The 72,089-nt window shown below is 32.8% G+C and overlaps 3 protein-coding genes, 1 non-coding gene and 1 pseudogene across 11 annotated transcripts in view; 3 read left to right on the top strand and 2 right to left on the bottom strand.

Annotated features, from left to right (window-relative positions):
* LOC114384608 (disease resistance-like protein DSC1) overlaps positions 1-14,928 on the top strand; it is a 21,228-nt gene extending 6,300 nt beyond the window's left edge. Inside the window, exons 4-6 of one of the 2 annotated variants that reach the window (XR_003660737.1) lie at positions 1-984; positions 1,124-1,244; positions 6,993-14,928. The exon at positions 1-984 is cut by the window's left edge and continues 578 nt beyond it. Coding sequence is in view for 1 of the 2 variants with exons in the window: in XM_028344314.1 (XP_028200115.1) it covers positions 1-984; positions 1,124-1,175 (1,036 nt within the window). In the remaining variant the exon portion in view is untranslated. Of the gene's footprint in view, positions 985-1,123; positions 1,394-6,992 lie in introns of those variants that run through there. The other variant, XM_028344314.1, reaches the window with a different exon arrangement.
* A 15,181-nt stretch (positions 14,929-30,109) lies between these two features.
* Positions 30,110-35,469, top strand: LOC114385381 (filament-like plant protein). Of its 3 annotated transcripts, none has more exons than XM_028345433.1 (5): positions 30,110-30,306; positions 30,725-30,861; positions 31,805-32,144; positions 32,561-34,761; positions 34,887-35,469. In XM_028345433.1, the coding sequence occupies exons 2-5, from the start codon at positions 30,748-30,750 to the stop codon at positions 35,280-35,282; spliced, it is 3,051 nt and encodes a 1,016-aa protein (XP_028201234.1). In that variant the 5' UTR covers positions 30,110-30,306; positions 30,725-30,747; the 3' UTR covers positions 35,283-35,469. The 3 variants fall into 3 exon arrangements, with proteins under 3 accessions (XP_028201234.1, XP_028201232.1, XP_028201233.1); XM_028345431.1 differs by having other exon boundaries at positions 30,490-30,861; XM_028345432.1 differs by lacking the exon at positions 30,110-30,306 and having other exon boundaries at positions 30,334-30,861.
* Positions 35,470-47,683: 12,214 nt separating this feature from the next.
* On the top strand, positions 47,684-47,755 carry TRNAQ-UUG. Its single transcript has one exon. It is a non-coding gene; the product is annotated as a tRNA-Gln (tRNA).
* Positions 47,756-48,288: 533 nt separating this feature from the next.
* LOC114384584 lies at positions 48,289-53,572 on the bottom strand. 5 transcript variants are annotated; one of them, XM_028344287.1, is made up of 9 exons: positions 52,297-53,572; positions 52,044-52,118; positions 51,799-51,910; positions 50,765-50,878; positions 50,102-50,200; positions 49,912-49,946; positions 49,710-49,775; positions 49,063-49,166; positions 48,289-48,702 (listed from the first exon to the last, which is right to left on the bottom strand). In XM_028344287.1, the coding sequence occupies exons 3-9, from the start codon at positions 51,802-51,804 to the stop codon at positions 48,518-48,520; spliced, it is 609 nt and encodes a 202-aa protein (XP_028200088.1). In that variant the 5' UTR covers positions 51,805-51,910; positions 52,044-52,118; positions 52,297-53,572; the 3' UTR covers positions 48,289-48,517. The 5 variants fall into 5 exon arrangements, with proteins under 5 accessions (XP_028200088.1, XP_028200085.1, XP_028200086.1 ...); XM_028344284.1 differs by lacking the exons at positions 51,799-51,910; positions 52,044-52,118; positions 52,297-53,572 and having other exon boundaries at positions 50,765-51,788; XM_028344285.1 differs by lacking the exons at positions 51,799-51,910; positions 52,044-52,118; positions 52,297-53,572 and having other exon boundaries at positions 49,093-49,166; positions 50,765-51,788.
* Positions 52,800-68,230, bottom strand: LOC114383972 (annotated as a pseudogene).
* Between the last annotated feature and the right edge of the window lie 3,859 nt (positions 68,231-72,089).

The following is a 72,089-nucleotide window of genomic DNA, read 5'->3' as shown; positions in this document are numbered from 1 at the left end:
AAAAGTTCTTGAAGTTGGTGAATGCAAAAAACTTCAACATATACCTGCACTACCACGATCCCTTCAGTTCTTCCTTGTTTGGAACTGCCAATCTCTTCAGACAGTGTTAAGTTCAACAATTGAATCATCCAAAAGACCCAACTGTGTTTTCCTGCTCCCTAACTGTATAAAATTGGATGCACATTCATTTGATGCAATTTTGAAAGATGCCATTGTTAGGATTGAACTTGGATCAAAACCATTGCCAGCAACAGAATTAGAAAATGAGGATGCATCCTTGGAGAATGAGGATGGTGATTTTTATTATTTTCAATTAGCAAGAAATGGTAAGATTTGCTACTGTTTACCAGCTAGAAGTGGCAAAGTTCGAGATTGGTTCCATTGCCACTTTACACAAGCTTTGGTCACTGTTGAACTTCCCCCTAATTTGCTGGGTTTTATTTTCTACTTTGTTGTTTCTCAAGTCCAATCATGCAACATTGGTTGCTATGGAAGTATTGGATGTGAATGCTACTTGGAGACTAGCCGGGATGAAAGGAAGAATATATCAAGTTTCTTTGTACAAGAAAATATCTTGTCATGTCTCGATCCTCCGTTTGGATTTACGGAAGATCACGTATTTATATGGTATGATGAACAATTTTGCAAGCAGGTAATTGAAATAATTAAAGAGAGGAAAGCCATTAATGATAAGAGCACCACTCATCATCCAAAGCTTACATTTAAATTCTTTGTTCAAACCGAAAATAACAACGATGAAGTGGTTATAAAAGAGTGTGGGTTTCGTTGGATGTATTCCTTTGAAGAAGGAGGATGCAAATACAAGGAAAGCAGGGAAATTCATGAAGTAGAACCCAGTGTTGTCCAAAATAAAGTCAAGGAATCTGAGTCTAATGAGCAAGAAACATTTCCTCCAACAAAAGAATTTAAGCAATGTGTCTTCAGAACTTCAAACTTTGAAGCAGAAGAAACAGAAGACCTGAGGTAATCTTCCTAAATATCTTTATACTGATAGGGTACTTAATTTTGTTTACAATGCATACATTGTTGCTATTGCATTTTCAATTACAGCGAAACAAGCTTCATAGCATTTATATGTAGAAATATTGCTATTTATGAACAGTTGTCTTCTTGAAGAACTCTTGCATATTGGATTTGGTGGAGACCTCATGTAACAAGATGAAATTGTGGTGCCACTCTGTTGCAATATGAAGATGTACAAGCAAAAGGATGGAGAGACATAGGTAGGGTATGAATATGGTAGTATGATAAGGCATTAAGTCTGTTTTATTGTTCTTGGTCATTTTTAGGATCAATTATTTAATAGTAATTTTTTTAAAGCATAACATAATCCTTTCATCATGCTTGATCAATGCAAAACTCTTTACTTTTACACTGTTATTTTATACTCTTATATTTTTTTTCAAGTAAGAAAACAACAAAATTATATTTTATTTCATGCTCTTTACTTTTATTTTTTCTATGAAAAATTATAATATATAAATAAAGTCAACATGTCAATGTTGAAATAACAAAATACTTTTAACAGAAGGGTAAAGAAAGAAAGAACGGGGAAATTTACACTTTGTATGCTAGCTAGATTATTTAGAAATATAGTTGTGTAGGGTCTAAGAGCTTTTCCAAGGAAAAACATATCAATAAAAGCAAAAAGTGACAAAAGCCATATTTTTAAACTCAGCTATATCTGTTATTTATTTTCTTTTTGTTTCAATTTAGTCTTCATCTAATTTTTATTGTGTAAGAAGTTCATCTTCATCCTAAACTTAAGTTAATTTTTCACTTTCATCTACTAAACCCACCCACAACTTTACCAACAAGGACCCAGGCAATGATGATAGGAACTGAGAGTTAGAAGCAGTTGTGACAGCTATGTGTGGAACATAACTGCTGGTAGTTAATTCTGTATCGGATGACAAATATGTGCAGAAAATAATTGATGGTACTTATATGTATTAGGAATATATACTCCTAATAAAAAGAGTTAAAAATATATGTATTAGGAAACTTAGTAACATATAACCTTATGGAAATATTTCTACGGAACCACATGAAGACAAAGATACTAGAGGATGAAAATTATTATGTCTCATCTTTTACGATCATTTTTCCGTATTTCTTTTCGTTCTTACTTGTCATCTTCGTCCTCAAACTCTGATCCAAGAAACTTAAATTTGCTCACTGAACAAGACAATCAAACCCATGAGGTCATCCCTAAACATAATCTCTTCAATGAGGAAGTTCAGTTCGAGGAGATAAACCAAAACATGGATGACTGGAACATTCCAGAAATCCCTCAGGATACACTATATGTTCCTAAGATAATTAAAGACAAACACAGTTTTGATTATGTAATTAAGATGGTAGAAAATAATATTACTTTAGGACAAGACATAGGGGAAGAATTTCATTTATTATCAAGAAATTCAATATTTGAACATAGTAGAAAATACAAATACCTACACATAGGATGTGTCCAGGTGGCAATCGAACCATTAATTGACATAGGAATAGACGCAGCAGTCTTAATGTGTCTTAGGGATATTAGGCACAGTAAATTTGAAGATTCTTTAATAGCAACAATAGAAACAAGCCTAGGGCAAGGACCAATCTATTTCAACTATTACCCAAACAAAACGGTGAGTCTGATGGATAGAAATATTATTGACTCTCTATTCCTAAATATTCACTTTCATGGACTTGACATGAAAGAAGGATCAATTCCAGCAGCTTTAATCTATAGGATCCAGTATAAGGTCATGAACACTTGTGCATCCAGAGTCCTTCTCAAACCCCAAAGAGGAGAGACAACTTTGTTTATCACCGATATAAAAAAGGCCAATGTTTCTCTCCCCATAACTATAAAATGGGATGAGGTAACTCTTCCTGAAAAATGGGTTATGGACAAGGCCACACCTTCAATCCCCAGACCTACCCCTACCATAGAGCAAATTAAACAAGATAATTTTGGTAAGGTTGAAATAACCTTCAATACAAGAAACTCTTTCTCGTCCAAAATAGAAGCCTCAAGACAATCTGAGTATGAATCAGCAAGAAGGTCTTTTTCAGTAAGGACCCGAATAATTCCAGTAGGATTATCTAGATTTAAGTCACACAACCAGCTTTTTAGCATAAACCTCCAAGGATTAGATACGACTTCTAGTATACCTAGAACCACGTACAACCAAGAACAAGAGGATGAACAAAAATCAATACAATCTCCAACATATTCCTCTATGCATGAACCTTATGATGTTATCTGACGAATTTAGCATTGATAAAGAAACCCTTAGAAAAACTTTTAGTCTCTAGAGAATGAACCTCAAAGGAGATGGTTTTTTCAACATTTTAAGGGGTTAAAAATAAAACAAATCCAATACAAATTTTATGAATTTGTCGAAAGAGTCAAAATTAATATTCATTTCTTTGATTGGTTTCATGCTTATACCATTAAAGAAAATTTAGACTACCCTTGGAAACAGGACATAATAGGTGATCCAACAACCAATGTTATTTCTAGCTAGCAAATCAAAGATGGTGAGTTAATCCAATCGGAATTACCTCCCACAATATAGTATCAATTGCCAAAGGTCAAAATTAGTAATGATAAACTTGTCATGGCCACACCCTTTAAAATGAAAGATGTCAAAGAGGACATTACCCCAAAAGACATGAGAAGCCTAATGGAACAGGCTAACTACACCAACAAATATCTTCAAGTATTAAGAGAATCCATTAGCAAAGAAAAAATATCTCCTAAACCCAAAAACCATGAAGTATCAATGTCACATGTTCCAATAGAAAAACATTTATTCAAACCTTTTAAGATTAGTGAAAAGGCAAAACAAAAATTTAGGAAACTTAGAAAAAAAAATCCCTTACAGAAGAAATAAGTGATAACAATATTGAATTATTAAGCAAGATTAATAGTTTGCTTAAGATCATCCCAAAAACACCCCAACCGTCGAAGGAATCATCCAAGATGAGAACTAGAAACACCTCCAAACTAATTAATGTCATTAACGATGATAGTGACCAGAACTCAGAACAATTAACTAAGGAAGGTTCAGTAAAAGATATCAATCCAATTAACACCAAACATTGGAAAACACCTTCCAAACTTTATTACCAAAGGCCAACCACCCCTGATCTTTTACTAGAAGAAAGAGGCGAAAGTAATTTTAAAAGCTTTAGTGCAAATAACATCTATTAATGGAATATAGATGCTCAAACAGAATATAATATCATGAATACACTCCAACACATGACCATGGTAGTCACGACATACCAGACATCCCATGAGTGTTCGAAAGAAACAATTATAGATATTTTGGTTGCAAGATTCTCCAGCCAATTAAAAGGATGGTGGGATAATTCTCTCACTAATGATGAAAAATCAAAGATATACAGCACTGTTAAAACGGATCTCAATGGGAAAATCATTACAAATGATGGTAATGAGGAGATCCCTGATGCTGTTAATACCCTTATATTTACAATAGCCCAACATTTTATTGATAACCCATCACTCTAGAAAGATAGGTCAGCAGAATTATTATCCAACCTTAAGTGTAAAACTTTAGCAGATTTTAGGTAGTACAGAGAAACCTTCCTCACTAGAGTTTATACCACAGAAGATAGTCAACAACTTTTCTGGAAAGAAAAATTTCTAACCAGTCTTCTAAGATAATTAGGAGATAAGGTTAAGTTACGGTTAATTAATTTCTTATGTCCAGAAAGTAGCCTTAAAAATTTGTCAAGATGACAAAATCTAGAGACAACTGGCCAAGGATAAAGCCCAGACTAAAATTTTTACCTAGTTGAGAAACAAGGAAGTCTCTGGATCAACTACTTTCAAGAACTCCAGATGGGCTTTGAACCCAATTTTTACTTGATTTGGTTCAACTTTGGATAAACAAAGCCCATCAGCAAGTCCATGAAAGTGGAAATTAGCAAAATTTTGATTTTACGTTTGATTTTATGATGGAACCAAAGTTGTCTATTAGATTTGGATAAACAATATTAGCAAGCCCATCAGCTACTTTTAAGGTCATGAACCAAATTTAATTTTAATATACTAGCTATTAGCAAAAAATTTACACTGTGAATCAATATATATATATATGTATATATATATATATATATATATATATATATATTAGAAATAATTTAAATGCAACTCTTAAAATAATTATTACAAAAGTTAATCACTTTTAGTTATATAATAATTTACTATTGGATGACAATATAAAAAATATACATATTGTCAATATATATTCTAATTAAAATCTTGTTTAATTTAAAAGCATGATGACAAGAATATAAGAAACATACTATAAATTAAATTTCAAAGTTAAACTTAATTTACCATCAGCAAGTAGGATTTGGTATTGTTTTTGGCTTAACATTGCCAAAATCGTATTTTATTCTATACCATGAGGTGAAGATGGGGTTCAAAAGTAGGATTTAAAGAACAATAAAGATAGAATAAAAACAAGATTTAAGATATGTTTAAATAACACTAATGATATGATGAAAATAAGACTAATAAACATGGGGTGTAAGATAAGCGTTTACAACTTCAACGATCATAAATTTATTGCTACAAGAAATGTTTTTTTGAAATAATATATACCTATTCTGAAAATGTATTTCCGGAATTATAATATAGTTCTAGAAATATATTTCTTGAATAAAGACACTTGCGAAAAGGAAAATGATTTTCTAGGGGTGTACTCCTTTAAGTAAAAAGAATATAATGGATAATTAGGATGTAAAAAAGGGGGTGTAAATAACAAGTGCCTTTTTAATTAAAAGTTGGGCCAGTTGAGGAATATAAGAATGAAAAGCTTAAAAGCACAAAAAAACCCTAAATTGCACATACTAGATGAAAGAAACATCACAAACACAAAGGAAAGAAATTGTGTTGTTCACAAGTACACAGAGGCACAACTTCTGCAAATTGAGGTGAAACTTAGAGATGTTCATACACCCTTCTTCCATTTCTCCTTCTAAAATCAAATTTTCTTTACATGAAACTCTCTCTTTCTAAGATCCCTTTCTATACCCACACCATTCTTTCTCTCTTAGCCTCTTTATTTCTATTCTTCTCTTCATGTTGTCTTTGTCGATCAAGTTCGTATCCCCCATTTGATCATTGATTTTTAACAAAAGTGGTTGAGCTGAACCAATTTCTTCTAGGTTGTATGCATGTGTGATCCAATGTGCCGCTCAGATCGACTATATGATCGATTTCAAGCTAACCATCCGATCAGTTAATTTGAGATGCTTATGATAACATTGCACTACTTCTTTCAAGATCTTTAGCAACATTTGCTCTTTTACATTTATTAAAATGTTAGTATAGATTGAGATAACATAATATTGTAACATTTTTTAGATTACATATTCAAGTGTTTTATTGTTTTATATTTTTTAAATCAGGAACATTCATTTTCTTCTACTCAAATATAATTTTCACATTTCACCTATCTCTCTCTTTCTTGATTCTTTTAGTGCCTCACTTTTGGCTCTAAGGTTCTTCAAGTTTGGCCTTCCTCTTATTACAATAACCCCTTCTATATTTTTCTCCATTTCTTGTTTACCTTAGGTTTTCCTTTTGATTTCTTCAATTTGTAAAAAAATTGAATTTTGGTTTTTCTTTTTTCTTTTATGAGCATTTCCCATTCCCTTCAATGTCAACCAACTTTTCCTCATGTCAGAAGATGAGTTTGTTCTCTCTTTCCTTATCCCTCTTAATTCCATTTATTTCTTATTCATTTACTGTTAATATCTTTTTGCAATTCTCTCACATGTTTCTTGTGATTTTGTTTAGCATGAGATTAATGTATGATTTTCTCAATTTCTTGTGTTGTTCAATGAGACCATGAAGCATGTCAAGTTTCATGTCACACTTAGGTTTTTAGGGTGAAGAGTTGGGATAAGAAAGAGGTGATCAAAGAGGTTGTGTGTAGGTGGTTGATTGTGACCTTTTTCGGGATTGCAAAGTAGTGGGGCACGAGATTCATGAAGGAGTAAGGGGTTTGGTGGGCTAGTAAAGGGAAGAGAGTGTTGATGGTCTGACATGGAAATTTAGGCATGGAAGTGTGCCTAGATCTTTGCAACCATAATACTACACTTTCTCCCATGGTTAGAGACACAGTAAGAACTCTCTTTCTCCTTATGTGTTTTTATCTTTTTTTCTCTTTATTTTTCCACGTCAAAGGTAATGCAAAGTTGTGTATGTTGGATAACATTTTACAAGTCCATCGTGTTTTGGAATCACTTATTTAAGATGAATAAAGCTAATTTAGTGTAATGATCATGGAATCAACCACTATCATAATTTTATTAGAAATGAAATTTCTACAATTTTCAATTCCTGAATTCATTATGAACAAGAACATCTCTATTTATTTATGCTACTTTACACATGTACCATACACTTCCATTAGACCAAGCAAGCAAAAACCCAAAAGAAGGCACCATCTTAGATATGCAATAGAGCTATATACTAGTTGCACCATCTATTAAGTTGTCTTTCTAATTGTTGCATCAATGTTTCTCAATTTAAATACTCTTTTTGTGAAGCAAAATTAATAAATAGTTGGTTTTCTAGAAAATTTGCCATAACAAATGCTTGTTCTTGCTCATAATGGATTTAGGAACTGAAAATTGCTAAAATTTCATTTTCAATCAAATTACGGTACATAGTGGCTGATTCTAGGATCCTTTCACCAATTTAAAACTATTTAACATGAATAAAGCTAATTTAGTATGAGGATCCCTGAATCAGTCACTATCACAATTTGATTAGAAATAAAATTTTTGTAATTTTTAGTTTCTGAATTTATTATGAGCAAGAATAAACATCTATTATGGCAATTTTTCTGGAAAATTGGTTATTTATTAATGTTGCTTCACAAAATGAGTATATGAATCGAGAAGCACTAATGCAGCAATTGGAAAGACAAAATCAATAAATTACATGCGATAGAAAGTAGTCAACAAGTAGATATCTTTATTACTTGCACATCTATGATGGTGCCTTCTTTTGGGTTATTGCATGCTTAGTTTAATGAAAATGTATGACACTTCTACAGGTAACCTTAATAAATAGTCGGTTTTCAAGAAAAATTGTCATATCAAATACCTAGTCTTGCTCATACTGAACTCAGGAACGGAAAATTACAAAAATTTCATTTCTTATAAAATTACGATAATGGTTGATTCTAGGATCCTTATGCCATTTTGAACTTATCTAACATGAATAAAGATAATTTAGTGTAAGGATCTTGGAAACAACCACTATGGTAATTTGATTAGAAATGAAATTTCTGCAATTTTCAATTATTGAATTCATTATGAAAAAGAACATGTCTCAGTTATAGAATTTTTTTTTTGAAAAATCAACTATTCATTTTTGCTACCGAGCACATGTACCGTACACTTTCATTAGACCAAGCATGTAATAACCCAGAAGAAGACACCATTTTAGATGTGCAAGAAATAGAGTTATGTACTTGTTGACTACTTTCTATCACATGCAATCTATTATATTGTCTTTTCAATTGTTGCATCAATTTTTCCTAGTTCATGTACTCATTTTGTTAAGCAGCATTAATAAATAGTCGATTTTTAGAAGAAGAAAAAAATTGTCATAATAGATGCATGTTCTTGCTCGTAATAAATTTAGGAACTAAAAATTGAAAATTTCTCATTTATTATCAAATTATGGTAGTGGATGATTCCAGTATCCTTACGTCAGTTTGAACTTATTTAACATGAATAAAGTTGATTTAGTGCCAAGATCCTAGAATCAGTTACTATCATAATTTGATTAGAAATGAAATTTCTACAATTTTTCAGTTCCTTAATTCATTATGAACAAGAGCAAACATATGCTATGACAATTTTTTTGAAAAATCAATTATTTATTAATGCTACTTCAAAAAATGAGTATATGTGTTAAGTTTGGACGGCCCACTTAGTCACAACTAGACGATCCATCCTTGCTCATGATTTTGATGATTACAAATATATAAATTATTGAAGGAATGATGAGTTATTCTTAAGTAAAACAAGACTTACTACATATGAGCAAACCTGGTAATAACTCTCTATCTTAATGCTCTTATTAGTCATGTTCATTCACAACGGACCTTAGTTTTATTAAAAGTAGCATTCAGTGTCCAATGGGCTATTATAAACTAGCATCCACTCTGTTATGAAAACTAGTGTCTATACATTGTGTTCTTTTAGTCATGTCCAATGGACCTATTCACTTACATAAACTGAATTATATTAAGTATAAGTGACATCCAACCATGTACTGAATTCATGTTAGCAAAAAAGAAAGGTACATGAACTTATCTTTAGTAAATTCATTTTGACTCTTTTATTTTGAATTACTAACATTCGAATTTCGAGTAAGAAAGGATAGAATAAAAGAATTTTGAAAGAATATTCTTCCAAGTAGTTAGTGTTGTAAAGGATGGAGCACATGTTATTGTTTATACTTTTATTCCTTCTCTCTCCATGAGAACACAATGTGTGTCAATGCCTCTAGTTGTGAGACAATGGTCTTATCAAGGCAAGTGTTAATCCTATAACAAATCTCTACACTAAAGTATATTAAAGCTCAAGCTCTGCTATTAGAAACAAAAAGAACGAAAAGAAAAATGAGAAAGTGATATTCAAAGTTATCATTTCTGTCAACACAGTGGATGATACCTTCCTTTCTTAAGTTGTTTATTCTTTGCTTACCAAAGTTTTTTCATTGTATTCGAGCCTAATTGTTTATCCACTCTATTGAGTATTTTGAATATATGATTCAATTAATCATTTGTTGTTTGTGAAAGTTAGGAGTGACTTAGTGTTAAATAATACTTGGGTGTTTTTAGATTCAAGGGAAGTCTAAGGAGTGTGCCAGAAGTGGCCTAAAGAATATTGTTGTAACTAGGAGTGGCAGGACATAATACTTGTTGAAAACAAGTTTTGATTAGTAGAATCCTTTATTGGTTTGTAAAAGAAAACTAGATGTAGCTCTGTTTGAGTGAACCAGTATAAACATAAGTGTTTCTACTTCTCTCCAAATTTATTTGATTAGTATTCTGTTGTGCTTCCTTTTGACATATTTATCACACAAGTCTACACTTGAAGAGCTTTGTGAAAACTCTATTTATTAGCATTGGACAACAATCCTTGTTTTGTTTTAAACAAGTAGTTTTTTCACTCATTGGACGATACACTCTAAGTCCGGTATTTCAATATATTTGTTTGTGAAAATCATATTCTTTGCAAAGAGCTTTAAGTTTTATCTAACACACTATTCAATTCCCCCTTCTAGGGTGATATTTTATATTTCAATATGAACCAGAAAACATTGATGCAGCAATTGCGAAGACAACTGCATAGATTGCATGTGATAGAAAGCATTCAACAAGTAGCTTTATTACTTGCACATCTAATATGGTGCCTTCTTTTGGGTTATTGCATGCTTGGTCTAATGTAGGTGTATGTTACATTTATTAGGTAGAATAATAAATAGTCAGTTTTCCAAAAAAAAACTGCCATAATAGATGTCTGTTCTAATCAAATCATGATAATGGCTAATTCCATGATCCTTACACTAGTTTAAACTTATTTAACATGAATAAAGCTAATTTATTGTAACAGTCATGGAATTAGCCACAATGGTAATTTGATTAGGAATGAAATTTCTACAATTTTCAATTCCTGAATTCATTATGAACAAGGACATGTCTATCTTATAGCAATTTTTTTTTTTTGGAAAATTGACTATTTATTTATGCTACTTCATACATGTACCATACACTTCCATTAGACCAAGCGTGCAATAACCTAGAAGTAGGCACCATAATAGATGTGCAAGTAATAGAGCTATATACTTATTGACGGCTTTCTATCGCATGCAATCTTTTGAGTTGTCTTTATAATTATTGCATCAATGTTTCTTGGTTTATATACTGCTTTTGTAAAGTCACATCAATAAATAGTCGATTTTTCAAAAAAAAATTGTCATAATAGATGCTTGTTCTTGATAATAATGAATTAAGGAGCTAAAAAATGCATAAAATTCATTTCTAATCAAATTACGGTAATTACTGATTCTAGGATCCTTACACTAGTTTAAAGTTATTTAACATGAATAAAGCTAATTTAGTGTAAGGATCCTAGAAGCAACCACATTCGTAATTTGATTAGAAAAGAAATTTTTGCAATTTTCAATTCTTGAATTCATTATGAACAAGAACATGTCTTTGTTATAGTAGTTTTTCCAGAAAATCGACTATTTATTTATGCTGTCTCACACATGTATCATACACTTTCATTAGACCAAGCATGCAATAATGCAGAAGAAGGCACAATCTTAGATGTGCAAGTTATAGAGCTATTTAGTTGTTGACTGTCTTCTATCGCATGCAATCTATTGAGTTGTCTTTCAATTGCTACATCAATGTTTCCTTGTTCATATACTCCTTCTCATAAGCAACATTAATAAATAATTTTCCAAAAAAATTTCTATAACTGATGCCTGCTCTTCCTGATAATGAATTCAGGAACTAAAAATTGTAGAAAATTCATTTCTAATCAAATTATGGTAGTGGTTGATTCCAAGGTCCTTGCACCAGTTTGAGAAAAACCTTACTTGAATCAAAATGACCCAACACTAACAATCTTGACTAAGATGAGACCGCAAGCGGCGCGTCATGGTTACGCAACTTGAAAAGTTCACTCCTACCCAAGGGATCAACTTGAGCTATAAAGAGATCAACACTGTATAACAACCCCAAGGCCAAAGCTAGCTCCACATGAACTCATTCATGGTCTACCCGATTAAGCTCAACAACAATGTTCAAAACTTATACATGTTCATGATGCATAGGCAACACAAGTGCACATGATTTTACATAATTATTATCCATATGGAAGATCCTACCTCATATAAGTTAGGTCCTCATAACATTCAAGTCATCACACGTGTACCATAGTGTCACTATATTCACAAAACATATAGCCATCATGTATCAAAACAACGTCACATTTTCAACACAAGTATACAAGTTAACGGTCATAGTGTTTCATGGGTTTAAGAAAGCACACACACACACACTATCCTCATCCTCTCGCTTATGCAAGGCTATAATTGCTTAAACACTTCGTTAGAATCAAAGACAAGGAAAATGTCCAGCCCCTAAAAAATCTCATGATTTTGATTATAACAAAGATATTAAAGTTTGATGGACTAATGAGTTTACATGAGTCATGTAGAAAAAACATGCCTCGAATACTGATATAGGTATAATCTTTCCAACCTTAGACGCTAAAAATGTTTTAAATGAACCTGCATCCAAAGCGCTAAAATGGACTTTGTCCAATGGTTTTATAAAATTACATAGCATCTAACATGCTAGGAAAAGAATTATGTCTACTGCTTTATAGAAAATTCAGCGTGTAACTCATTGCCTTCGTCCAATGCCTAATAGAAACTTACATAGTGATCTATGTATTTGATTAAGTTTTTTGTTCAAAGAAGAATCATGTAATGAACTTTATGTTTTTGGATGCTAAGGTTTCTTTGCTCTTATATTCCTTTATTTATATTATATTCCTTCTATATTTTGTATTTTCTCTTACGTTTGAATTCCAAGCATTTAATGCAAAGTAGAAAGTTTGAGTATAAGTACTACTCCTAAATCTTGATCAAATATGAGAGTAGAGGAGGAGATAATTTGCGGTGAAAAAATGATCAGAAAAAGTACAACTATTTTTTAGAAACATGACAATACCTTTCAAGCAACAAGTTTTTCTCTCTCCTTTATAGAAATAGACATGTCAAAAGCAAAAACTTGCCATGCTCTCCTTGCATGCAATGAAGATTGATAGTAGGAAAATTTCAAGGGTTTAGATTTTACAAAAAAATAATATTTCTCTCATTTCCAATATAAAGACTAAATGAAAAGACCTTGAAAGAACAACTTTTTTTTAACCAAAATATCAAGCATCTTTGGACGAAACATCCTCTGATACTAAAAGTGCTTTGAAAGTTCATCTTTGCATTACAATGTTTTGTAATCATATGTTAAATTTTTATATCCTTACTCTATGAGTAGATTCATTGTAATCTTCAAACTCTTTGTTGTTTGTGAAAGCCAAGAATGGCTTAGTGTGAAAGAATACTCAGTTTTTCAATCTCAAAGGAAGATTATTGTTGTAAAACCATGAGTAACTTAAAGAATACTTGTTTGTAACCTTGATTTGGTTATTGGGACCCTTCTGAAGTTGGAAAAGATACGAACGTAGTTCAGATTGAGTGAGCCATAATAAAACTTGTGTTCTATGTTTAACGCTTGTGCTCTTTCCTCACATTTTTAGTGGATGAAACCTATTTTAGAACCTTGTTTATAAAATCATGCTTTGTGAATAGTTCCCCTTTTAGAGTGTTTTTAGTGAACAAAAAAAATTTTCAAAGTTCACACACACACTATTCAACCCTTCTTTAGTGTGTTTCTTTTATTTTACACTTCCCCTTACTCAAGCGAACACCACTTCTTACTTGAACGAATCTCTATAGAGACTCACTTAGTCTTTCTTACACACTCTCCTTCAAGCAAGTACTTCTAGAGGCAATCCTTAGCCTCTGTCAGCCCATTCGATTAAGCGAGATTCCTAACTCGCTTAAGCAACAAGCGATGAAAAAGAGCTTCATGATTATGGGTTCTAGTGAACCCAAGCTTCCCAAATCCTACAATCTCAACAAAGCCCTAACTATCTAAGTTCATTCCTACAACAAAAGAAGATCCCCCAACATAGAAAAACAACCCAATTATAATCAATCATGTGCAAATCATAATTTCCCAATTCAACCAAATTCATCAATTCAAACAAAAATTAAGAATGCTTTGAGGTGTTAATAACAATCCAATATCAAAGGAAGGTAAACAATACAATTACTTGGAGTTTAAGAGCAAATCCTCTACCCGTGTTGAACAAAAAATAAAATAATTATGCCTTTTCTGCACAAACACAAAAGGCTTATAATATTTTTCCCATAAGCTTTTTCTTGACTATCAAAATTATCTTAGGAGCAAGGAAACTCTCTTCTCAAACTTGGAAATATTTAAAGTAATAATGAGCACAAGAAATATACTATGAGAAGTTGCTTCTCAAAACTACTTTGTAAATACATAGGTTCTGGTGTGCCTCAAAAATTACTACTGTTCAAACCCATATGAAACTCAAAATGACCAAATTGAGGTATTTTTCCTACATCTCCCATTTAGGTCCCTACACCTCCCAAAAAGCCTCAAATGATCAAAAATACCCTCAGCCCTTGCACCTCCTCTTCCCTACCAATCCCTATGTCGCCTAAGCACCTTCTTCCATGCCAATTATTGTGTTGTCGTCATCTTTTACCAACAAGATCTGATCCTCCACCATGAGAGAGGTTGTTGACTTCAAATTTCACAATGGAATCATGATTTGGTTCTTAGGACGGTTGTGCGCAAAGCATATCAGGACCCATAGCCACGCGCAAGGGAACAAAAGGTACAAGATGCAAGCACAAGTGTCGCAATAGTGTGATTCTAACTTAACGACAATCACATGCGACAATGTCATGGTCGCGCACGCGATAGAGGACAAAGATTGCATGATAGTGAAAGTGGTTTGTGGAAATAGAAACCCAATTGAAATCCCAAACCATTTTTACCCTTGCAAGCGTTCATAGATTAGAGAATCATGGGATACTCAAGACTTATATTGAGGTTGGGGGGTCCTACTACCTATTACGACAGACTATTCCAGAATAGGATACTCTTCTGGAACACCTATTCCAAAATATAATTTTTTGTATTCCGGAACACCTATTTTGAGGTAGGTTTTCAAAGTACTTATCTTATTCTGGAATAGCTGTTCTGGAATATGATTTTCATGTTTTGGAATAACTATTCTAGAATATGATAAATACTCTCAAAACCTACTCTGGAATAGGTGTTTTAGAATACAGAAAACTATATTTCGGAATAGATATTCCTAAAGAGCATCTTATTTTAGAATATCTGTTCCGAAATAGGGGTGCCTAGTAAAAGGACATTTTTGTCCGCTAGAGTTTTTTGGGAGGTGCTGGAACCAGAATAAGAGGTGCAGGAAACAAATGCCCCAATTTGAATAGATAAAAGCCCAGAGTATAGAACGAAGCATTATCAATCGGTCATGACTCAGCATGTCTACTAAGTGATAGGTTATGAATCCATTCTGTTGAGTAATGTTACTAATAATGAGCCCTCTAGTAATTGGTTAACATTGAACTTTTGAGGGAGAAAAATAAGACGTTTCTGTTATCTTTTTAATTGCTTTGATGGCAATTCTATCTATGCGATTTTAATTACATTCTATTTCCTGCACATCCAAATTAAAGTAATAATTAAATGTACCTCCCACATATGCGTTACCTTCACGCCAAATAATAGACCATAGAAACACGTTAGGAATATAAATGCAGAAGCAGTTGCTTAAAGTAGAAGATCGTGTCTAAAGATATTAGCATGTGACCAACTCACTGAAAGAAGCTGAAATGAAAAAGAATCTGGGCATCAAAATTTCATATAGGGCACATAAGGGAGGACTTAGAAGAGTGTAAAGACATGCATGACACTCATCAAGGAAGGAACTGTGCAAGATCCTAACTTAAAAAGAAACAAAAAGAAAACAGCTGCAGATGGAGATATACATTAATGGCTAATACATCACTTTTTCTAATTCACCATATTTATTATATATAGATCGAAATCACCATGTCGTTATTTTTTTTCCTTAATTAAAAAGTAATATGTTTGAAAAATTATACTCTCTCTTGATTGCTAATTATATTTACAGTCACTTTATTTTTTAATTGAAAGGACAAGGGGATAGAAAATAAAAACAGTTGATTTCTTAGTTTCATTTATTTTATTTTATTTTGAACTCGTTTATTATTATGTATTATTTTTATTCGGTGGAATTTTTCAATAGATAACAATACCAATAGTTAGTACCAATATCCTCAGCCGACAGTCTTCTTAGTCAAAATTATTACAAATATTTTCGGCTAACTTTTAAGATAGTGATAGAAATTGCCTGGACTGAGATCAAAGTTCAATCTGGTTACCAATGGGTCAGTCTAACTTGTTAAGTGTTAGGTGTAAGACTTCTACCATACACTTGTAAGTAGTAAAATTTACATCGGTTGCAAGAAAAAGTATTGTTAACACTCAAATTTTGTTATAAAATTCAACGGTTGAAAATTTAGTAGAACGATTAATTTTTATGTTAGTTGAATGAGGTGAAGATTAATATAAGTGAATATAGAATTGATGACGTATCAATATTAATCAAATAAAGTTAGTCAAATATGAACAAGGTCATTACATATATCTACACTATTAGTCGAATGATAGAATTTGACTAATATTAATGTTAGTTGAATGAGAATGAGACCAATTCAGTTGATTGTGCAGCTAAATAATCTTCAATATTTACTAAGCATGAAAGTTAGCTTAACATGGATAAGATCAATATAATTACCTACAATGTTAGTCAAATGGGTAGAATTCGGTTAATTTTAAGATTAACAAAATGAGTAGAAGATCAATTCGACTATGTTCAATATTAGTTAAGTGAGAGATTCAACTAATTTTAGTGTTAATGTTAGTATAAATGTTAGTCGAATGACAGATTGTAGCTAAATTTAAGCATAAAAAATTAGCTGAATTAAGTCAGATTTAATTTAATAAATATAAGATGATATTTTTCATGATTTTCTGATATCCAAATGACTTGTAGAAGTTGAAACTAATCTTTGGTAGTGTCCCCTAAAAAATAGGAAGCGATCGTCATCTCCAATGTTTTAAATAACTAATCAGTTGGCTAGGAGAACCAGTTTAGATTTTATGAGTAGTTACTAGAAGATACATCTGTCTTTTAGAATTAATTAACTGAAATCAATCAATTGCTGCTTGCCAGACCTAAATTTTCCGAATCATTGTAAATTAAACTAGTTGAATAACCCTCAAATCTAGTTATATAACTCTCAAACCATGTTTTAGGAAGTTATCAAGTAGAAAAATGTGGTCTAATAGAGGATTTGAGTTTGTAACCTATAAATAGACATTGTACTTCAAATTTTAGGGACAATCAATTCAATACAATCATATTTTATTCAATATAATTTTCCTTTACTACTTTCATTTACAAACTTAAGCTTTCATTTACGGTCATATGCTTATAGCTTTGAGCCTTTATTTTCATGCAAATCTTCTCCTTCTTCATCTTATTTCTTCTTCTTTTGTGTACCTACACTAAGCACTCTTTGAATAAGCTTAAAAACACATGCCCAAGGAACATATTCTCTTTTTTGACATAAATCATTTGATCATTATTCTGGATTGTATTTAATTAAATTGACTGTAAATTTTTACGCGGTAATAATTTTGTCCTTGTTATACTAAAACTAGATAACATTACTTGTGGACATTCACTTTATTTCATAACTGTACCGAACAAAATTTCACTTACTTTCATACTCCAACTAATTACATCATTACAATAAGTTGGTAAAATTGCTACTAATTTAAGTGTCAGAAGTCTTGTATAAATTGTTAAAGTATAAGTGTGAAGTGAAGTTCCACATCGAGTAGAAGTCAAAAAGTTGAGCATCATATAAGTAAGAAGAATATTCATGCACATGAGCCTTGTCCTGTGTTTGGATGGAGTATTTAAATAAAGCAGCAACATGAGAAGGTTAAGATTTTGGGTTAAAGTGTGGTGTCAAATTCTCTTATATGATTACTTATGGTTTAGACGAATAAGATGACAACGATGGATCCTTTCCTACTTTAATTAAGGATCTCCTTGGACACGAAATAATTTTGAGGAACATGATATCAACATTGTATGACCATGGATGACCATGTTATATTTGAAGTTGATATAAATATCAATAGAATGTTGATCCCCTTATCCAACACAGTGGGGTCACACACGGCATTTGATTTGTGTGTCTTTTCAGGGTACAACCAAGAAAGTTGTGGCTGCGTACAAATCCATCTTTCGCTGTTTCTATTTGATACAACAGCGCTGCAGAATGACATCATTAGAGCTAAAACGAAAAAAAAAAAAAAAAGCGTATGCGAACAAACTATTGTTGAATCTTGAAAAACTAAGCATACGTCTAAGTCACCGAGGGAATGGTTACGATCATCATCTCCATATCAACTATGTAAGTGATTATGGTATGACCCACTTTTGGCAAATGAATAATTTCCCAATCTTGGGAAATATTTTATGATCAATTTTTGAATCAATCCAATGGAATATTTAACAATTTTTGAATCAATCCAATGGAATATTTAACAGGGGAGAAATTTAAGTTTTTGAAAATGTTAGATTGAGAATCTTCATTTTTTATATTTGATATTAATTTTAAAAATAACATTTCCTGAAAAGAAGTTTTTCTGTATTTTTTAGCTAATTTTTCATGAAAATTTTCTCACTAGAGGAGGTGAGAAATTTTCCTTCCCAAGTTCAACTTTTATACTAAAGTAAAAACATTATGTTATTAATTATTATGATAAATAATTAAAGTAATTAGTAAAAATATCAAGTAATTTTTTAATTCTTAGGAAATTTATCTAAATATTACCTAAAACATTTATGATCAATCAAATGGATAATTTGATTTTATCCATTTGCAAAGTTCACATGATTTATGATTTCCAAGAATCATATATCGACATAAAAATATTTCTCTTCTATCAATACTGATGAGAATCATGAAACTAGCCAAATACAGGCTAAAGGCCCAAGTGGAGGAGGATGAAGGCCCAAGTGGAGAAGGACAAAGCCCCCAAGTGGAGAAGGATGAAGGCCCAGAGGCAGAGACACTATCAAGACTATTAATTGTTGCTGAAGGCCCAAACTAATTTGAAGGCCCAAGTTAAATAAGTTTTTAGTTATAATTTATTTTTATTGTAATTTTGACCCAAATTGTTTAGAAGGCCCATGTCTATTTTTATCTTTTTGTTCAGATACACTATAAGTATTTGTTTTTATTTTCAATAAAGGAACTTTTGACATTTGATAAAATTTGGTGAGAGTTTCTCTCTGGGTTCCTTGTTGAACCAATTATCAGACTTATCAAGGTAATCCTTGTGGCGTCTACCCTGACTTATCTTCCTTCATTGGAAGTGGCGTCATCCAAACCTCCGTAGCCTGTATCAAACGATCCACTCCTACTCAGGTTCACATCATCTGGCGTCATCCAAAACCTCCGTAGCCTGTATCAAATGATCCGCTCCTACTCAGGTTCACATCATCTAGTATCAGAGCTTCAGCTCTTGATACAAGTTCTATCCTATCCTATCCTATTTTTTTTCTTTGTAATTTGTCTAGGTTCGTGTTTTGTCCTTGTTCTGTTATTTGTTTTCTTGTTTGCGTCTTGTTGCGTTCTTGTTTGTGTCTTTGTTTCGTTCTTGTTCTTGTCACGTTTGTGTTCTTGTTGTTGTTCTTGTTTCTAGTGTCTTTCAGACTTTGTGTCATAAAAAAAAATTGTTTGGGTTCTGTTTCAAGTAAAAAAAAAAAGTTGCAGAAATTTTGAAAAAAAAAAGAGAAGAAAAGAAGAAAGAGAAAAAAGAGAAAGTGGGTGTTTGATCTTTGAACACGAAATTGAGGCAGTTAGAGGCTTTATTTTGGCAGAAAATCGTGTACCAAATTCCCTTATCTAGATTCTCCTCTGAATTCTGAGCGTTTTGATATATAGTGGGCCTCAAACGGACAACCGTAGCAAAAGTTATGAGCATTTTCACCGGAAGTGGCGTCATCCAAAACCTCCGTAGACTGTATCAAACGATCCGCTCCTACTTAGGTTCGCATCATCTGGTATCAGAGTTTCGGCTCTTGATACAGGTTCTATCCTATCCTATCCTATCCTATTATTTTTTTTTCTTCGTAATTTGTCTAGGTTCGTGTTTTTGTCCTTGTTCTGTTATTTGCGTTCTTGTTCTTGTTTTTGTCACGTTCTTGTTCTTGTTTCTTGTGTCTTTCAAACTTTGTGTCAAAAAAAAAAATTGTTTGAGTTCTTGTTTCTTGTTCTTGTGCCTATCATATTGTATTCTGTCTTTTCTTCATAACTTTTGTTTCAGCCTATTCGAATTCTGTTTGGGGTAAAAATTGCCTAATTATCGAATTGCTAAATTGTCAAATTTGCCTAATGATGATTGCTTATTGAACGAATTCTAATAGCTGGACGTCTGAAAAAAAAAACAAAAAATAGAGAAAAAAAAGAAACGAAAAAAAAAAGAAAGAAAAAAAAGGAAACAGTTGCAAAAAAAAAAGTTGCAAAAATTTTGAAAAAAAAAAAGTGGGTGTTTGATCTTTGAACACGAAATTGAGACATTTAGAGGTATTTTTTTGAAAGAAAATCGTGGAACAAATCCCCTTATCTAGATTCTCCTCTGAATTTTGAGCGTTTTGATATGTAGTGGGCCTCAAACGGACAACTATAGCAAAAGTTATGAGCATTTGAAGTTTACTTGTCCTATCTGTTATCCTATCTAATATCTTATCTGTTATCCTATCTAATATCTTATCTGTTATCCTACCTAATATCTTATCTGTTATCCTATCTATAATATCTTATTTGTTATCATATCTGTTACCCAAATTAAAGCTCACCTGTTATCCAAATCCAAATCTAATATATTATTATCCAAATCAAGTCCAAGTTGTTATCCCAAATCAAATCTGTTTGTGATCATTATATTGTCTTTCCTTTTATTTTATATTACCTTGTGTGTCTAATTTGGTCCATCCAGGAACTTAAGAGGGAACATGAGTACAAAAGCCTATATTGAGAGCATCAAACACGAGTGAACTACCATCAAAGAGAGAAACACGTGAGTAGATTGTGGTGAGGTTCTGACTTTTTTTTTTTAATTTACTGCAAAATTCTGTTCCTTAATCATGGCAAGAGCTGGTGACAATGGTGGTGTATATCACCAACTGGACGAATCTCAGCGCTTATTTCTGGACGCGTGGACTACACAAATGCAACGTTTGTTGAACTGTAACAAAGAAGAGCCCTACAGACGAATAGCCAAATCTTCCTCGTTTACTCTTAAACCTCTATCCCCTAGAGAAGTGTGTGATGACCAAATCAGAATGAGAGAAAAGAGAGAACAAGAGAAAAAAAATAGTGAGGCTCCACAAAGGAATATGAAAAAAAAGAGTGATACACCCGAGGAAAAGAGTGATACACAAAAGAGAGAGAGTGATAATTCTAATCAGTTAACTATTTATGTTTCTCCTAGTGTTCAACCCTTATTGCAGGAATTTAAAGATGTCTTTTCCAAGGAGATTCCTCATGGACTGCCACCTTCAAGAAGCATAGAACATCAAGTTGATCTCCTTCTAGAAGCTTCATTGCCTAACAAGCCAACTTACAACAGCAAGCCCCAAGAGACTCAGCATAAGGATGCACAGGTCAAAGTTGAGTATGTGAAAAGATTGTATGACCAAGTGAAGGTGCAAATTGCAAAGAAGAATGAAAGTTATACTAAACAAGCCAACAAGAAAAGGAAGGAAGTGGTACTTGAACCTGGTGATGATCCTGGACATTTGAGGACAAATGTTTTCCAAGAAGGAGGGAATGATGAGAATCATGAAACTGGCCAAATACAGGCTAAAGGCCCAAGTGGAGGAGGACGAAGGCCCAAGTGGAGAAGGACAAAGCCCCCAAGTGGAGAAGGATGAAGGCCTAAGTGGAGAAGGATGAAGGCCCAGAGGCAGAGACACTATCAAGACTATTAATTGTTGTTGAAGGCCCAAACTAATTTGAAGGCCCAAGTTAAATAAGTTTTTAGTTATAATTTATTTTTATTGTAATTTTGACCCAAATTGTTTAGAAGGCCCATGTCTATTTTTATCTTTTTGTTCAAATACACTATAAGTATTTGTTTTTGTTTTCAATAAAAGGAACTTTTGACATTTGATAAAATTTGGTGAGAGTTTCTCTCTGGGTTCCTTGTTGAACCAATTATCAGACTTATCAAGGTAATCCTTGTGGCGTCTACCCTGACTTATCTTCCTTCATTGGAAGTGGCGTCTACCCTGACCTATCTTCCTTCACCGGAAGTGGCGTCATCCAAAACCTCCGTAGCCTGTATCAAACAATCCGCTCCTACTTAGGTTCGCATCAAATACCTATATTTTCGTAAAATCTTACTTTTAATTATTGAAATTTCATATCATCTAATTTAGTTCATGTACTTTAAAAAAAACTTATTTTTAGTCTCTTCTCATAGAATTCTCACAAACAAGATTAACTTTTGTCTAATGTGACAAATAAAGTGCTTTTTTTCTTAATTAATTAAAATAATGTAGAAAATTGCTTTATTTATTAAAAAGGAAAATTTTAATATGTCTCCCTCAAATACTTCAGACAATAACTTTCAAGGATTGCATTTTTGGCTTTGTTTCCATCATCATTTTTCAACGGTTGTTACATATTTATTCTTGTGTCTTCTTCTAATTTTGTTTATTTCTTAAACCTACTTCTATGAATTTGTACACTGTAATTTATTTGTCATGTAAAAAATGATATCAACACCATTTATGATGAAAGATTAAATTTTTTATAAAATATAAAAATTAAATTGAATAATACAAAACTACGGAGACTAAAAATAAGATTTCATGAAAATATAAAAATTAGAAACATATTTTTCTCTATAATATTTATCATGAAACTATTTAACAGCACGCCTTAGTCAATTACTTTAGATTTCATTAGTTCATCATTAGTACGAGAATCTCTTTGACTAGTATATATATATATATATATATATATATATATATATATATATATATATATATATATAACTTGCCAAATTAAGTCATGATTTGGTCGCAAGAAAATATTACTATTCATGATTTTTTTTAAAAAGAAATAGTGTAAATTCCAAACTTTCATCACGTACATTATTTTAATTCAAATATTTTTCTCTCATTTCTCTTTCATTCTTTTTTATTTTAAAAATTTTTCTTGTACCTTTTGCCCAGAGTATAGTTATATAGAGTTCTTTACTGAAATCTTGCGCTTTAAGTAGTTAGGTGTTTTACCCTGTACTCATTTTTAAAATTAGAAATTGAATTTCAACATATGATAAATGTTTTAAGACCGAAATTTTCCTATATGAGAGAGAACGCGTTTGAGACATAAAATCAATCTTGATCTAGGTTATTGTATCAAGACTTAGTATCATCAAGGCATATATTGGTAAACGGTGCTAATACGCGATTTTTAATCAATCTCTTTTAAGGCACCTATGACTTGTGCTTCCTATATTTTGCATATTCAACGCCTAGTATCACCCTTAAAGGTGACTTGAAAAGGTTATATATATATATATATATATATATATATATATATATATATATATATATATATATATGTATAAAAGCTTAAAATTAGTTAAATTCTTTAATTCTAAATGATTAAAAAGTCTTATATATGAGGATAGAGCTAATAAGAAAGATCAAAATATGGTTGGATAGTCACAGAGAGAGAGAGAGAGAGCTTAAATACCAAACAAGAGCAAAGTTAATTGCCTTCCATAAAAAAAAAAAGAGAACAGTTATTCAAGACCAACATTTGTAACAAAAAAAAAAGAGAAAATATAATATTCATGAGGAGTTTGTATTCTCACATAGATACTATTAATTAAACAATAGCTAATGAAAAACATTTCCCCTTTATAAGTCAAGAATAATGCAATACTAGATTTTACACGAGTTTATTTATATATATATTTTTCATATTTAATTGTATGTTTTTTTAAAATGTGAACGTAAATAAAATTATTTTTTAAAAATATTTAGTAATATATTATATAATTATATAATTGTAATGAAATTGTGTATGTTATCTTAAAAAAATATTTAGTAATATTTAAAAATATGAGTTTTTTTTTCTAGTAATAACAGTTATGCAATATTTGTAGGAAAATTATAAATAATTTTTTATTTTTTTATAATTCAAATTTTTGACTATATTTATTGTAAAAATAACAGATAACATGAAAAAAATAAAGTGAAAAAAATAAAATATCTAATTAAAAAAAGTAAAAGTGAAAAAAGAAACATAAAAGAATAAACCTATGAGATACTTACCCCTCTTCATAATGGGGTAGAAACCGGTTAAAACTTAAAATGCGAGAATGAAAATTTTCTCAAATAAAACATATCCAAGAGTTTTAGTTCCATAATTTTCTAATAAATATGAAAATATTTATTCTCACCCTCATTTGTGAGAATTAAAAAGATATTACATGAAACATTCTCAAAATATCTGTATACCATATCATTTAATGTATCACTCTAATAAACAAGTTTTTTTTTCTTCATAAATCATAAGGACAGTATTATAGGCTGATCCTACACCATAGTTGTTAATTCATGTTGGCTCAGTCCATAATAAGTCATGTGCCCTCTCTAAATATGGTACAAACACACAAATAAAAAAAAGCAAAAATTTATAACAATCTTGGAAGGAAAAAACCAAATCAGTAGTTAATGCTACGTAGAAAGAGAAGAAAAAAAAAGTTATATATCATTTATCACCTCTCAAATTTTATTTTTATTAACTTGAATGTCAGAGTTTTTATAAATGTCCTTCACCATCACCAACTTCTAAAAATAAGAAAGAGGACCACAACATCAACAAAGGTCAACAAGGTCAACAATGTGTTTAGATTACAATTGAAAAGGTGAAATTTGATTAAATTTAACTTTGTAAAGTTAAGAATAATTAAAAAAAAATTTAAAAGCAAAAAGCAAGAAGATGGAAGCAAGCAGATGAGGAAATTCCAACTAGGTTGAAACTTCAACAACTAGCTACCTGCCTTAAACTCCCAACCCTGACATGTATATATTACAATAAAAGAAAAGAGAAAGGATCATAAGACATGGGGAGACATAGACCAAACCCATGGAGAAAAACAAGGAAGCTCTAACGGAATTTAAAACAAGAAAGAGCATGCCTATCCATTACAAAAGAACAATGAATGAAACTGGGGCAAGTATCAATAAATAAATAAATAAATAACTACTTGAGCTACCATAAGAGACTATGGTGTTTGCACATGTGTTTTCATCACGAAAGATGTGACAATAAAAAAAGACATAGATTTAGAAAGAAGTAACCAAAATTTCCATCTATTTCTAATAGATCAAGCGCTAAAAACACTAAGTATAGTTAAAAGTAAATTTAATATAACTTGCTTTAAGTTTGAAGCTTTCTACAAGCAATAGAAAAGCAAGAGATGGACGACTTTGGAGTAAATTTCAATTTGAATGAAAATTATATTCAACTCAATTGGAAAAATGATTTGTCTCCATGATGGGTAAATCTCAGTTTTAAGTACTCAAACATGAAATCAAACACAACCTTATAGTTATATTAATAATCATCATTTGGAGCCTGTGAATGAAGAACAACAAAAATATTCAAAATATAAAATTTTTCACAGCAAATTTGTTAGAGATTTTTTTTTCAAAAAAAAAATGTTAGTGAATTTTTTAGTTAGCCACCGTGCATTATTTCTTCATTTTCTTGAACACTCACACTATTATTTGACATGTATAAAACTAGTTTAGAGATAAGTGTGATTCAATAACAACTTTTACAATATTACACTTATGGAATAAAAAAAAAATTATAATTTTCATCTTCTTATTTTTAAATAAAGACATTAGTTATCTTATTTTTCACAATAAGTAATTTTAGTCCTTCTATTTAAATATATTTTTGGTGTATTGGTATTGTAGGTTGTTGACATGACACTTATGTTACAATAAATTAAATAAAGTACAAAATCAAAAAGGTTTTGATAGTAGTTGAACTAATGACCTTCTATTTAAAGATAAGATAATATACAGCTAAGATATTTTCTTTGATAAATAAACTTTGTAAAAATTATTTTATATGTATCATTAGTCAAGAGTTATTACTGCTTTTAATGATCAAAATTTATATATTAAAAAATATTTAATATACAAATCTTATTAATTTTACTTTATATAATTTTATTTTGAATTGTTTATATATTTTTATTTTTATTTTAAAAATTTATAATTAAATTTCATAAATTAATATATAAATAATTTACATAAATTATTTTGTAAAATTGATTTTAATATACATATTATTTTTACTCTAATTATATAATTCATAAAATTACATCAATTAATACTTAAATTATACAAATACGTAAATTTATTTTAATATGTAAATTATTTTTATTCTAATTATATAAATTAATAAATTTTTAATATTTAATTTTTTAGAAAACATACATGTTAATGGTTTTGTTTTAATTATAAAAAATATTTGGTAAATAAGTTTTTTAAGATGATAGATCAAATTATACCGGTATAACTTTGATAACTATTATATCATTTTATAACTTTCAATTGAAAAATATTTTCTTAAAACTCACCATTGAATTAAAAGTTCATTTCACATAGATTATATATGCAAAATTTTATATTAATCTAAAATTATTTGTTACCTCATTTATATAGATTAAAATTGATGTAATATAAACATTTTAAAATATATTAAAATATGAATCATTTGATTATCTTCCTATTATTGTTCAATTTTGACAAAAAATTGATACAAACAATCTTGGTAATATGTAGATATAATTCAATAATTGAATAAATAAAAATCACATTCTATATCAAATTATAAAAATGGTGTAATAGTTGTCAAAGTTATATCAACATAATTTGATTCCTCCTCGATTTTTAATACCAATTGTGTTAATCAAGAAAACTAGATAATGTAAATTATTTATATAATTTTTTATGTAATTTAGAAAAATCATGTAATTTTTTTATATATAAATAATAAAAAATTATTTTAATTATAAATATTAATAAATTTTTTTATTTTAAAAATTATTTAAATATTACTTTAAATCACAATTTTTATATATAATAATTTATTAATTTATATTAAAATAAAATTTTGTAATAAAAATTATATGTAAAATTAAATATTAAATATTTTATTTTAATTTAAAAATTTTATAATTTAAAAATTAATAATTATTTAGTAATAATATATGTAAAATTATGTTTATAAAATAAATTAAATAAAATAATTATTTTATTGATTTATTGCTTTAAATAAAAAGTTGTGAGTTTAATTCTTATTAATTTTTTTTACTTTATTCAACCTTTTTTCACATAAGTCCTATGTGAACCGTCTAACTAAGAATTATAATTAGTTACTGATATTTTTTATATGAAATCTCATAAAATCATATAATTATCATAATTATTAAGAAATTATTTCTCTTTTTTAAGAAGCATGCCTTCTTTATTTGAATTTTCAACTATTTAATAATATCAAATTAAGATAACTTATATCGTGACATAATAACATCATATATTTTTTTTTTCATAAAACAATATAATATTTATACTATTATTATCAAAGACATTGAATATGAGATTCTATAAATTTCAAATAATATGATTTTTTTGTCCATTCAATTATACAGAAGATTATTTGTTTCCTTCTTAGAACGATTTCATTTTTATAAATGATAGATTTGACCCCGTTATGAAGACGTGACGTGACAGCATTTTCTTTTATAGTGAAGTGAAGCGAGCTCATAACAAGTCATTGGTTAGTTATGCCACAATTTCTCTAAGAAAATGACGTGAAAGCAATGCCGACCCTACGGTTTCTCTCAAAGCCTCACTATATATATATTGGGTTGAAATACTGAAATTGATACATTTTCTTTTGTGTTTTGAAAGACAACATGCTTTCCCTATTTGGGCCATGCATCATTAGCTAGCAAACAAGGACAAAAAAATAACAACAATGTACTAATTAGATTCCTCGTAAAGTTATAATACTGTTATCTGTTATAGCCAGAAAGGACCCAAGAAGAGACGTTTACCGAAAGAAATTCATTAAAAAACAAAACAAAACGCGTAGCTTGCACTAGAAAATAGAAAATTTTCAAGACTAATAAGAAAGAAAATAGAGGATTTTCTTATTTTAAAGTTAAATATTTTAAATTACAAAATATAATCAAAATATATATCTAAATTAATAATGATAATAAATTTCAAACTTTCATTATGTTTGGTTGCAAGAAAAGAAAATGAGTAAAAAGAAGTGAAATAGAGTAAAGAGAGGGTGAAAAGTAAGGTTTTCTTTTCTCATGATAATATTAATATAAAATGTTCACAATTAAACTGTTGTTTGGTAAAAGTAGTTTAGAGGAAAACAAAGATGAAATATTTAACTAAATTAAAGTAATTTGGTAAGTAACAAAAGAAAGAAAGAGAATTTAATATTATTTATTATAACTATTAGCCTTAATTATATAATTGATTCTTAATTATAATTGAAAGTTTAATTGATCCTTCAGTTATTAAAAAACTTAATAAGGTGATCTAATTTTTAAAAACACTATAATGATATCATTTCCATCAATTTTATTAGTTTGATTGACGAAAATTAATACAATATTTTTATATCGGTTACCAATACAACAAATATAAAAAAATTTTATTTACAAAAAATTTATTTAGCAAACTAACGAAGCTAGAAAGGCCATAATTATAGTGTTTTGAACAAGGGCCTTATTAAAAAATTTAATAATTTAAGAATTTAATTGAGTTTTTAATTATAATTAAGGGTTCAATTATATAATCAAGCTTTTATATATATAGAATCAACGACAAACACAAACGTTGATTTTTCAGGAAACATGCCCTTTCATTGCATTTCATCTCACTTCAACCATGAAAACTTTTTTGAGTCTCACCATTTTGTTAAAACTTTCAACCTCTTCCATTTCAACCAAACAATTTTCATTTTTATCTTTCCTCTTCTTTCATTCCTTTTTACTTTCATTCCTCACACTTTCATCTCTACCAAACTCATAATGAATCACACTGTTTTGATCTTTTTATTATTATTATTAAATTTGATTCTCTTTCTTTTCCCACAATTTTGATCCTACTATCTTGATGATATAAATTTGATTAATATGATAATTTCACATTTAATATCTAATAAAATTATAACAATATGATAGAATGTTACGCCATTATACATGTAGTAATGTGATATACAATATAGTGTCACATTAAAATTTCTATTAAGTATATTGAATGTAACTTTAACAATTTGACAAATTAGATAATTAAACTAAAAAAATTAAATTTGAGAAAAAAATAAGAATCAAATTTGTGAAATAACAATAGTAGGAAGAATACAATACAATTAAGTCTAAATTTTATACTCCTCTCCTTTCAAATTTATTGATATTTTAGTATGAATTATTTTCAATGAAATGCTAATTTTTTTATTCAAATTTTGTCCCCTATTAAAATAATATCATTTTAGAATACTTAATAATAAATTCATAACAATTAAGAACAAAAGTAAGAATATTTTAATAAAATTACCCTCTATCAAATACCATTATCTTAGAATAATTTTAATTTTCATAAAAGATCCTTAATCATCAATTAATATAAAATAGAGGTAGTATTAAAGTATGTATTAGAATCAAATGAATCAATTGTGAACATGAAATGATGAAACAACCAAACCGGGAATGGACAAGGTAAATTTTTTTGTCTTGGAGCATAAGCGGGAACAAGAGCAGCTAAAGTTCATTCAAATTAGTACATTAATAAAAATGAAACAAAAACCCTTTTCCATAAAAAGCTGAAAAAGTTGTTTGTGGTCTCACACACCCCCACTCACACTGGTACACTTACACCCACCTCTTGAATTTCTCAACTCTGACACATTTGCAATCACGTGGCCCTCTAATTTTTTAATATTAATATTCCAAAATAATAATAAACGTAAAAGGAAAGTAATAACAATACAAGAAAAAGAAATTAGAAGCCCCCTCCATTATCTGTTACCACTTACACCCAGAAGTTGCTATGTGAAACGCTCACTGTTACTGACATTCTACAGAGTTTTTGCCTACCCCCCCCCCCCCCCCCCCCCTTTTTTTATTGTTATTGTTTTTAAACTTTTTTTTACTGGTGTCATTTAATACCTTTGTTCCTTTGCTTCCACACTCTTTAATCCCCATTCTGTACTCTCAGCCATTCTTTTGCCTCCATTTATTGTTTGCTTCCTCCAGCTAGTTCTGCAGTTGGCCTTTTTGGTCAAAGGTATTTGATCTTTTTTTTTTTATCAAAGATTTTTTTTTTTTTTTTGGGTTTTCAGTGACTTTTGGGAATGTATGAGGCATTTTTAGTTCAATGGCTGAAATGGGTACCTCATGTTTTAGGATTTTTGCTTTTCATTTGGGGAATTGCGTAACATGATTAGGCTTTTTTGTTTTCTTTTGACAGCTACTGTTTTATAATCATGGGCCAGTAAATGTGCTGCAGAATGTTGTGTGGTTGTTGGGTTTGAAATTTCCACAGTGTGGAGCAAGAAAAGGGTCTTAATGATGTTCAAAGAATTGTTTGGGATTTTGCTCATGATGATGGAGCTGAAAGATCAAAGATTTCTTCTTTTAATTTTTTGAGTTTTGTGTTTGTGTGGGATTTTGTGTCTGCTGATGAATGCCCTTCGGTTTTGAAGCTAATGTTAGATTGTTAGACCCAATGATGGATAAGAAGAGATGGCTATGGAAGAGGAAGTCTTCTGACAAGAGCTCCGGTGAAACTGAAAGTTCAGGATCTGTTTCTTCTCATTCTGAGAGGTACTCAGATGAACAGGTATGTTCGAATAGTAGCACAATGGGGTTGCCTAATCTAAGACTTCTTTAGCATTTGTTTTCATCTTATTTGGAATCACTTTAGTATCTCACAAGACTAGTCAGAAGATTTGAATTATAACTTGACTCCTTTTTTGTATGGTGAAACATAGGATTCCTTACTTGTTTGTGGATTAAGTTAATTGATCACTTACTGGCAAGCTAAGATTATTTTCACTGGTTGTGCTTTTCCTTCTGCTCTGATTTCTGTGTTCCGGTATAATACTGAGAGACGAATATACATATAAGAATTGTGCTTTTAAATTTTAATCACAAAATATAAATATTTGCTACATATGCTTCGTTTTGAATCTTGTGTCATTGGCATAACTTTTTGAAATTCAGTGACAGAAAAGACTGAAAAAGTCATGTTGAATAAACAGGTTCTTTGAATAAAACCAGGTTCCTCAACTAAATTATTCACCCTAAGGCCTAGATTCTTTAAGGCAGAAGCTACTTGTCCCTCCCTTTGGTCTGTTCCCTATGTGAAATAAATAGTTAGTTTCTGTTTCTGTTTAGGCATAAATTATCTGAATAAACGACCAGTAGGCATAGCTCATTGATTATTCAAGCTTTATATAGGCATGCACACATAATTGAAATTAAGTTCACATTTTTGTACAGCCCGTATTTGTTAGCTGTTCTGAAAATGAATCCATTATGGTCAATGTTGAGTGTATTCAGGAATGTATTTTAACAACTTCTCTGCCAGTCATTGGTCTAAGTCAACCATGAATATCTTATCTTTTATGCCTTCACCTGGAAATTAACTTGTGATCCTAGTAGTTTCAGCATGTAATGTCCATCTTGGGGTATTTCACAATCTGAATGAAGTTTACCATTAATTTTCATCCTTTCTTTTCTGACAAGTCTAGTATTTTTGTGTCTTTGAAACTTGAAAATAGGAGGCATTGAAGGAATCTCCTACTAGAAGCAACCAGTCACCTGATGTCACATCAAAAGCTACCGCCTATGCTGAAGAAGTTAACCATAGTTCATTTATCAATGAACAATTGCCTGAAGAAGTCACCTCTAAATCTGTACCTGCTGCAGGCATTGCAAGTGATGGTTCATCTGAGAATGACGAAAATGAAGAAAATGTAAATATAATAGATGTAAAGGAAGGTGATCTGAATGATGGGTTGAGGAATATGTCAGAGAAGCTATCTGCTGCACTAGTGAATGTCAATGCCAAAGAAGACTTGGTTAAGCAGCATGCCAAAGTTGCTGAAGAAGCCATTGCAGGTACATTCCTCTAAAGCTCCCTGTAATTTTGCAGAAAAAACTTCTGATTATTATACCTTATTTCTTGATTATCTTTTCTTCAATATGCTTTGATGTTGTGAGACATGTGCCTACAAAACAATATATCATCTGACTATTGAACAAGAAAACCACCCAGCAAGTTCCTCATCATAAAGGAGGGTTAGGAGTTAGGACTTGGGTAGGGTTTATGGAAATTAAAAGTCTAAGTGCATCTGAATTATCTCAATGGTACATTATTAGATCAAGAGGCTTATATATGATCTATCAGAACACTTACATGCTGACACTTGCATAAGTTGTCTCCTTGTATGATTCCTTGGTATATTTATTTTCTGTCTTTTTCTCTTTTTCCGTTTTTAGATTCTCTATTAATTGGATCATTGTCATTAACTTAGGCTGGGAAAAGGCTGAAAATGAAGTGGCTGTTTTAAAGAAGCAACTTGACACTGTCATTCTCAGGAATTCAGTTCTGGAAGATCGAGTCACTCATCTAGATGGAGCACTTAAGGAGTGTGTTAGGCAGCTAAGGCAGACAAGAGAAGAGCAGGAAGAAAATATCTATGATGCTGTTGCAAAAAAGACACAGGAATTGGAATCAGCCAAAATTAAACTTGAGAACAAACTCACTGAGCTCCAGAACAAATTAGATGCTTCAGAAGCCAAGTCTTCTTCTATTGACTTTGATATGTGTCAAAAGGTTGAAAATTTAGAGAGAGAGAACATGGCTCTCAGGCATGAGATCCTTGTTCAATCAGAAGATCTAGAAGTCCGAACAATTGAGAGGGATCTAAGCACTCAAGCTGCTGAGACAGCTAGCAAGCAGCATTTAGAAAGCATCAAGAAAGTAGCCAAGCTTGAGGCCGAGTGCCGGAGACTGAGGAGCATGGCTTCTAGAGCTTCCTTAGCTAATGATCATAAGTCCATTGCTCAGTCCTCATTTAGTGTTGAATCTCCAACAGATAGTCAATCAGACAGTGCAGATCGGCTTGCTACATTGGAGACTGAAGCCAAAAAGATGAATGGCTCAGAACCAAACAAGTGTGAGCCAAGTTGTTTGGACTCATGGGCATCTGCACTAATTGCTGAGCTCGATCAGTTCAAGAATGAAAAATGCAGACAAACTCCATCCAGTTCTGTTAAAATTGATCTCATGGATGATTTTCTTGAAATGGAACGACTTGTTGCATTGCCTGAAAGTAAGAAGGAAAACATGGTCCAAGAGTTGGTTGCTATCAATCAATGCATAAACAAAGAAATCTCTCTCAGAGTAGAGTTTGAGATCATGAATCAGCAAATGGATGAGCTAAAAGAAAAGTTAGAGAAGGTGGAAGCTGATAAAGCTGAACTAGAGATAGCTTTGATGAACAGTGAAGAGTGTATTGAGGAGTCACAACATCAGTTGAGGGAGACACAAGAGAAATTGGAGGAGTTGCAAAGAGAGCTAGAAAATGCCTACAAATCAAAGCAAAGGGTAGAAAATCACCTACTGGACATGGTGGCTGAGGCTGAAACATTATCTGTGAAGGTTGAATTCTTAGAAGCTGAGGTTGATAAGGAGAGGGCTGTGTCAAGTGAAATTGCAATGAAGTATAGGGACCTGGAGGAAGAGTTTGAAAGAAAATCTGCAAAGGTTGATATACTAGAAGTTGAGCTTGATAAGAAGGATTTGTCAAGTGAAATTGCAATGAAGTGTAGGGACTTGGAGGAGGAGTTAGAAAGAAAATCTGCAAAGGTTGACATACTAGAAGCTGAGGTTGCTAAGGAGAAGGATTTGTCAAGTGAAATTGTAATGAAGTGTATGGACCTAGAAGAAGAGTTAGAAAGAAAATCTGCAGAGGTTGACATACTAGAAGCAGAGCTTGATAAGAAAAAGGATTTGTCAAGTGAAATTGCATTGAAGTTTAGGGACCTGGAGAAAGACTTAGAAAGAAAATCTGCAAAGGTTAACATACTAGAAGCAGAGCTTGATAAGAAGGACATGCCAAATGAAATTGCAATGAAGTGTAAGGACTTGAAGGAAGAGCTAGAAAGCAAATCCACAAAGGTTGACTTGTTAGAAGCAGAGGTTGCTAAGGAAAGGGATGTGTCAGATAAAATTGCAAAAAAGTGTAAGGACTTGGAGGAAGAGCTACAAAGAAAATCTGCAAAGGTTGAGCTATTAGAAGCAGAGGTTGCTAAGGAGAGGGATGTGTCGGATAAATATGCAAAAAAGTGTAAGGACTTGGAGGAAGAGCTACAAAGAAAATCTGCAAAGGTTGAGTTATTAGAAGCAGAGGTTGCTAAGGAGAGGGATGTGCTGGATAAAATTGCAAAAAAGTGTAAGGACCTGGAGGAAGTGCTAGAGAGCAAATCTGCAAAGGTTGAATTATTAGACGCAGAAGTTGACAATGAGAGGGCTGTGTCAGATGAAATTTCAATGAAGTGTAAGGACCTGGAGGAAAAGCTAGAAAGAAAATCTGCAAAGGTTGACTTGTTAGAAGAAGAGCTTCATAAGGAGAGGGCTAATTCAGAAGAAATTGCAATGAAGTGTAGGGAATTGGAGGAAGAATTGCTCAGGTCAACAGCTAGCTCATATGGAGAAAAGAAGATTAAGCAGGTTGGTCATCATTGACATCTACATTAATAAATGTTTTTATCATTTATCTTTTCACAAACTAGGAAGGAGTTGATTATATACTTTCTCCCCAACTCATAATTTGTATGATCTTTCCTATATGCCAGGAGGACCTAGCACTGGCAGCCGGAAAGCTTGCCGAGTGCCAGAAAACAATAGCATCTTTGGGAAATCAGCTAAAATCCCTGGCTACACTAGAAGATTTCCTTATTGACACTGCAAGCATTCCTGCAAGTCCATCACTCATTGGTCAGGCTGGTGGGGAGTTGTGGAAGTTGCATTCAAATGGCACATTTTTGCCTAAAAGAGATTCCATTTGTTCAAGGTTGGCTGATGGTAGCTCTTATCCATCCTTAAACAAAAATGAGGAAACCTCGCCGCTTTCGTCGTCTTCATCAACTTCATCACCAGCCTTGCAAAATCATGTCAGTTCTGAGAGGAGTAGAAATGGCTTTGCAAAATTTTTCTCTAGAACCAAGAGTGGGATCCGGTTAGAAATTTAGTGAGGATATAGTGGATTAACCTTAGCAGAAGTTATTCTTTTCTCTAGCTGTAAAACAGATTGATCTTGCCATTCAAAGAAAAGGTTTGACAACACTCAATTGGCACCAATTGTATCTTTTTTTCTAATCTTGTCCAGGGTTTATGTCTTCTGACATTTGATTAGAAAAAAAAATCAAATTTTGAATATCTCTGTCTTGTGGTATCTCTAATCTGACTCATAAGCTGCATAGTATTATTATAGTTCCTGACCAATACCCAATACCCTCTCATCTCAAAAATCTAAAACATAATTGAAAGATCAGTGTCAAGAAATACCAATACACCATAACCTGTGCTCCTGTCAATTCCTGTAAAGTACACGATCTCATTGATGGGGATATAAAATGTGACATTTTAATAGCATAGTGTCATTTTTTTCTTCTCTTCTTTGACCATTCTATCTGACCACACACTTAATTCTTAAGTCATCTTTAATCCTGAAACTCACGCCTTGTCTCTCACATGCAAAATGCAATAAGAAAAAATTAATAAGTCTCACTTTTTAAATTAAGATGTGTTGCTAGTAGAAGCAATGGTACTTAACTGTAGGGTAGATATTGCATTTTATAAAACTGAGGTAAGATGGAACGTGTTTTAAAGATGCTCTAAGGTGAGAAAGAAGCTAAAGTATAGTAGTGTCGGCAACTACTCTTTAGGATAAAACGTGAAGAACTCACTCAGGCTTTCATTTGTTATAAAGCCTTATACGAACCTTGAAGAATTAAAATTATTTTGGAGGTGAGTGGCTTAGAGTGTGTTTGGGATACTATTTCAGTTGAAAGTAATCCACATTTTTTGGGACCTAAGAGTGTTGTTACTTTTGTTTGTGCATTGGAACACGTAAACAGACGTTTGGTGTCACACAAACATCAATCCAAACTCGGGAGTTGCTACGTGCACCCAGTATTATTGTTGGGACACGCAGCAAACAGTGAAGTGGCGAAATTGCCCTTCAATAAATCTAATTCTGGAAGAAGCTTTTTCCGAAAACTTTTCGGAAGACCTTTTTCCGGAAGGTTATTCCGGAAGACGAATTTGTGATTTCCGAAAGTACTCAGAAACTCCTTCCAGAAGGACGTCATCCGGAATGTTTTCGGAAGAAGCTTCTTTCGGAAGATGTCCTTTTACTTCCGGAAGAAGGTTCTTCCGGAAGTTAGTTTTTTTTTTAAAATGTTTTATTTTGTAATAATTTACTTTTAATGAATAAACTAAATTATAAAATAATTAATATTATTATACATAAATAATTAAATAATTAGTGAACGTAATTATGACTAATATTTACAATTTGTTTTTTACGCGCATGTAAAATATTAATTTGTGTGACAATTTAGTATAATTTAAACCATAAAAATTAATTAATTTGTAAATTTTATTAAAAATATAAATTTTTTATTATGATAACATTTAATTTCTATTACAAAAGTTAATATATAATAAAAAAAATGATTATTATTTTATAACAAAGTGAAGAAAAAAAGAATTTTCATTTTATAATAATAAGTAAAAATAAAATAATATTTAATGCATATGTAATGACGATTTTGTCCTTGTGTAATTTTCTTTAAATTAACGCGTTCACGCTTCCATTTTCACGCTTCTTTTTACTGCGCTTTCTTCCTTCTCTGCTTTCTTTCTTTCGTTTTGGTTGGTTGCTTTCAGTGGTGGTCCCTTTTGTGCTTTCCATTGGTGGTCCCGTGAAGTATTTGAAGATTTGGTGGTCCCGTGTTCTGTATTTGAAGTTTTGTTAGTGGTTGTTCTTCCTATTTCGTCGGAGGTACGCATTTATGAGTATTTTTTTCCTTTTCTGGCTAGTTTTCAGAGAAGAAAAACAGTAAAAACTGTATCCAGAAGAAATTTTAGGCACAGCAGGAGGAAGGTCCGGAATGAGAATGTGAGTAACTTCCAAAAGACCTTCTTCCGGAAGTTACTAAGGTCTATTCCGGAAGAAGTGCTTCCGGAAAACACTTCCAGAAGACTTTCTTCCGGAATGGGCCTTAGTAACTTCCGGAAGCACTTCTTCCGGAATGTTAAATTATTAGCAAATTTTTTTATTTATGTTTTATAATTTATATATATATATATATATATATATATTGTGGATTATTGATTTAATTAGGTATAATGGTATAATATTAAATGATTTAGGTAACTTAATTGTATAATGGTAGAAAAATGTTTTATTAGTTGTTTATTATAGTGATAAGTTTAGTTTAAGTAAATAATGTAGTTATAAATTTAGAATACAATTGTATTAGTTGTTAGTATGTTTGTTAGTTAATAAGTAGTCAATTTATGGATGTGGTTATATGATACTTTGAATATAGTTGTGTATGATGCATATGTGCTGTTAATATGTTTGTTATTTAAGGTATAGTAAATTTTTGGATGTGGTTATATGATAATTTGAATGTACTTGTGTATGATGCATATGTCCTTAAGATGGACGAAAATCAATGGAGGTATGACTTTGCGATGTCACAAGAAGTTCATATGGATTATGATTATGATAATCAAGAAGAATGTGGGGTGAATGAACCACATGTGGATTGTTCAAATGCTTTTAATACGTCTTAGGTAATCATAGATAATTTGAGTCATTTGGTTGAATTGATGTTTTGTATGAAAATTAATATGTTAGGGTTGCATTGTAGGTATTCGCTACTCGAGATGATGTTTTGCAATGGGCTCGAACAGTTGCCCATGAAAATGGATTTGTTGCAGTGATTATGAGGTCTGACACAGAGACCGGTAGCAGAGGAAGAAGTTCATTTGTCTTAATTGGGTGTGAAAGGAGTGATATGTACAAGTGTAGAAATAAAGAATTCGTTAGAAAAGACACCGGGAGTAGGAAATGTGGTTGTCCCTTCAGGCTTCGTGGGAAACCAGTGCATGGAGGGGAAGGTTGGATGGTGAAGTTGATCTGTGGGATTCACAATCATGAATTGGCGAAGTCCTTAGTTGGACATCCATACGCCGGGCGATTGACTAAGGAAGAAAAGAAAATTATTGCTGATATGACAAAGTCGATGGTGAAACTGAAAAACATCTTCCTAACGTTGAAGAAACACAATGTCGACAGTTGCACCACGATAAAGCAAATTTACAATGCAAGAAGTGCATATCGTTCTTCAATAAGAGGAGCTGATACCGAAATGCAGCATCTGATGAAGCTTCTCGAACGTGATCAATACATTCATTGGCATAGATTGAAGGATGAAGTTGTGGTGCGTGATCTGTTTTGGTGTCACCCAGATGCAGTAAAGTTATGCAATGCATGTCATCTGGTGTTTTTTATAGACAGTACCTACAAAACAAACAGGTACAGACTCCCACTACTTGACTTTGTTGGAGTGACACCAACGACGATGACATTCTCTGCTGGGTTTGCATATCTGGAGGCTGAGCGTGTTAAAAATATTGTATGGGCTTTGGAACGATTTCGAGGCCTATTTTTAGGAAACGATCACCTCCCTCTTGTTATTGTCACTGACAGAGACCTAACACTGATGAATGCAGTGAAAACTGTGTTTCCCGAGTCTACTAATTTGTTGTGCAGGTTTCATATCGATAAGAATGTGAAGGCGAAGTGCAAATCTTTAATCGGGGAAAAAAATGTGTGGGACTATGTAATGGATAATTGGGGTACTTTGGTTGATTGTCCGTCCGAACACGAGTTCCATGAGTCACATGAGAAGTTTCAAGTTGCTTGTTCGCCTTGGCCGATGTTCATTGACTATGTTAACGACACATGAATTATCCCCCACAAGGAAAAATTTATTACAGCATGGACGAATAAGGTCATGCACCTAGGCAACACAACAACAAATAGGTATTAAGAACTGATTTTATTTGTTAGTAAGGATTAGTATTAAATGATATTTAATTGTTGTATATTTTCATGTTTGTTGTGTATTTTAAATGCAGGGTTGAATCAGCTCATTGGGCTCTCAAAAGAGTACTACAAAATAGCGTTGGAGACCTATGTAGTGTTTGGGATGCCATGAACAACATGATCACGCTGCAACACGTCGAAATTAAAGCATCCTTTGAAACCAGTACGCATGTGGTTGGGCATGTATATAAAAAAACCTTATACATGAGGCTTCTTAGGATGGTTTCAAGGGATGCTTTAAATCAGATTGCTTCTGAGGTTGACCGTCTACGTTATCTCAACAACAATCTCTCTTCTTGTGGTTGTGTGATGAGAAGCACGCATGGTCTTCCTTGTGCATGTGAGTTTTCTAGGTATACTGCTGGCAGCATCCCATTGGAGTCAGTCCATCTTTTCTGGATGAGACTTTGCTTTTCAGACCAAGGGTTATGTGAGATGGAAGTCACCATCAAGGAAGAGATAGAGATCATATCTAAAAGGTTTGATGAACTTGATGTGGCTGGCAAAGTAACTCTGAAGAGTAAACTTCGAGAAATTGCATACCCTGATCATAACTCTATGTGCCCTCCTCCGTCAAAGGTCAACACTAAAGGTGCACCGAAGAAACCGAGGAAAAGAAGTCAAAGATCCACAAAGCGTGATCCGTCTTACTGGGAGTATGTTGATGCTTTTCATTTTGTTCAAAGCAGCAATTCTCTAGTGAAACGGAGTGCATTATGTTCTTAACCGCCTCAACCAACAAGGATCATCCCGATGTTGGATCAATTTGCGTCATTCTTTCAAGGTTTCATTTGTGACGTTGTGGATGTGAAAGCGGACTGTAACTGTGGATATCGGTCCATTGCCGCTTTATTAGGTATGGGGGAAGATTCGTGGTCGTTAGTGCGTAATGAATTGATTAAAGAACTTGGCAGGTGATCGCATGAGTACATGAACCTCTTCGGTGGTACAGAGAGATTTGAACAATTAAAGTTGTCCCTACTTGTTGATGGCTTTTCAAAGGTATGTTTTTAGGTTAATTTTTTTTAATAACAATGTTTAAATTACTTACATGTGTATGTTTGGTTCATTCAGGTTAGTGTGAACAAGTGGATGGATATAACGGACATGGGATATGTGATTGCTTCACGGTATAACATAATCATTGTATCGTTGTCCCGACAACAAAGCATGACATTTTTCCCTCTTAGAAGTCAACCACCACCTGATTCTTCTAGCCACCGCATCATATGTGTCGGTCACGTGTTTGGAAATCATTTTGTTCAGGTACATTGAATATAGTTAGTATAACAATTATGCAATGACTTCGCTGGTTCATTTGGCACGGTCAGCGCATGATATAATGTTTGTTCATGTACAACAAGTTTATTTGAAAGACCATTGTCCCTTGCCACCTCCAGCGCTGTTGTGGTCAAGCAATTGTTATTCTCAGGCAAAGCAGTGGGCAATTCCATATATTAGTAGAATGCAGCAATACACAAGCTTGATGTCATTCAAAACACACTATGTAGACCTAAATGAAGACTAAACATGCATTGTTTATGTAATTGTATTCATTATGCGATATAATTTGTTGTAACCCGTTACTAACCAATTAATATTATCAAGTACTCGTTTGGTTAAGCAAGGAAATTGTTGGTCCAACAAAAATCATTCACGCGTGCAGCATACATCATTGTCATATTTGACAACACATAATGACATGCATGCGTATTACAGTTTGAGCGCGACAACACATTGGATGACTTGAGTACACATTCTGAAACTAGCAGTCGCTCGACAACACATTGGCTGGCTTGACTACACATTGGCGACAACACATTGGCTGACTTGACTACACATTTACGCGTGTCTATTTTTTTGTAAACAAAGTTAAACAATGGCTCGGTCACAACCATCTATATATATGGCAGACTAGGCTGCTAAATCACACATTATCTTGCTTTCAAATAGTCTCCCAACTGATACACAAACTATGACATTTTTAGGAGAAACTAGTAGTCAGACGATTGTCAACTCAAGGTTGGCTTTCATTTATCCAAATGGATCGATTATTCACAATGATACTGGGGTTTACTTCCAAACTTCAACTCCGGTGCCCATTCGAGTACCAAATAGCTGTGATTTTGCAAGCCTAAAAACCAGAATACACAATACCCTTCAGCTATCCGACAAACAATTTTTGGATGAAATTCACTACCGGAAGCCATTCACCGATACAAGTAACCAAATTCGCTTTGAGTGTATGAAATTGATAAATGATGACGATGTCAACACAATGTTAATGTGTAATGATCAATTTTCTTGTGTTGGTCTGATTGAGTTATTATGCACCGTTGGAAGAATACCAGATGGAATAATAAACTTACTTGAACGCACTATGCCTTGTACTCATGACGCGATCCTGTATTACAACGGGAAATGGAACATGCCACCGCAGAACAAATTTGTTGGATGCGCGTTCACAGGAAAAAATCCTAAGAAATTTCAAATTCCTTCAACATGTACCATCGATGAAATGAAGAATTTAATCAAGCAAGTTGCACCTAAAGGGATTCCCCCTCTTGGAATTCACGAATCACAAACGGTAAGACGATTGTTTTTCCGTCAACCAGCTCACTTTGAGTATTCAGATACGGTTATAAAATATGAAATAAATGAGCTGATGACCAACGAAGAACTGCTGAAGGTGTTAGTACAATCTAACTACTGGAAAAAATATGGACCAATAGAAATTTTAGTTGTCTTTACTAAATATGTTGTGAAAATCGAAGACGAGGTCACTGGGACGTCGCTAAACAACTGAATGTGATGTTTAATTTTTTGCTTTTTCGTTGATGTAACCTTTATCTGTTTATGGCGTGTTTAATTCCCATAATAAAGTTGAATGTGTTGTTTCAGTGGTCCAAAAAATTAATTGTTAAAAGGGTCGATTTCCCATATTTTTTGGATTTTTAAGCTTTGTTTTGACGTGTTACTTGACGGAACCGGGGAACGGGACTATTTTTTTTGGGTTCTTTGACGTCCAAACATGAGAAATGGCCGCCCTCCATTGTCTCACACCACTGGCACACCCACGCAAAAAAATCCCAAACATGGGTACTTGAACATGGAAAAAGGGTCGATTTCCTATTTTTTTTGGATTTTCAGGCTTTGTTTTTACGTGTTAGTTGACGGAACCGGGGAAAGGGACTATTTTTTTTTGGGTTCTTTCACGTCCAAACATGAGAAATGTCCGCCCTCCATTGCCTCACGCCATTGGCACACCCACACAAAAAAATCCCAAACATGGGTACTTGAACATGGAAAAAGGGTCGATTTCCTATTTTTTTGGATTTTCAGGCTTTGTTTTTACGTGTTAGTTGACGGAACCGGGGAACAGAACTATTTTTTTTTGGGTTCTTTGACGTCTAAACATGAGAAACTAAAATCTTCCATTGTCTCACGCCACTGGCACACCCACGCAAAAAAATCCCAAACATAGGTACTTGAACATGAATTTTTTTTAAAGTCATCATTGTAGTATCTTATATGACGATTTCATTGTCATGTAAATTTTTTTTTATGATGGAATCATAATTTATTATATATCATAATTACTTTAAAAATCTTACTAACACATAATTATGAATTATGAATTATGAATGATTTTAGAAACATTTATTTTTTATGTAATTCTTACAAACAAAACTCATGATTCTAGGTTCACTTTTTTAAAAAATAAATTTAAAACACTCGTAAACTTCGCTTAACGACCACAAACAATCGAAATAATAAACTATATTATAAAATAATAAACCGTGCAAAACACGTCAACTATTAAACAAAAAATTGTAATAATTACACATATTCATGTCAACTACAACACAAAAAATAAATACAATGATCAATGGTCCGTGTAGCGTCTCTAACGAGCCCTGACAGTCTCATCAGCACTGGGTCCCCCTCTCGCGATCGTCAGGCAGTCCTGCATAATGTCATATAACTCTGTGTCTGCAGTGACTATCCTAAGGTTGAGCACACGCTCCAACCTCTGTGCAATCGCCTCATATCCCTCATAATCATCCTGTCAAAGTCATTAAAAACATTTATTATGAAATTTAAAATAAATAACAACTCATAAAATATTAAACGCACAAATAATCTTACCACATGTGGAGGGGGGTCAAATGCTACTGGAACCTGGGGGCTGGGCGGCTGTATGTAGTCCTCAGGGTCTACGGCTGGTGCATCCCTCTGCTGGTCACCTGCCTGGGTCGGTATCATGAATGGGTGAGATATGCGGAAAAACCACTCCATGTAATCCGCAGATACCTGCCCAGACACTAGACAAACCTGACCCACAGGTAGTAAGTGATCCGCAAACTGCATCCACCTGTTATCTATCTGATCGTGTGACAATCGTGCACTAACAGGCGGCAGAGGGATGCTCTGGATGTAACCAAACTGGCGTACCACCCTCTCCGGTCGAGCTGTGACGACCATAGGACCTCATCTCAGCTGACCCTGGAAAGATTAAATCTCCTGAAATGCCCTAACCCCCCGATGCTCCAAAAACGGCAATCAGGACACATCTGTGACGGTCAAACCATCACAATGTGCCCTGTAGGGTGCTCCTGTGATTCCCTTCATGTGCGCCTTCGACGTCAACCACCGGGAAGCACGTGGGGACGTCTCCTAGTATGTATCGTCAGTCACGCACTGGTGCACACTAGGGAAGTGCTCATAGATCCAACACTACACAATAATTGAGGTTAACATAACATAAAAACATGTTTAAATCATAATCGAACGTAACATATTAATAAACACAAAATTTACTTGAAGTAGCGTCAAGTACCCCGCAAGCTATCGGGTGGTGGTCCTACAAGCCTCATCTAACTGGTCATACATATGAACCAGCGCGGCAACTCCCCAAGCGTAACCACCACTATGAGCGAGGTCCCGGAAAGCGTCAAGGTGGACCACATGCATGTATGTTGCACTCTTATTAGCAAAAAGAGTGCAACCGACAAGGTGCAGCATATAAGCACGAGCTACGACAATCCACCGCCGGGCCTGACATCTCGTCTCATATATGTCTCGAACCCATCCTAATCGTACATATGCTCCACGTGTGAGTGTTGTCTTGGCTCTGGCCTCCTCGGCAGACACTTCCAACAACTCCGTAAGCAAAAATTTGGCCTCCTCCGTATAAAGAGCGTGAAAACTGTGCAAGGCGCCAGTGATGGGCAAATGTAGGATTGACGACACATCATCCAATGTGATCGTCAGCTCTCATACAGGAAGGTGGAAGGTGCTAGTCTCACTGTGCCACCTCTCCACAAATGCGGATATAAGTTCAGGATCGCCAGTAATAACTGAACAAACTATCAGTGGACTTAATCCTATGGCAGTCACCAGGCCTTCAATCTCAGGAACTGGCCTCCCAATCAGTGTCACCTTCCTCCCATGTGACACTAATTTCAAATCAGGATGTTCCTGATTTGAAGTACAAATTATACAATTATTAAAAAAAATTAATCACAAACAAATAAATCAACAATGATAAATAATTAACAAATTAAAATACCTGTCCACTCCAAACGGCATGTGCAACATGCTCGGCAAATGATGTGAGCACTGACGGGTCTCGTGGACCACCAGGGAATCCCTCAGCAGCATCATCACCATCTGACCCCTCACCACTATCAGCACCCTGTGCGTCCGCACGCATCTCAGGTGCCTTCGTAGCCTGCTCAGGAAAATCGTCAGTCATGTCAGCAACGTCCTCAGCCATATCACGTCCCTCCGTAGTCATCTGATGAACGCGTAGCCTACGGGCTGAGGCAGTAGGCCTACGCCTCTCGGGAACATCAGCAGCATCCTGGTCAGCAGGTCTATCTCTGCCTACAACTCTACCTATGACACGACCTAAACCTCGTGTTCTGACCATGATCTGCAAATCATGTCGAACACGTATTTTTTTCGGTCAAAATATACACAATTTTCTTTATAAGAAAAACAACTTTATTTATAAACAAATAAAACTAACTTAAATCAAATAATTTTCTTTATAAAAAAAAAGAAACTTCATTTCTAAAAGAAACACAACTACATTATTTAGTAAACATCCACAACTTAATTTTAAAAAAAAAATAAACAACTTCATTTATAAAAAAAAACACAACTAATATAAAAATAATTCATTACTAAACTTCCACAACTTAATTTAAAAAAAAACTTCATTTATAAAAAACCACAACTAATGTAAAAACAAATTCATTAGTAAACATCCACAACTTAATTTAAATAACAATTTAAAAAACTTCATTTGTAAAAAAAAAAACACAACTAATGTAAAAATAATTAATTAGTAAACATCCACAACTTAGTTTAAAAAAATAACTTCATTTATAAAAATATCCACAACATAATTTTTTAAAAAATAAACAACTTCATTTATAAAATAAACACAACTAATGTAAAAAAAATTAATTAGTAAACATCCACAATTTTTTTTTATAAAAAAAATACTTCATTTATAATAAAAAAAAGTAAAAAACTAATTAATTATAAAAAATTAGTATTTTTATAAAATTTCCAAAACACACAACTTTATTTATAAAAATAAACAACTTCATTTATAAAGAAAAAACACTAATTTTAAAAAATAAACAATAAACAAAAACAAACACAACTACTTTTATAAACAAAAAAATAAATAATTTACAAATTAATATTTAGTAAAAATACACAATTTAAATTATAAAAAAAACATGACATCAAAAACCCAAATCTCATTTTTCATAAAATCTCAAAAACAAAATAATCAAAATAAATACAATAATTCATTTTAAAAAAAACAAAACAATTTCTGTTAAAAAAAAAACACTTTCCGGAAGAAGTGGTTCTTCCGGAAATTTGAAAGGTCATCCGGAAAAGCGCGTCTTCCGGAATTCTTCCGGAAGAACCACTTCTTCCAGAAAGTTTTCGGAAGAGGTGTTCCGGGAGTCTTCCGGAAGAAGTACTCTTCCGGAAGACGTTTGGTTACTTTCGGAAGAACACTTCTTCCGGAAACCTTCCGGAAAAGATTCTTTCGGAACTTCCGGAAGAACCCCTAACGGGTCTTCCGGAAGACTCCGTCGTCAGCCATTTTCCCCATTTTTTCCGGCGTACTCTCGTCTTCTCCCCTCTCGTCTTCTACCCTAAGGTTACTATCCTAAGGTAACTATCCTAAGGTTCCATTGCTACAACAATGCTGCATATTACAAGCAAAGGGTAGGGAGACTAACCTGTTCGCAGAGAAGAATAAGACAACCTTGGGCGCGCCTCGCGGAGAAGAAGCAGGTTCACGAAGAAGAGAAGAAGAAGCAGGTTCACGGAAGAGAAGAAGAAGCTGTTCGAAGAAACTGTTTCTTCCGAGAGATAATTCGCACTTTTAATAATTTTATCTTAAAGGGCAAAATGGTAGTTTCAATAAATTGCTGGGTGCACCAACAATATTGTTGGGTGCACCTAGCATTTCCCTCCAAACTCACTCTTAATTGTTATAACTTAGTAGAAGTCTTCAAGAAATTATATAAAATAATAATAAATAATAAAAAAGTAGCTTTGGGGTGAGAAAGACCCGAACTGTCGATCTCAGGAAAACTCAGAAGCTATGAGACCTACACTATAGCCAACTACACCACCACCCCTTTACAATTTTCTTTACCCTCAATGTTATCCAAATTTAATTTGGAAATCCAAAGTCATCACCATAACTGCGGCATTTCAATTTCTAAATATAAGTATCAATAGAAACAAAAGTTAATAATGCTATTTTATTACAAAATTTGTTGTATTATGTTACGACAAAAGTAAAATGAGTGCCGTTTTTTATAGTATGAACTTATGAGTAGTGTCAAATATACGCATAGTGTATATACACAAAATCTTACAGCATTTTAATTGATGGATGAAATTTTCTCTTTCATCACTTCATCCACCCCCTAAAAAATTCGGTTTATTAGTTTCATTTTCCTCCAGAGATCTCTATACAGAATCTCTCTGTGCATTCAACATTTCCATATCGAATGACGAATATTATTGCAGATAATTCACCAATGTATAAAAATTAACCTTTCATCCTTCAAAAGTTTATCTTAATATTTTTATGGATACATTACGAGTCACTGTCATCTGTAATTATAAATTGGATAATTTGGATCTGTTGGTATATGTGCATTAGCGTATCAGAATTTTTCTTTTCTTCAAAAATTACAAGTTTAAAGAGAAAAAAAATGTTCCATTAGACCATTGCAATCATTCTCTTTATAATTAATATTTTTTTTCCTGTAGCGATGCTTTCAAATAAAGAATTATCAGCGGATTGGATTTGGCTCTTTGTATGATTAAGCTTGTTTCTTAAAATGCAAAGGTGGGAAAAGCAAGACAAGAATCATATTCAAATTAAATATACACTATGGTAAGTACCAACAAATAGGTTCTATGGTGTAGTGGTTAGCACTCTGGACTTTGAATCCAGCGACCTGGGTTCGACTCCCGGTAGGACCTTTTTAAATCAATTTTCATTTTTAATAATATTTTAATATAATATTGTTGGACCATTTTCAATGAATGAACATCATCTTTCACTACATTTTTTTTCTTGATCGACGTTCGATCTCTGCAAAATTAAACCAATTTCTTTAAGGCAAAAACGACTTAGATGGGTTGGAAAACATTCAAAATTATCATTCCTAGTTGGTTGGAACAAACAATGACTTGTATAAGATACACGATTCAAATTAATTTGGAGTGTGCATATAAAAACGAGTGCTGATATTTGGTGACCAATATACTGTACGTGGGGATGGATGTAAGGACTAGGGAAAGACGGAGCAAGGGCTCAAGATTGGTTATGCCTTCTTCTTTTTATAAATATTATATACATACTAGTTTGTAACCTGTGCGTATGCACGGATCGTCTGATTATTTATTTAACAAGCATTAGATTTTTATTTTTTCAAATCCTCCTTTTGTCAATAGTAAGTACGAATTTAACAAATTCATCATAATCCTTTTTTGGATTGTGTACTTCTTTATCTATGAAGGGAAAAATGATGCACATATATAATTAAATTCAGATTTTGCATCCACGTCCAGTCCAACAATCAGTAGTAAGACTTACATTTTGCAAGGTAATTTACATAAGAGATAATAAACCTTTTCTTATGTTTTTATTCATGTAAATTTTAAAATTGTTCCCTTGCTGGTTGTCATTATAAATCCTGGATGAAACATTAAATAAAAGCTGAACAACACTCATGTTGTATGTTACATTAAATAAAAGCTGAATAACAAACCTATAGAGTAGCTCTCTTCTGCCAATATCTTTGTCGAGTGTTCGGTAAAAGTACGAATGTGAGCATGCTCACCTATTCCAGTTATCTTCAATATCCCCTGTTGTTCTCCAACTATTTCCCACAGTTTTGGCCCAAGTTGTTGGGTCTTGCCATCCCCTATGTTTGAGTAGCATTGCAACATAAAATATTTAAGTCAATTCTTAGGATATACAAATTGCAGAAATAATTAGAAAGATACTTAGTGTAAAAAGAAGAAATATAGTGAAATGCACAATCAATTTCTTTGGATACAATTTCAGAGGAAGATGCCCTTTTTTATGCTTCTTTTCCCCTTGAACAGAAAATGATTTTTCATCTTCTAGTGGATGCTAGAATTTACTTCTTATTATGTGATATTAGAACCATATTTTCATTGTGCTTCTTAACTATATATATTTACATGAGAGATAGGTGGAGAGAATGAAAAGGGGAAGCACAGAGGCAATGTGAAATAGGTAAAAATAAATACTTGCTCACAAAGTGGAGTATTGAAAACCCTCTTTTTACCAAATTGGTCTGCTAATCCAGTAGTGCAACGGAAGACCCCACCAAAGCTTACATCCTCTCCAAAAACATAAGAACTGTGATGATGTGAAAGAAGATAAGGATGTACAAAAGATATTTATGTTATCCAAAAACAACTCATAATAGTGCAACGGATAGAACCTTAAAGTTATACATGTAACACAGAAACTCAGTTTATCAATTGAGTCAATATTAAAAGAAACAAAATCATACAACTTTTCAAACATGCTGAAGCTCCATTGAGATATATAATATATGAATAATACTTCATTAGAGTTTGTTTATTTAGATGCTGAAATACAGAGTGCAATGAATAGAACTTTAAAGTGGGACTGTAAGTTGTAACACAAACTTTATATCAATTTCAGTTTGTCAATTGAATTAATAACAAAAGAAAAATAATCATACAACATTTCAAACATGCTTACGCTCCATTGAGATATATAATATCTAAATTATAGTTTAATACTTTGTTTACTCAAGTGCTGAATACAAAGCTTCCAACAACAACTTTTGTGAACAAAGCTTGGTTTATATTATATGCAGTTTTTGTCAACATAATTAGAGGGAAATTAGAGCAAATAGAATACTAATTTTACATGAACATAATGAGCCAGAGCCTTGATTCCTGAAGGAAATGTTGAAGCCTTGGGAACCATATTTCCCTAACATCATTTGAAATTTGTCAGTGGTATCGAAAATAGATTTTAATCTACAAAATTTAAATTAACAGGCACTTGGATTTTAAGCATATAAATTAATTGCAAAAGACAAAATTAAGGGATATTGAATATTGATTACTTGATGGTCTCGATTAAGTTCGGCCCAATAGTCATCTAGAAATCATGAAATTAATATAGTTAAAATTGTTTCAATTTGAGGCTTGCTAAAGAGCTCCAGAAAAAAAAATATAGTATTAGCTCAATAAATAAATGAGAATCATTTTTCAACAGAATATACAATTAAAACTTAAAAATATACAACAACTTACTTCTCCATCGGCCAAAGCAATGACCATGATTGTTGCAGCTTCCATGACCCATGAAAGAGGATTCCACATAAATCCTAAAAACTTCAAAACCTTGCTCTCCTGGAAAATTCATACAAAAGCTCAGTAGAGAAACTAAACTTGGAAGTAGAAACCAACTTTCGATTAAGACAGGAATAACTCTCTTTCAAAGTTCTCCTTCAAAGGAAAAAAATAATTCTTTCTTATTAACCAACAGTTCATAATATCATATCATGCCTGTGTCAGATTTTGATAAATATATATTCCTTTTTCTTTCATCTCTTTCTCTCTCCCTCCCTCCCTTTCTCTCTCCCTCCATCCCTTTCTCTCTCTCTCTCTCAAGTCTCACCTTTCTATCTTTCTTTTCCTTTCACCCCAAAATGGTTGTACTTTACATTTTCCCATCAAATAATAGAGAAAATGGTATGTTTCACATCTTCTCTCTCTCTCTCAAGTCTCACCTTCTTTCTCTATTTTTTTCCCTTTCTATCTTTCTTTTCCTTTCACCCCAAAATGGGTGTACTTTACATTTTCCAATCAAATAATAGAGAAAATGGTATGTTTCACATATGCTAAATCAAAGCATCTTTCCACACTGAAGAGTGAAAAAAGAAAAAGAAAAAGGAAAAAATTTAAGGGAAAGACCTTCTTCTCCTCAAGTTTGTTGTGGCCAAAGATGACCAGCCTCTCCTCAACAGATTCTGTTGTTAGCCCATTTGAATCACACCTCTGAAAAACTTCCTCAAGTGGAACATTTTCCTGCAAAGAGATTAAAAGGAAAAAAGTAGCCAAAAAAGAAGAAAATAAAAAACAAAACCATAATCCACACAAAAACAGAGGAAATTTGCCAAAAAAAACAGAACAGGACTTAAAACTTCCAACACCAGGATCATAAAAACAAAACCTAGAAATACTCATCAACCCCATGATTTTTTCTTAAAAAATACTAAAAAAATTTAGAAATGTAAACCACAACATAAGAACCAAACATGAATAGTTCAAACAATTCCATCAACAAAGAGAGAGAAAAAAAAATAGAGAAATGTAAATTGTAAACCTCCACGCATTTACACTTACCATAATTTTTAATTGCCATCTTTTTAAAAATATAATTATTTTTAACTAATTTTCCTTTGGTTTTCCATCCTATAGAAGTTAACGACATTTGAACTTTAAAGGATGAGAAAAATAATGTTTTAATCGGGAAATCACTGTTAATTTACCGGGATAACATCTAAGAATATTCAGAAAAAAAGGAGTTGCTTGAAAAGTGGTTTTCTTAGTAAGGTAATTTTTTTTTATTAAAACTAAGTGATACCACAAGAAATGCTCACTTGGTATAAGCCATACAATGTAAATACAACGTAAATTTAACCAATGGTAAAAAAAGAACACCAACCCAGATCACAAAAGTACAAACCCCCATCCCACAGGCCATAGTCAAACAATATTAATTTTTTGAAAGTGTGAAATTTCGAACCCCAATCCTATCCTACAGCCAAAATGGTGGAGTTGGTGTGATGACTGTTATCAACATTGTTGAGTGTTGAGAGTTGAGATGCACCTCTTGGGATTGAAAAGTTTGGTTTAACTAAAATTAAGAGAATAAGTCAACCAAACACTTAAATCCATTGATCGCAGAGTTTAACTGCAGTAACTAAAGGAAGAAAGTTTTATACCTCCATGCCATTGATGTGATCTGAACTCAGCTTTTAGAGTGTGTCTTCATGGTTCAAGATCTGACTTGAGGAAAGGTTTTAGCTTGTCTTCAAGGAAATCATTCCCAAACACCTGAGAAAAAATAAAGAATACAAATTTTTAGCCACAATCTCTTCAAAGACTTTCTAAAACATAGAAGAAAGCATTTATGCATGTTCCATAAAAATGAACAGAGCCCCATAAGCAGGAAGAAAGAGAAGAGTACCGTAATTGTGTTAATAGTGACCTCTCCATCAAGCAAAAATTTTCTTCCATCATCATTTCCTGCGTATGCAAGTACCTATTTTGGAAATTTCATCAGTCACCGAATTTGCTTCCTATTTTGAAATTGAACAACTTTAACAAGAGAAGAATCCCATGACTCAATACATTCCATTGATTTCAGTACAAATTTTGCAATTGTAAAAGCAAATTAAGGAATAAACAAAGACATTAACTATGGCTTATGCATAACCAACCATATCCCCTGGAAGTTCAGCACTGAGAGGTATCCTCTCTCAACTCCCTCTAGCATCAGAAGTGCACAACAGAATCGAAGATTTTCTGACAATCCACCCTTCCTTCCCTTTGAAGCTGGTGGAATTGAATTGATAGTTGAAATCTTCGTCTTCAGCAGAAGGAATCGAACACGGAGCTTGAGTGTTTCCTCCATCGTTCGTCTCCAGAATCGTTTGCCTCGTCCCGAGAAGAGTATCCTTAGAAAGCTATTCATGTTAGATCGATTCAGGGAATACATATATAAACTCAAAAAACTGAAGGGAAAATTTAAGGGTTACCTATATAATTGAAAAAAATAAAAGAAAATCCAAACATGCATAAACTGAAGGGAAAATTTAAGGGTTATCTATATAATTGAAAAAAATAAAAGGAAATCCAAGCATGCATTCACAAACAAAATGATTATTCAAACCCGTGGTAACGTGGAATAACAGTTCCATTAGCTAAGCACCTTTTGCTTGCACTAACCCCATTCGTTAACAGTTCCATCAAGTTGTTGAACCATTAAGTTGTCAATAACAGTCTGCTGAGTTGGGTCTTGCTCATCGTCACAAACAGCAACATAAAAGTTAGATAGAGCCAAATAACCTTTAGTAAGTCCTAACCTGAGCCAGTAAAAAATTCTTTAGTTAACAACATTATTGTAGAATAAATTGAACCAACCTTGCCAACCAAAGCAGGAGCAATAATGGTGTTCACATTGTCCACATCTTGCATGTGCAACCAAAAACCATGTAAAAATAAACTACTGGACCGAGAAATCGCATACCTATGACTAGGTTCCTTGGAAAACAGGTGCCATCCACCCTACTTACCATGACCTTCAGAAAATATTCAAACCAAAAAAGAAAAATACAAAAAAATCAACACAAGCAAAGGATATGTTCGCGCATCCAGGAAAAAAAATAACAGAGAACAAAAAATAAGGTACACAAAAAACTTGCAAAAAAGAAAAAGAAAAAACCCCCCCACTACGCAGAAATTAAAAATATTCCAATAACAACAAAAGAAGTCACGGATCTTCAAAAATAACCCAAGATCCACCTTCAAAAACATATTGAACACGCAAAGGAGAATTCACCAACGCTTATGGAACCTCCTACAGAGATGAAGAGAGAGGAAAAATCTAGAGAATGAAGATGAGAAGAGAGAGTAAAAATGCAACATGCTTCTGGAACCTCCTACAGAGATAAAGAGAGAGGAAAAATCTGGAGAATGAAGATGAGAAGAGAGAGTAAAAATGCAACATGCTTCTGGAACCTCCCACAGAGATGAAGAGAGAGGAAAAATGCACGCGTCAACAAATGAAGCCAGGGCAAAATGCACGTGTCAACAAATGAAGCAAGGGAAAAATGACCAAAAGACCAACAAATGTGCCACATGTCAAGCTCTCAGACATGGGCATTTCAGGGATTTCCCTATACATCTCTTTTATAAGACTTAGTATAGACATTTGCTAAGTGGATATAAGTTAGCAAACCATATACATACATATATATATATATATACATATATATATATATATATATATATATATAATTAATGTAGACCCGTTTGCTTTTTAGAAGGTGTACGTTAATTAGTAAATTATAACTCCAACTAATCTTAAAATATAGACCCGTTTGCTTTTTAGAAGGTGTACGTTAATTAGTAAATTATAACTCCAACTAATCTTAAAATGCACCTGGGGTGATAGCTAGGGAAAATATTCTTTTGTAAGAGAAAATAAGTGGTGGTCAGGGTTTTGTTTTCTCTAAGGGCAATGTGAGTGGTGGTGGTTATGCAAATGAGCCGCCTGATGGCGATGAGGAATATACTCCACAACCTAGGCTAAACTTTAAACAACTCTTTGTGAAGGAAGTTGTGACAGATAGACCTAAGGTTGATCTTATCAAAGAAAACCTTGAGCGTATTGAATACGAAGAAGGCAACAAACTTAAACCAAGAGTAATTTTGGCAGATTCAATTCTAGAGGGACTTTGTGCCCCATGGAAGGAATTTTTTGTTGTGAAGCTATTGGGAAAGAATATAGGGTTTACTACCATGCATGATCGTCTTGCTAGAGCTTGGAAGATGCCTGGAGGTTTTGAGGTCTTGGGTTTGGGCAATGGATATTTTATGGTCAAGTTCGACAAGGATGAGGATCGAAAAAAAAGTCATTGAAGAAGGGGCCACGGATGATCTTCGATCATTATTTGACGATTCAAACATGGTCAAAGGAGTTTATCTCACCATCAACCAAGATAGAAAAAATGTGACACCCTCTAATTAAATCAAATTTATTCAATAAAATCATAAGTAAATTCACATGGGTAAAATGTTCACATTCACGTTGATCACCGAATTAAAAACTTATCAATTAAAGGTATGAAAACATCTTCGGCTCAAAACAAGGTCATCCAAAACTCCAAAGAATGAACTAAAGACTCAACATGTGAAACAAAATGACAAAAACTACATGTCCATAACTTCATGCAATTAATACAGAAACCCATGTCCCAATGTCACATCCTATCAGAGCATTATGTTCTAACGTTTTCTAGCATGAGGTTCTCCATAGTCATCCACCTAACCATTTGCTCCCACTAACACAAAGTTCGAGATCATCACAAGATCCAAACACAAACAACACACAAAGAGTGAGTTATCACATTCTTAACTAATAGAGAGAAATGGGACAACATAGATATACATATCATATAAATGAAATACAACTTACTTAAACACAACTCATGTCATTCCACCACTTATCGCGTAACATCACATCTCAACATTACACGTCTCACACATTTTCACATCATTCACGTACTCAATGATCTAAACACAATATCACTCAACCAATCAATATTGATCAATACACAAGTGTTATGCAACAAATATATTAAGATTCAATCTTATATGCAATGTGGTACCATGTCAGTGAAAAACCTCGTTGGGCACCCAGGAATACATGACATGACAGACCACACACTGGTAAGTCATGCCACTCTCACTAGGTAAAATCATAGGGAAACCAGTTAGGGTCACGCTATTTTATGAGAATGCTCTAACCATGTGGGATTGACACATGCTTAAAGGAACACTCAAACTGAGTGTATTTACCCCCAAGGCCTAGACTCTAAAGAATTCATTAGGGCTTTTCCCTCCTAATTCAGGTCCAACCTAAAAAACATTTTAGCACAAAGATTCTATCTATGAACTGTACAAGAAACACGACTCCTCAATTGTTCTCAAAATAATTTTAACTCGTCGTGTCTCAAAGTAATTCAAATCGTCGGGTTCCCACACTGGATACCATCACAATACTCGTTGCGCATTAACTTGTCGCCCATAAAGGATTTTACAGTTGTGTGATTGCACAGTTCATAACTCACATCTCAATATATACAATATCTCAATACACATGTATCTCACAATTCATCACATATTCAATTTATCACTTATACATAATCTCAGTCATAGTTTCATGATCCCAATATAATAATTTATCATGCTGATCTAGTAAATTTTGTCGAAAACACAAAAAAATTATACAAAAATTCTTCTCACAACATGGGAAGTAAAACCCCTCAAACAATTTCACATAATCATATCAAAATTAAAGGAATTAAAATCATAGGTTCAAAAACACACAAAAAAACCAAAAGCACTCAATTTTATCAACCAATCCACATCAGAGCATCAATTGGCCCGTGAAACAAAAAAATCTCATAATTATAATCGCAAAAGAAGAATTACAATATAGTAAACATCCCAAAATAAATCCCAATTTGACCCTCTAAGGATCTCTACACATGTTTATTTTAACCCCAATTATAATAAACCCATCCCTTATCTCTAAGCGAGCTCACGTGTGTAGTCTAACAATGATAGAGACATCTTTAGTGGTTCCCTAAGATTTCTCAAGATTTTCCTCTGGTTGCTCTGTCAGGGTTTCCAAGCGTTAGAGAGAAGGAGAAGGGATTGAAGTCTCAATTTTACTGTCTACGTGTGAGGGCTATTTCTACCTCCACAAACACTAATTCCTAAATCCCAACGGTGAAGATGTACCAAAATGAGTTACAAACTTGGTGTTCAAATTTCACAATGATCCAACGGTTAACGAGTCCAGAATCATAATTTTATTAAAATAGGTTTGGGTATATGCAAAAAAAGAGAGGGTTTTGGGAGATGAAGAAGGGAAAACGAATTTGAGAGGAAGAGAGAGCATAAAGACGTATCGTAAAGGTAAAAACTGACCTAATATGTCTCCATTTATAACTAGGGTACTCTTAGTCTATTATTTACTATAATTTTCTTTATTTTATTATTTTATATAAAGAAATTCTATTTTACTCCCTATCAAATGAATAAATAAAATATCCTTTTTATTTTCTAAGAACATATATTTATTTTATTTACCTTAAAACCATTATTTTAATTAATAAAAATATTTCTTCTTATTTATTTAATTACAAAAACCTCATTATTTTCCTAAAACTCTATTTATTTCTAAATAAAATCATTTTTAATTTATTTTTCAAAAAATAAGGTGTTACAAAAAACATTAGCTTAGATTAGGTTTTTAGGCCTAAATCTCTTATATTATGATGAACCGTTACATGGGCCATATAACCAAACCTAGCTTTGGATGTACCTAACACTTTCTACCGTTACATGGGCCAAATAACCTGACACTTTTTATAACAACATACATGTAGGTTTAGATGTACTTGAACCTAATTTCAGGCATATAACCGAATTAGAAAAGTTAAAAACTTGACACTTTTTGTACAACAACATAAATGTAGGTTCGGATGTACTTAGACCTAGTTTCGGGCCAAAAAGTAATAGATTTAAATTTTGCGAGGATGAAAAATAGACAATTTTTTTGTAGTTACGGATTTCAAATATTTTCATATTTATGAGGGTGAAAAACATATTTTAGCCTTTTTTTTTTAATAAAAATTATCGGCACGCATGACTTGCTGCTGTCAAATGCTTATACAACATTTAGGGAGTTTGCATAGATTTTAAAACAAAAAGGGAGACGTGTATATTTTTCATAAACCTCAGGAGAGACATATGCAGGTTTTCAAAAGTAGGAGGAGATACCCGTCTAATTTCCTTAAACCTCAAAAGAGACATGTGTCATTCAAGAAACAATGACCTAATTCATCAAAATCAATAAAAGTAGTTAGATTAGTTAGTTTGTCACAAATTTTAATTTTATTCCTAGATTACCCATGATATTAAATGATTTAAGATATGATAATTTTTCAAAAGATAATTTTTCAATCAATGAATGTGTCTTATTTTTATTAATAACTCAATAAATGCACCCATTTTCATGGGGGAAAAAGGGTAAGCATTAAGGGTAAAATGTAAATTTAAAAATAAAGTAATCCTATTTTTCTTATAATTAGGATCAATAAAATATTACCTTTTATTTTTTATATATAGGATCAAAGGTAATATTTCTTAATTTATATAATTAAAGTGAAATATTATAAATTATTTAAAAAATATTGACGTGATCGATTTAATCATTCATTAATGTTCATTTTGATTAAACCAAATCAATGGATATGGTTATTTCATTTTTAGTGATATATTATAGTATAGGATGTTTGTTGGTTTTAGTGAGAGAAAGACTCAAAATGCTTTAGGTTTTAGGAGTTTTGCATAATTTTTCAACTCAATCTTCATCTTCAAAAAGCCTAGGTATGGGGAGTTTTCCTAATTTCCCTCATGAACAATGATTAATGTGATGCTATTGGACTGTTGTGGGGTATTTTAAACTTGAATATGACACTTGGGTGTGCTCATGTTTTGAAAAGGGAGAAAATGCTATTACTTGTTTGGCTGAGAACTATTTCGATTTTTAACTTGATTTTCGAACTGAGTTTTTGTGATTCAAGCCATGTCATACGGTTTTCGGGGTCTTTAGACCTTGTTGGATTTTTTTTTTTTATTTTTCTGAACACTATAAATATTTTATTTTGAATTTTCTCTTTTTCTCAAAATCTATGGGGGATCGTTTTTGATTTTGCACAATTTTTGTGGGTTTAATCTGAAGGAGCCATTTGGTATGAATCAATTACCTAGTCATGACAAACACTCATAAAAATTGACAAATTCAGAAGGAGTGAAAATAATTTTCATGACCCAAATGCTGAATATGGACTTTAGGCTGACAAATAAATTGGAAAAAAAAAATTCTGCGAGGAATTGGACTTTGAAAAACTTATATGTTGAAATATGAACTTGTAGAAGTGTTGTGTTTTTCTTGGAATTTATTGAAGTTAGAATCTAATTTTAATGATTTAAAATGGTGTAATATGAAATTCTGGACAACTAGTAGTAATAAATGCTAATTAAATACTTTTTGTGAGTTGTGAGTCTCTACCAAATTAACATCTTAATGAAGCTCTGTGCATAAGATTTCCAATTTACAAGTTGATTAAGTCTTTTTAGGATTTTCCAAATGATGGTCTTCAATGATAGGAAAATTTTTATTTTTAATGCAAAATAATTATTAATTATGTGAATTTGAACTTGGAGAATTTTTGCAGTGAATTATACATGATAAATAGTTAAATATCCCATGCCTTGCATGAATTATGATTTTAAAATTATAATATTTTATATTATTAATTTTTAATGTATTTAACTATTATATTTTGATTTAAAATATTATTATTATTTAATTTATTACTATTATCATTCTAATAAATATTTACCACAATTAAATAAAATCATCATAATAAAATAAGTTACCATAATTATAGAAAAAAGCATTAGTGTTAATTATATTTAAATTTTAATTAGAATCAAAATATATTTGTGTTAAAAATTAATTTAAATTAGAAAATATATTTATTAATTAGTTAAAATATTATAGTCATAATTGATTACTATAATTAAAATAATTACCTTAATTAAAATTAAAATATATATCAATGTTTTTAATTAATTATAATTATAATATAAATATATACTAAATTGTAATCGTGGTTTACCTATAATTTTAAATTGGTGATTTTAATCCTCCTATTTCAAAATCAAAATATTTAATCTTTCGAATTTCTATTTTTCAGTACAAAAATAAAACAATAAATCACTATACCGAGAATGAATAACATGCAGGTTTTGATGATGCCAAAAAGGTTACTTGATGAGCATAAATTGAATCAAGTCAAAAGAACAAGATCAAGTAAATCTAAGATAAGAACTTCATAAATTTGTTTAAAGAATCTCAATTTGATTGTTTTAGTTTGGCCTCAACATCTTGAGTATCAAACACTCTTTTATCAAAGGCTAAATCAGTTCAAAAAGATATTTTTGAACTGGTAATTGATTACCAGACTGTGTAATCAATTACCAGAGAGTTTGTGAAGATGTTTTTGACTAACGGCACAAAACTTTTTGAATTTTGATCTATGTAATCGATTACCAGAATCCTGTAATCGATTACCAATGAAGAGATTTCAATTTTTTTTTGAAAAAACATGACTCTTCAGAAATACAACTGTGTAATAAATTACCAAAATCCTATAATCGATTACCAGTGAGAAAATTTCAGAAAAACTTTTTGAAAAGACACGCCTCTTCAAATCATTTTGAAAAGGCACAATGGGCCTATATATGTGTGTCTGACTTTGAAAAGTAAGAGAGAGAGATTTTAAAAGAGAACTTAATTATCAAATGCTCTCTAAACAATTATTGGTCAAACACTTGCAAATCAACAGAGTATTCTTCTAAGATCTTCAACTTATATTATCATCTCTAAAAGAGAAAAATTCTTCTGTACATTCTAAAAACATTGTTGTGATCAAGAGACTGTTTGCTTCTCGACTTGTGAGAATCCTGAACACCCGAAAGGGATCCCAAGGTGTGTTCAGAAGTTGTAAAGAGTTTACAAAGTTAGTGAAAAATCTTAAGTGAGTTTTTTGAGGACTGGACGTAGGCACGAAAAGTAGTCGAACCAAGATAAAACAAGTTTGCATTTCTCTCTTCCCTTATCTCAATTATTTTATTGCAGATTACTTTGTCTTGTGCAGTTAAAAGAACATTATTAAATTGATTGTTTCTTTTTCTTCTTCTGCATTATGAACCTATCATATATCATTTAAAAGGGGGTTAAAGTTTGTTAGTGAAAATTTTTTAAAACTTAATTCACCTCCCTCTTAAGTTATTGAGGCCGCTTGTCCAACATATACCACTTACTTTGTCTTGTACAGTTAAAATAACTAGATGGAGCTTCTTTATAGGTTTTGTGTTCATTATATTTGACAATTCTATTCATATCAATATAAATTCACATGCAACTCATGAAATCAAGCATAGAAAAAAAAAAAAGCCCTGTGTAACTCATCAAGCAATTCATCAACCATAGGAATTGGAAACTTGATAGTTACCCGATTAGGGGCATAATAATCAATACACATTTGCCATATGGAGTCCTCTTCCTTAACTAGAATTATAGGACTAGAATAAACACTAGCACTGTTAATAAACAAAGTAGTAAACATCACGACCACACAGAAAGACCACATTGACACGATTCTAATTAGTAAACAAAGTGTATATTTCTTCTGCAAATAGAGGTATCACTATGTATTCTAAATTACATTCATAAATTGACAAAAAAAACTTTTAGCAAGTTAATAAGAACATGACAAAAATGGTAATTGAGATTGAAGAAACATAAAACTTGCCTCATGAGGTGCAAACTGCTGACTTTGCAATGGAAAACAAAGGGACCACGAGCTTAACTGGAAATTATTTTGGAAAATAATCAGTAATCAGAAACAGAATAATTCAAAATGATGCCAGAAAATATCAATACCTTGTGAAAAATTTCATCCTCAAGCTTTATATATATTATTGCCTCATCACTATCAATGCTTTGTTTTCTTTTTTGTTCTACATTCTTGAGCTATGTTATAACACCACAAAAAAAAACAGAGTAAAATGTCAAGAAACAATGATAGTGGAGCATAATCACATAAGCTAGAAATATAGAAATAGAAGGGACACACTACAAAGCACACATACCATGTAAATTTTGGTAAGTATTATATAATCCTTAAACTAGAAGGAATTTTGGAGCTCTTCCATCGGCTGTTAAATGCAACACAACAATTTAATTTCTAAATAGACAAAAACCCTCCTTAGCAGTCAAACAAAAACATGTAGTAACATCTAACCTCATATTTCGTGGCCCACGACACTTCGTTAAAAAGGACATCATAAAGAGATGGCAAAAGCTGGGAGGAAGGTTCAACATGCGCCACAATACCAGGAGACCTACATCACGCGCTTGCTCCCCTAACAACAATCTCAACCGGTCATCAACACCCTTCTCTTGGCGCCGTGCTTTAAGGAGGAGAAAATCCTTAACTGTCGCAATACATTTATGCTCCTAGGCAATAAAAGTATTTACAAAAAAATTGAAAAAATAAGTTTTTAAGTAAAATTGATACATATGTAAGAGAATGCAAGTGAGTTACTCTGTATCTATATAAATTAAGAGCTGTAAAAGAACGAAGAGTCCTTCATCGTCATCATCCTCAATCTTAACAACAGAGCCTACGGTGGTCTGTGCCAAAATCAAGTCTACAAAGGCAATCAAATCCCATTCTTGGTCATCAAGGTAGGTTTGCAGCAAGGTCTTGGCTACGAGAAAATCATTAGGTTTGGGATCAAAAAATGAAAAATCTGCTTGGACAACTCCCTAAAACAAGAATGAATTTCACTGGTTCAAAATGTTGAATTAGAAACACATTAGGGTTAGGATAAGAGGTCTCACGCTGTAATCCTCGTTGGATAAATCTTCTTGGACAACTCCCTTGAACAAGATGCATATTAGTTAGTTCAAAGGTGAAATAAAAAAAAAATAGGATTGATAGAAGAGGTCTTACATAGTCAATAGAGGAGGGTTAGGGTAGGGTTTGGAGAGTGACGCTTTGTTGGCATAGAAGAGAGAGAAGTAATGCGAGCGAGAGCGAGTGAGAGCACTAGCAAAGGGGGAGAATGCCACGGCTTCGCACGTTGGAGGTCGGCAAGCCCACGCTGGTGTTGCCCTCACAATGAAGCCCAATGAATCCCCAACGCCGATGGTATCGTCAGGTCGAGTCCTGAAGCTTCCACAAACCGCACGACTTAAACTCCAAAGGTCACCTTTGGCTATTCTTACGAAAGTAGTCCGGATCTAGCTAGTTTTATGGATGAATTAGCGAAAAGTCTCTTATCCAATCACAACGGTTTTCGTGAAACCGTCTTAAAAAAATATCATTTTAAGACAATTTTCGCAAAATCGTCTAAAACCGTCTTAGAAAACTATCATTCTAAGACGGTTTTACCGCCTTATATACTAAGACAGTTGTACGAGAACCGACGTCGAAGGTGAGTCATAAAAAAATGTTTTTTTAGTAGTGTGTATAATACTTGGAACTACTTTGTTGGAAAGATAGGAAGAGAATCAGAGGATATATAGAGGGTGGCGGCATCGCAACAAATTCAGGCTCAAGAATTGACAGGCAAATTGAATGTGTTCGTATTGATGTGTCAAAAACTTCTCAATTAGTTTGTATATATTGCAATAAAAAGTTACCCTAGGATATGTTGGTTTTAATGTTTATATCTGTCTTAATCCAATAAAAATTGATTATCATGTATTTTGTGGCCACTAAAATCATTTTTGTCCCAATGTATATTAGAATTCAAAACTTTCCCTATTTGTTCACAAATCATAATCATATTGATCCATGCTCGTATGTTACTTTTGTTGGAATTTATCTCTGTGCTGACTGTTTCTTATGTCATATTTAGGTTTAGATATCTACTGAGTCTGACAATCAAATTTGATACTCCATATCATTTTTTGCTTTAGATAACGCCTGATTACAAATTCCTAAAAGTATTTTCTTGTGCTTGTTATCCTTTTCTTAGACCATATCAATCTCACAAGCTAGAATTTTGAACCACAAAATTTGTTTTTCTGGGTTACTCACCCTGTCACAATCATATCGATTCATGCTCATATGTTACTAATATTGGAATTTGATGGAAGCTTGCTTGTGAAGCTTCTATGGAGGCTGGATCTTTGAGCTTCAATGAGGTTCTTCAATTGTGATTTTCCACCATGGAGATGCAGCAGAAGATAAAGGAGAATCCACTAGGGAATAAGCCATGGAAGAAGGAGCTTCACCACCAAGAGAGTGCCTTGGATAAGAAGCTTAGAGAGGAAACTTCAATGGAGGAAAAAAAAGAGAGAGAGAGGGGGGAGGGAGCACGAAATTGAAGGAGGAAAAGAGGGAGAGAAGTTGAATTTTGAAGTGTGTCTCACAAGACTTTCATTCATCAAAGTTACAACCAGTGTTACACATGCTTCTATTTATAGCCTAAGTAGCTTCCTTGAGAAACTTGCTTAAGAAGCTTCCTTGAGAAGCTTGCTTAAGAAACTTCCTTAAGAAGCTTCTTTGAGAAGCTTCCTTGAGAAGCTAGAGCTTAGTTACACACACCCCTCTTATAACTAAGTTCACCTCCTTGACAAGCTTCCTTGAGAAGCTAGAGCTTAGCTACACACACCCCTCTAATAGCTAAGCTCACTTCCTTGAGATGAGAAGCTAAAGCTTAGCTACACACACCCCCTATAATAGCTAAGCTCACCCTCATGCCAAAATACATGAAAATACAAAAAGTCCCTTCTACAAAGACTACTCAAAATGCCCTGAAATACAAGGTTAAAACCCTAAACTACTAGAATTGTCAAAATACAAGACCCAAAAGAAAGAAAAATCTATTCTAATATTTACAAAAAAGAGTGGACCAACCTTAGCCCATGGGCTCAGAAATCTACCATGAGGTTCTTGAGAACCCTAGGGCCTTGTTTAGCAGCTCTAACCCAATCCTCTTGGAGTCTTCTACCCAATACCCTTGGGGGGTAGGATTGCATCCGAATTTGTCTCCTTGTTGATTATTTTGTTGCACAAGTGACCTCAATAACTTAAGAGGGGGTGGGGGGGGGGGTGAATTAAGATAAAAAATTTCTCGTTTAATTGACTTCTAGATCCCCTTTTAGATCTATATTGATGCAATCCTACCCCTCAAGGGCATTGGATAGAAAACTCCAAGAAGATTGGGCCAGAGATGCAAGAGAAGACCCTAGGGTTCTCATGAGCCATAAGGTAGATTTCGGGCCCATGGGCTAAGTATGAGCCCACTTATCTTTGTACGTATTAGATTAAGGTTTCATTATTTTTGGGCCTTGTATTTAGGGCTCCATAATGTAGGTAGGGTACCCTAGAAATGTAGGATTTTTCAGCCTTTGTATTTTAGGACACCTAGACTAGTTTTTGTATTAGGGGTAGTTTTGTAATTTCACATGCATTAAGTGAATATTTGATGTGTGTGTTGGGAAATAAATTTAATTGAATTGGGAGAACTCAATCCAATTAGATTTTAGAGGGGGAGGTGAGCATTTGCTTGTTACACCCCATTGCCACATCATATAGTCACACTTTGTGCATGTCCTTCATGTTGTACATGCCTCATGACACTTAAGCACACTTAGTGGAGAATCTTGGACTTGATCTTGGATTACTGAGATGAACCATAACTAAAATTCACTAATCATAATTAGTGAAATTTTGGCTCCACAAATTCAAATTCAAGTGAAATTTGAATAGAAATTCAAATTTCCTCCCAATTTTGTGTGACACTTAAGTTATAAATAAAGGCCATGTGTGTGCATTTTTTTTTCAACTTTGATCATTTGAGAATTACACTTCAAAGTTCAGACCTCATTTGAGGCATATAATTTCGTGCTCCTTCTCTCCTTCTCCTTTCACTCATCTTCTCCTACCTTCAATCTCTTATCCATGGCTTCCTATGGTGGTGAGCTTGTTCTTGACTCATCTTCTCCTTGAAGTGGCATCTCCAATCATCTTTCTTCCTTCTCTATTCCGCTACAATTGATCTTCAAGAAGCAAAGGACTCCATTGATGAAGAAGATCCAAGGCCTACAAGCTCCACATGGAGCTACATCATTCCTAATCCAATCAAATTTATTTCCCAACACACACATCAAATATTCACTTAATGCATGTGAAATTATAGAACTACCCCTAATACAAAAACTAGTCTAGGAGCCCTAAAATACAAGGGATGAAAAATCCTACATTTTTAGGGTATCCTACCTACATTATGGAGCCCTAAATACAAGACCCAAAAATAATGAAACCTTAATCTAATATGTACAAAAATAAGAGGGCTCATACTTAGCCCATGTGCCCGAAATCTACCCTAAGGCTCATGACAATCCTAGGGCCTTCTCTTGCATCTCTGGTCCAATCTTCTTGGAGTCTTCTATCCAATGCCCTTGGGGGGTAGGATTGCATCATATATGTTAAGAATATTGAAGATGAAGATGAAAATTATATCAACAGAATAATTCAAGTGTTCAAGATAAATAAAACATGCAAGATAAAGTAATCAAGATAAGGAAGAGAGAAATGCAAACTTAGTTTATCCTGGTTCGGTCACTTCTTGTGCCCATGTTCAGTTCTCAAGCAACCCACCTGAGATTTCCACTAACTTTGTAAAAATCATTTTTACAACTTCTGAACACTTGAGGGATCCCTTCCCCTTGTATTCAGGAAACTCACAATTCAAGAGACAAACAACCTCTTGATCTCAATAAGTCTTTAAAGAAAGTACAAATGTTTTTCTCTCTTTTAGAGAAGAAGATACAAGATGAAGTTCTTAGAAGAATCCTTAATTGATTTGCAAGTGTTTAGCCAATGATTTGTTTATGAGAGGATAAGACAATAAGGTTTTGAAAAACTCTAAAAACTTTTGTAGATAAGTCACATATTTATAGGCCCTTGGTGGCTTTTCAAAAATTTAAGAAGAGATGTGACTTTTCAGAGTAATTTTTAAAATTTCCTCACTGGTAATAGATTACAGCTCTTCACTAATTGATTACACGGTTATGTAATGAGGGGTCATAACTTTTCAATTTGAATTTCAGGAGTTTCGTCACTGGTAATTAATTACAGTCAAGTGGTAATTGATTACAACTTTCAAAATTCAAATTTCAAACTTTCTGAAAAAGCTTTTTAAAAAAATTTTGCTTCTGGTAATCGATTACAATGCCTGATAATCGATTACCAGGGGAAAAATGCCTTTTTTAGAAATGTTAAAAAATATTTTAAAATCTTTTGATAATCAATTTAAAAATTATGTTGTGAGGCCAAACCTTTGCAATCATTTAGAGACTCTTTTAACAAAGATAGACTAAGACCTAGCTTTCTTCTTGATCTTTTGTTTTCTTGGTCTTGATTTGGATTTGAAATAAAACTTGTGTTGCTTTTATCTTGACATCATCAAAACCTTCATACACATACATTCACATATTTCTGATTTCATAATTAGGTTCGGATATCTACTAAGTTTGAAGGTCAAGATTTTCTTTGGCACCATGCACAATGTCTCTTGGAATCGTCATCATCAATTGAAGTGGACAAGATATTTGGATGTGATAGTCTCCTAACTTCTAATTAGTTAACTATCAGTGGCTATGCAATGAATAATAATGGTATGGTGATTAATATGGTTAAGAAAGTGTGATTTTATTGCCATAGTGGTTGAGTCTCTTTGTTTTCATTGCACTCCTTTCAGAGAGAAATAGTTCAAAGACCTATGGAATCTAAAACATAGACTCAAGTTAAAACAACAACATTGCATAAAATGCTGGAAGCTATTGGTCGAAACACAAAAGGACAAACAAATTATTTATTTGACCGTTGTTATGGAGTTCTTTGTGATTTATTTTGAAAATATTATCCCAAAATATGTTTAATTCCTGTAACTGTAATATTATTAAGATTTTAGTGCTGATGGGATGATGCTTGGACATCTTGATCATTGCCCAATTTTTTCTTATTTTCTGCATTGTAATAGAAGAACCTACGAGTGCACTAACATTTTTGACGGGAATCAAAAGTGTTCTTCTTCTACCAAAGATAAAAAAACATAAAGAAGAGATATGGAAAATTCCTAGTAGAACAAAGAATCAGTACCTTATAGATATGGAAAAAACATAAAGTTGTTTGTTTATTGTTTACAAAGGTTCAAGTCTCAAAATAGGAAGAAACCTGTTAAAAATTTGCATCTTCCATTCAACAAGGGCAACATTGAAAGGATGGGTGAAGCTTCTACCATGACCACCAATAAAGTGCAGCAACTCAATATGAAAGAATATAAGACACAATTGAGGATGCTTAATTCGTCTACTGAGATTAGCATGTGAGTTCAAAATGTTTTAGCTTATATGTTTACCTTCAACATAAATTTTGTTTAGTTAGCTAACTAAGAAATTTTGCCCAGAATCACCATCCTCACTTTTTATTCCCATGTAAAGCTACTACAATCTCCAGATAACTCATAATCGGGTGAAGTGGAAAATGACATGACTAGAGGAATAGAAATGAATTGAATGTCGAAATCTAAGGCAATCTGTGAAATCAAAAGATTATTCTATGAAAAAATTGGAAACACTTGGGAGGAGTGGGAAAACCAGAAATTTCAGAGCTAACTTGAAAGATTTTCCCCATTGGATACTGCTAACCTTTGAAGATGAAGTGTGAGGATCAATAACTAATTAGCACAACATTGGACATCGAGTTTGATTGGAAATACCTATATGGCTTGCTTGGTTTATTCATTGTCCTCAAGGTGTTGGGGCTTCAAACCATGGCTTCCAAAAGTAATATCGGGATCCCAAGGTTTATCCCAATGAAACACATCTGGTTTAGCAGCTATCCATAGTGCAAAGGCAACTAGTTGGCGCTTGCGTGAGACCATGGTAGTCCCATAGGACTCAGGTCCCATCTCAAACAGTGACATGTGTAACAGCCGTGCCTTTTAATTTTTCCTATAAATTAATTAATTAATTAATTAATAAACAAATAAAAAAATAAAATTAATTAGGTCATAATTTCCCCACTATATAAATCAAATTTTAACCTAGAACAGCTTTTACAAAACACCTTCTGTTCCTTTTTTCTTCTTCTGACGTACGAGAACCCTAATAGAGCAATCGAAGAAGGAGCTCTAGAGAGCACCAGAAACGCCACAATTGCTAACGGAGAACGTTTGAGCGACTACATCGAGGTAAGGGATGAGTTACTCACGCTTGGGGATTAGAATGAACATGTATAGGGATCTCTAGAGGATCAATTTTGGGGTATTTTTGGTTGTTTTATAAAAATTTAATTCATGAACCCTTTCAAATTCAATATCTAAACGCTAAATTGAGTGTAATATCTATTATCATGAAATTCTATGATTGTGTTTAGTGTATATTGATATGATATTTTTTTGTGTATATCAGATTTTTTTAAAATTGCCAATTGTTATTACTTGATTTCTTTTTATATATTAGCGCGTATGATTTTCGTTGTTTTGCGCTTGTGATTTACCACTTTTTTGGAATGTGTCAGTGAATTGTTATCATTGGAATGAAAAATTTGACCAAAATAATTGTATTCCTTTTTGTTTGTAATCAAATTTTATGAACCACGCGTATTGTATGGCTTTGTTGAAAATATATATATCCTCTTTTTGCTTGCAATTCACACGTATTGTCTTACCACGCTTGTTTTATATATATATATATATATATATATATATATATATATATATATATATATATATATATATATATATATATATATATATATAAAGTAGATATCATGATTTTTGATGAAAGTGCCCCTATACGTGCTTCTCGTAGCTTGAAAATTTAATCTCATGTGTTGTACTTATTCTTCCACACACACACATATCCTCCTTTAAAATGATCTGAACCTATTAGAATTTAAAATAAAAAGGTTTCTAGAAAGTGAAGGAACCCGACACTGTTATTGAATCTCGCTTGTTCTTCGAGTGTGCTAATTACTATTATTGTTGATATTTGTTATTTTTTTTCTTTCGTGATAAATCAACATGAATTATTTGAAATATCATAAAAATGTTATTTTGTCTAGAACTATGATTTCGAACAGTTCTCATAATTTTGGCCAAATACAACTTGATTCCTCGTGGCACTGTTTTTGCTGTTTGAGATTTCGTATAGCAGTTTCACATATATTGCGGCATTAAGAAACATTTGGAAGTATTAAAAATGGTATGGTATTGTGTTTATTTTTGTCTTAGTGTATTCCAAGTATGCATCTTCACTGTGATGTATCTTAATAATAATAATAATAATAATAATAATAATAATAATAATAATAATAAAGTAAATAAATAACAATAATAGGAATAAATAAAATAAGGTTATAGAAATTATTGTTTCATAGTGATTATTTTGTTACTTTATAAATTAGTTGTTGTAGAAGTTTTTTTATTTTATTGAATTAATATATTTCAATTTTTTTTTGTCTCAAGTAAATGTTACTATTGAATGATATGTGTAGGATGCATGGGATACGATAAATTATTTTATTATGAAATTGTGATTTGGATTGTATGTAAGTGATAATCATTTGGTACGTAATGGATTGTAAATTACATGATTGTTGAGATGTTGTATGTATTGAGTTGTGAGCTATGAATTATGTAATCACACAACTGTAAGACCCTTTAAGGGAAATGATTTAATGCGCGACGACAAGTTTAATCACTTGAGGCGTGATGAGTTAAAATAATTTTGAAAAAAAATTGAGATTTTGAAAACAATTGAGTAGTTGAATGCATTGCATATTTCATAGGTAGAGTATGCGTGTTCAAATGTTTTTCTGGGTTAGACCTAAATCAGGAGGGAGAGGCTCTAACGGACTCCTCAGAGTCTAGGCCTTGTGGGTAAATACACCCAGCTTGAGTGCTCCTTTAAGCCTGTGCTGATCCCATATGATTGGAGCATTCTCGCAAAACAAAGTGACCCTGACTGGTCTCCCTATGATTTCACTTAGTGAGGTGAACTGACTTACCCATTGTGAGGCATGTCTCATCATGTACTCCTAGGCGCCCGACGAGGTTTTTCACTGAAAAATGGTACCACATTGCATGTAGGCTTGAGTCTAGCGTATTTGTTGCATAACGCTTGTGTTTGACTTCCATTGAGTTAACAATTATAATTTGATGTTATTTTCTGAAGTGTGTGAACTTGAATGTGTGTGAATAATGTGTTGATTTTGTAAAGTGATGTTATTTATATAAATTTAGCCTTAAGTATTATATGCTTCACATGCTCTAATGTTTTATTATACACGAATGTGATAACTCACTCCAGGTGTGTGTTTGCGTTTGGGCTGATTGCCATTTTGTTTCAGGTGAATCATCATATGATGAGTTCCATGCTAGAGATGGAGAGACTTAGTCTGTGATAAGGATATGCTCTGATAAGTGTGACATTGGGGCATAAGATTTTACTTTGCATGTTATAATTTCCGTGAATGATATAATTGTGCTATATTTTCTATTTTAACCTTTTTCTAATTTCAGAATGGATGACCTTGTTTTGAGCTGAGATAACTTTATCTTTTATTTGAACAATTTCTACTATGTTTTCACTAAGTGGATGTGAACCTTTTATCCTTTTGAATTGATTTAAAGTCAATGTATTTTAAAAAAAAAGTTCCACATGATTTTATTTCTTTTTATTCGTTATTTGTGAGGGTAGAGGGTGTCACACCATGTCTCTATTTTCCCAAGGCTTGTAATGAGGAGCTGTTACATGGCCAGAACGAAGAACAGTGTTGAAAAGGTTGTCGAAAATGGGAGTGGCGATGCGAACATGATCGAGATTGGAAGATGAGGAGAAGGGATAGGAAGCGGAGCCGACAAGGGTGCAGGAATTGGTTGCACGGGTGTAGGGTAAGGAAGCACAGTCGACATAGGAAGCGGAGCTGGTAATGGTGCGGGACTTGGCTGCATAGGTGGGGAGCATGGAGGTGGAGTCAGCATGGAAAACGAAGGTGGCGGTGGTGACTCCTCGGAGGAAAAAGATGGGAAGTATTGACTAGTTATCGGGATAAGCAGTTTCAGGAAAATGACATCGAGTTTGGAGACCATGGAGGCTAGGGTCACGGTGGAATGGAGTTGAGCTACAGCGAGTTCGGCAATGACAACATTGAGGCGGTCTGAAGAAGGTTTGTCGTCCGCCATTGGAGCTCAACGAAAGCACCAATGTTATGAACTCAAGAACAAAGGAGAGAAACAACCTAGCTTCGAGGGCTAGGAACCTCCATAAGAGAGAAAGGTGAGAAAGAAAACTTGATATTATTACATAATAAGTATCCTTATATAAGCTCTAACCAAGATGCTGCTACAAGGATACAAAACGCTAAAATGAAAGAAAGCAATAACAGGAAAACAAAAATGGAAGTGGTGACAAAAAGCAGTGCTGCATGCATGATGGGGAACAACCACATGTTGTGCCGACAACATATTCCCTTTGAACCACTAGCCAAGTGCCAGCTCAACTACTTATGACAGATTCTATTACACGTTCTACACTTGGGTCTCTAATCCTTATTTTCTGTAGTGCTTGCTTCCTAATATCTCACTTCTTGAACTATTGCAAATTTCTAAAGTCTGTATCCTGCTACAGGTCTAAGATTTTAAATTCTACCACTACATGTCTCATTATCACACTACATGTTTTACATTTTCCAACCTCTACACATAGAACTTGTACACAAGTTGGACGGGGGATGATGCTTCTACAATTGAACAACTAGATGCAGATTGGGAAAGTAGG

This window comes from Glycine soja, chromosome 14 (assembly GCF_004193775.1).
Source record: "Glycine soja cultivar W05 chromosome 14, ASM419377v2, whole genome shotgun sequence".
Classification (NCBI taxonomy): Eukaryota; Viridiplantae; Streptophyta; class Magnoliopsida; order Fabales; family Fabaceae; genus Glycine; species Glycine soja.
The sequence above is the reverse complement of the archived record's forward strand: the minus strand, read 5'-3'. Positions and strand labels throughout refer to the sequence as shown.

What these genes read in the sequence shown, in the direction of transcription:
- LOC114385381 (XM_028345431.1), top strand. Translation starts at nt 30,706, where the DNA reads ATGCCCTTCGGTTTTGAAGCTAATGTTAGATTGTTAGACCCAATGATG. An exon ending in AGAGGTACTCAGATGAACAG is followed by an intron (nt 30,862 to 31,804) that starts GTATGTTCGAAT and finishes ACTTGAAAATAG; the next exon opens with GAGGCATTGAAGGAATCTCC. An exon ending in TGCTGAAGAAGCCATTGCAG is followed by an intron (nt 32,145 to 32,560) that starts GTACATTCCTCT and finishes TCATTAACTTAG; the next exon opens with GCTGGGAAAAGGCTGAAAAT.
- LOC114384584 (XM_028344284.1), bottom strand. Translation starts at nt 51,046, where the DNA reads ATGGGGTTGATGAGTATTTCTAGGTTTTGTTTTTATGATCCTGGTGTT. An exon ending in ACAAACTTGAGGAGAAGAAG is followed by an intron (nt 50,201 to 50,764) that starts GTCTTTCCCTTA and finishes TGAATTTTCCAG; the next exon opens with GAGAGCAAGGTTTTGAAGTT. An exon ending in AACTTAATCGAGACCATCAA is followed by an intron (nt 49,776 to 49,911) that starts GTAATCAATATT and finishes AAATGATGTTAG; the next exon opens with GGAAATATGGTTCCCAAGGC.